Source organism: Notamacropus eugenii, chromosome 2 (genome assembly GCF_028372415.1).
Source record: "Notamacropus eugenii isolate mMacEug1 chromosome 2, mMacEug1.pri_v2, whole genome shotgun sequence".
NCBI lineage: Eukaryota > Metazoa > Chordata > Mammalia > Diprotodontia > Macropodidae > Notamacropus > Notamacropus eugenii.
In genome coordinates, this window is record NC_092873.1 from 325,566,864 (window position 1) to 325,634,982 (window position 68,119).

General features: G+C 40.2%; 3 protein-coding genes across 9 annotated transcripts; 2 read left to right on the top strand and 1 right to left on the bottom strand.

Annotated features, from left to right (window-relative positions):
- The first annotated feature begins 926 nt into the window (after window positions 1-926).
- On the top strand, window positions 927-9,645 carry TSPAN10 (tetraspanin 10). Its single transcript, XM_072638128.1, has 3 exons — window positions 927-1,055; window positions 4,486-5,120; window positions 9,017-9,645. Exons 1-3 carry the CDS (start codon window positions 927-929, stop codon window positions 9,321-9,323), a joined length of 1,071 nt encoding a protein of 356 aa, XP_072494229.1. The 3' UTR covers window positions 9,324-9,645.
- A 4,612-nt stretch (window positions 9,646-14,257) lies between these two features.
- On the bottom strand, window positions 14,258-32,368 carry PDE6G (phosphodiesterase 6G). 7 transcript variants are annotated; one of them, XM_072645315.1, is made up of 6 exons: window positions 32,263-32,349; window positions 24,555-24,685; window positions 24,055-24,113; window positions 17,338-17,508; window positions 16,269-16,309; window positions 14,258-15,489 (listed from the first exon to the last, which is right to left on the bottom strand). In XM_072645315.1, the coding sequence occupies exons 4-6, from the start codon at window positions 17,481-17,483 to the stop codon at window positions 15,413-15,415; spliced, it is 264 nt and encodes an 87-aa protein (XP_072501416.1). In that variant the 5' UTR covers window positions 17,484-17,508; window positions 24,055-24,113; window positions 24,555-24,685; window positions 32,263-32,349; the 3' UTR covers window positions 14,258-15,412. The 7 variants fall into 7 exon arrangements, with proteins under 7 accessions (XP_072501416.1, XP_072501412.1, XP_072501417.1 ...); XM_072645311.1 differs by having other exon boundaries at window positions 24,485-24,685; XM_072645316.1 differs by lacking the exon at window positions 24,055-24,113.
- A 61-nt stretch (window positions 32,369-32,429) lies between these two features.
- Window positions 32,430-41,873, top strand: CCDC137 (coiled-coil domain containing 137). The gene is made up of 6 exons (XM_072645308.1): window positions 32,430-32,666; window positions 34,032-34,165; window positions 36,814-37,042; window positions 40,100-40,182; window positions 40,751-40,830; window positions 41,172-41,873. Exons 1-6 carry the CDS (start codon window positions 32,536-32,538, stop codon window positions 41,349-41,351), a joined length of 837 nt encoding a protein of 278 aa, XP_072501409.1. The 5' UTR covers window positions 32,430-32,535; the 3' UTR covers window positions 41,352-41,873.
- The last annotated feature ends 26,246 nt before the right edge of the window (window positions 41,874-68,119 follow it).

The following is a 68,119-nucleotide window of genomic DNA, read 5'->3' on the forward strand; positions in this document are numbered from 1 at the left end:
ATTTCATATTCCTTCATGGCCAGTGTGAAGGAATTAGCTTCTCTTGAACAAGAAAATTTGTTATGAAAAGTTTCTTCTTGTTATGCACTTGAAGAAGAGGAGAAAAAAAACTTTTTTTTAAAAGTTTTTCTTTCTTCTCCAGCAGTTTGCATCACTGGTTTATTGAAACTAAACTGTAGCATATAATATATTAACTTATGAAATTTTTGCTTATCAAATTTACTTTTCCATTTTTCATCACATACTAATTGTGATGACTGCTTTATAACATAATTTGAGATCAGTAGCGTATAGCTCCCTTTCACTTGCACAATGATAGTCTTGGAATGACAGAAAATGGAGCAGAGAATTTTAATAATTGAAGTTTTTAGGACATCTATAGACATTAATTTAACTATCTGTATTCTAAACAAGAGAACTTTGTCTAGCAACCAAGAAATTGATTATTAGATGTGAAACACATCAATAAAGATGCTTGTTCTCACAATAAATGAAACGAAGATAAAAGGAAACTAAAACTAAATGGAATGATGGTTTATAGGTTTCTTTTGGAAAAGCAAAGGAATTGCTTGAATTAGTTCCATCATTCAACCAAAGGCAACAAAAATCCAGTATTTGGGGGGATGATTGTTCATTGAACTGCAGTGTTCATGATGAGCTAAACATGAAAAAACCCAGCCAAGTTTCACCTCACTCCATTTTCTTCGATATCTCTTCCCCAATCTTGCCAATTGCCTTGATACCTTTTCAAGGACTATGCCCTGGAGATTCCAAAGTCTCTTCTCCAGAACTCCGGTCTGTAGAACTTATCTCTTGAATATTGATTGCTTGCTTCTCTCAGACCACTATTTCACTACCTGAGGAAGCCCCAGCTACACCTTGCTTAACTCCTTTCTACCTAACCATCCTCTCCAAAGACAGGCCAAATGCCTTCCCAGTCTTTGTTCCTCCCCTCAGACTACTTCACTGTGGTCACATTCACCATCCATGCAACTCTCCTGGTGAAAGGGTCCTTCGCTGGCCACCAGTCATCAACGTGTGTTGTCCCTGGGCAGGTATTATGTTTGCTTTTGTATCTGCATTTCCAGCACCTAGAACAGCGCTTACCACAAAGTAAACATCAACTCACAAGCAAAAAGACCACTATGAAAATAACTGCCATTTATCTGCTGCTTGTTCTACAGAAGAGGAGGAGATAGAGAATTATATAAAGAATTTAACAAGAACTTCCAAACTAAATTATTGTTTGTTTATAAGCCCTCTGTTTTGGCTGTTATATTCCTGGATGTCTTGAATTTGGGGTCGCTACCATAAAGTCAGTAAAAGTCTTTCTATTTTTACTTTGTCCTCTGGTTCTAGTAGATCAGGACAATTTTCTATTTTTTTTTTTTAGACTCTTATTAAACTCTTTGGATTAGGTTTTTTCCCTTTTGAAAAATTGTATTATTTTATTTATTTTTTAATTTAGTATTTATTATTTAATAATTTAGTATTCATTATTTAATAGTTACTTAGTAATTTAGAATTTATAAATTAGTAATTTACTATTAATTTAGTCATTTAGAATTTTCCCCAGCTACATGTAAAAACAATTAACATTCATTTTTAAAACTTTGTGTTCTCAGGGCAATTTTCCTTTATGGTTTCTTGAAATATGGTATCCACACATTTTGCTTGATCATCATTTTCAGGGAGTTTGATGATTCTTAAATGTTTTCCCCCAAGCATGCTGCTTTCCAGTTCAATTGTTTTTTTAAAAAATAATATATATTATACAAATACTATATAATATCTCTAAATATAAATAAATATTATATTATAAATAACTATAAATGATGATATTTATAATATAATGCTGAATTTTTTTCAGTCCTTTGGCTTTGTTTGAATATTTCTTGTCTCCTGAAATTATTGAATTCTGATTGTTCCATTCTATCTTTCCAGGAGACCATTATTTGGGTAAGGTTTTCTACCTTCTGTTAAAAACAATTTATACTCCTTCCAATTTCTCCTCTATAGCTTTTATTAATTATAAGTTCATTTTTTAATTTCTTGCTTTATTTCTTCTAGCCACTCTTCTTATAGTCCTTATGACAGGATTTTTTTTTGTCTTCTATGGGCTTATTAGTAGTTGTTATGGAGTTGTTTTCTTTATCTGGCTTTGCCTCTTGGGCTTTGCTTAATCTATAAAACTTCATTGTGTTGGTTTGTTTTTCCTTTTCACTCATGTTTAACTTGGTAATCCCCTCTCCCATAGCTCAAAGACTTTGGGTCTGTATATGAATAATTTGGGCTGTCTTCTCTCATATAATCCTTATTCTAGCCACTGTTGACTCTTGGTTATCTTTTTATTTTCCGATTCTGGATTGGATGAAGATACTTCATGTTGGAAGGTATTTCATCTTCATCTGTTCTTTCCCCTACAGTCCCCTATTGTCTTTGTTGGGATATGTGTGTGTGGGAGAGCTGAGTTTCTCAGATTCTAGTCCTTGCCCAGGCCTAGATGGTGGTAAGTTGGGATGGTATATACCCAGGCCTGCTAGCTCATGGTCAGGATTGGTTGTGGTGAGTCTTGGGGAATCAAAAGGCAAGCTCCTACAGGGACACATTTACCTGGCCATACACCAGATTGTGGTGGACCATGGAGGGGCAGAGAGATAGGCAAGCACTTGGGGCTGCCTTGACTCCAGATCTAGGTTTGGGGTTCACATTGAGCTAGTGTTGGATCAAGAGGCTGGAAGTAGGTTCCTAGAGGCAATCAATATCATTCTGGAAAATTTACTTTCTGTGCTGAAATCAGGATTGTCCTAGGAAATACAGGACATGTAGGCCCATACTGATTGTCCAGTGTGTTGTTTGTAAATATAGTATATGTCTTCTCGATGTGGAGCTGTGAATTAGTTTAGCCATTCTGGGAATGATGCTTACCTAGAATAGTGCTACCTCTCTTAAACATGCTGAGAGATGGTATTTCACTGAGTTAATTATCCAACCAAAGGATTTTAATCAATTGGGTGCATTGTCCAAATTAGCCACCAGGTAGCACTCTACTCAAGCTACTGCCCTGTAGTAGTCCCTTTAGTCTCTCAGAATATAAACCAATAAATAGCCGCTTTCTAAGAAGCTGTAGTTTTCCCAAAGGCCACTACATAGCTCTTAAGCCTGCAGATGCCTTGGCTGCAAATGCCAACATGGAATGCCTCAGCTTCAATGCTTGCCTATCAAGTGGCTTTGCGTCTTGTTGTCTGGATTACAATTTAACTTAAACAATCATATAATATATTGCACAAATATTAAAATACAAAAATCAACTGGCAAAGAATTGAAAACTAAGGAGATGCCCATCAGCTGAAGAATGGCTGAATAAATTATGGCATATGAATGTAATGGAATTCTACTGCGTTGTAAAAAATGAGGAAAGGGGTGGTTTCGGAGAATATTTGGAAGACTTGTTGAACTGATGCAGAGTAAAGGGAGTACAATCAGAAGAATGACGTACAATAACAACATACTGTAGAGACAAACAATTTTGAAAGACATAAGAACTGTGATCAATGAAACAATGAATCATTATTCCAGAAGACCAATGATGAAACATGCCACCTGCCTGCAGACAGAGAAGTGACAGACTCAGAGTGTAGACTAAAACGTACTTTTTGGACATGGCCAATGCAGTAATTTGTTTTGTTTGAGTATGTATATTTGTTATGAGGGTTTGTTTGTTTCTGAAGTAGAGAGGGGAGAAAAAATAGTTTCTTATTAATTTAAAAAATTCAAGACAAAAATCATCTCTGGGCCTCAGTTCCCTTGCCTATAATATGAGGGGGTTTAATTAGATCCTTTCCATTGAGAGAGCTATCATTTTATTTGTATTTCCTTTTAAGTGCTTTACATAGAGCTCTGGATAGAGGGTTGATTTTAGTGTCTAATACATTCTTTTAATCTTCATGAAGCATCCTAAGCCTGGTCAGTTGAAAACAAATGAAAATACCCTCAGCTCTTGAGCTAGAAACTGATTCAGGAAAGAAACTTCCAACATTTCATTTACCTTTATCTGCTTGAACACTCTTCTCCGGACTCTTATTTGCACCATTGTCTTACTTAGCCAACTCTTCTTTCTTTGTTATTGTCGTCCAGTCGTATCCTTCTCTTCATTACTCCATTTGGGATTTTCTTGGCAAAAATGCAGGAGTGGTTCACCATTTCCTTCTCCAGTTCATTTTACAGATGATGAAACTGTGGCAAACAGGATTAAGTGACATGGAATTCCACCAGTAGCAAGTGTCTTAGGCTAGATTTGAACTCAGAAAGATAAGTTTTCTTGACTCTAGAGCTATATCTATTCACTGTGCCACCTAGCTGCCCTTCTTTCTTAGATAATTGCAAAAGCAAACTTCATTCCAGCCTTTGTCCTACTCATCGTAAATTCTAAATTAATGGAATCAAGTTCCTAATAAGGTTTTACTGTATTTCCTCCCTGTCTAGGAAGCTGGGTGTGATGGGCCACCATCACTGTCTTGCAACTATACTGTAAGAGTCCTGGAACCAATTCCAAAGGAACATAATGCAGGACCCTCTGGTTGGCATTGCCTCTCTCGAGGTAATAAGTGGCACTCCATCCTGGCTCTCCAAGAAGGCCTTCCTCTTCCTCTTAATTTTTGGAGCAGCTGCATCAAGTATTTGATCTTCCTCCTCAACTTCCTTTTCTCTCTTCTTGGTTTACTGACATTAGTGGTTGGACTGTGGGGGTTAATAGATAAGGAGTCACTGCAGAGTGAGCAGTTGCCACATCTGGGTACTGACCCAATGTTGCTGTTTGTGATGGTGGGGCTGATAGTCAGCATTGTATCCCTAGCCGGCTGCATAGGAGCGCTCTGTGAGAACATTTGCCTTCTTTGGTTCTTTGCTGGGGGGATCTTCACTTTCTTGATTCTAGAGACATTGGCAGGAATCCTGATATATGCTTTATGGGACCAACTCCAGGAGATACTGGACAGAACAATGCTAGTGGCCATTACTCGCTACCAAGATGATTCAGACCTGCGTTTTCTCTTGGATGAAATCCAATTGGGCCTACAGTGCTGTGGGGTAGTGTCCTACCAGGACTGGAAATTGAATTTGTAAGTAAACAAGTTTTCAGTGAATTCCTTTCATGAGGTGTGTCAGATACAACCTCCAATATGGGTCCCATGAAATCTATCCCAGGTTCAAAGTGTACTTAGAGTCAGTGTCTATTCAAAACTACAACTCACATTCCCTCACTGATGCTTCTCTTTCATCAGACCAAACCAAAATATACATTAATTTAAAGCAAAAGGCATTTGATTAAGTAGCATAGCTTGGAAAATTCCTTCCTACCCCTATAGACACAAGGGGATATTCTCCCATAGACTCCCACAACTTTGGTGAAAGAATGTGTGTAGGGAGCACATACGGCTGATAGAATAAACACGCTTAGAAAAACAGGGCAGGCAGCTTTGCTTCTTCTTCTACAGCTGTACCTTAGCTAGAACCTTCCTCTGCCTCCAAAGCTAGGCCTCTTTCTTGCTGCCTTCCTGAAAAACTGCTGGTGCAGCGATGGTATCCGATGGTCTGCTGCCCTCTCCACTGAGTCACAAAGCGCTGATATCACTTTCTGGGCTATTTTCTCCACTATGCTCCCATCTACTAGTTCTACAATGGTGGTTTTCTGCTGAACTGTTGATGTTTTCTGGTTTTCTCCTGAACTGAAGTTACGGTGCCTCTTCGCTGGAGAGAAGTCACCATCATTCTTTGTATGTGGCTAACCGGGTGCCTCGTTGTTCTTCTATCCCTTCTGTGAGTCATACCCATAGACACTCCCTGCAAAAGCTCTTAGGATGCCTGTCTTTTGAGCTGCTTTGTCTTACTCCCACTGGAGTTGTACCTGCTACTTGATTGAGGGTGAATGTGAAAATTCCTATCATTTGGATCCTGCACCTGGTTGCTAACACTGGCCTGATGTAAATTACCCAGGAACTTTGCTTTTCAAGACTAGAGGGTGGAGCTGGTGACTTTTGTCCTGAATACCCTGTCCATTCCAAAATTGTTTTCTCCTCTGCCTACAAAGATAAGACACAGGACCTGGCTTCAAAGAGGTGTATATTTAATAAGGAAGAGCAAACGTAGTTAACAGAAATTAATGATGATAAAGATGATAGCAATGTGAGGGACCTTTCAAGCATGCTCAGTTTCCCTAACATGAAGGCATGCTGAAGTGAGTTACCTGGGTATGGTTGGTAAGTCTTTAATAATAATGGCAGCAATTACAATAACAACAATGAAAATGAGAATTTATACTTATACAGTGATTTAAAATTTATAAAATACTTTCTTCACAACTACACTCAAGCAGGTAGTATAAGCAGGATTAATTTCAGCCCATAATCATAGGATTATTAAGTGTCATAACCAAGCCTCTAAGCAGAGGATATATTTTGAAGATAATTATCTGGGGCAATTTTTCAGATCAGGCTGGCACCACCCCCCCCACCTCTGCCTTGAGATACAGCATAACACTTTGCCCTTTAAACATTGAATGTATGCCCAGGGTACACAAACTAACTTTAATATTAGAGCAAGTATGGCATAATTTTTGTTTTGGGAGTCAATTAGGATTAAGTGACTTGTCCAGGGTCCCCCATCTAGTAAATGTCTGAGCTCACATTTGAACTCAAGTCTTCATGACCCCAGGACTGGTGCTCTATCTACTTCGCTACCTAGCTGCCCCTAAATATAGCCTAATTTAAAAATCCACTCCTAGAAAATTATACAAAACTTTCAAAGTTATTTACAGGTAACTTTTGGAGAGGCAGTATGGAATAATGGATAGAATGCCAGCCTCAGAATCAATGAGAACTAGGTTCAGGTTCTGCTTCTGTTATATTGGCTATATTACCCTGGGCAAATCACTTCACCCACTCAGTCTTAGGAAAATAAAGATACAGCATCTAGCCTTAGGGTTGTTATGATGAGCAAATGAGATAATATAGATAGATGAATAGTATGCTTTACACACTTTAAAGAACTATATGAATTTAACTATTAATAATAATAAATGAATTCACATTTATTAACCAAAAAATTTACATATATTTGAAACATAATAATACATATCCAACTTAGTCCCCTTCAGATCCAAGCCCTATGAAAACTACTTCCTATACAAAGTATACTTCACATCAAAGACACAACTCACAAATCCCACTGGTTACCATGCCAAACAAAGGCTATATGGGTTTAAAGCAAAACGCATATAATTAAACACATGGTAAAATGAATAATAAGGAGAATCTTCCCCTAAACACAAGGGTACACTCACCCACAGATTCTTATAGCATTAATTCAGAAGAGGGAGTATATATGACCAAAGAACACACTTGTAGCCAGGAAATAGATATTTCTATAAGAGAGGGCATAGAATATGTAATCAAGAAATTCATCCTCCAACAGCTACATTCCAGATGAAACCCCTTCCTACCTCTAATTCTACCATTTAACTGCCTTTTTTTTTTTAAAACTGTGCTACAAGCTGCAGGTATGCCCTGCTGTATTATCTTCTCAGATGCAAAGCTGTCTTCTGGTTTTTCTTTGAATGCTCTCTACTGCTTCTCTACTGAATTGTAATTATTACACAGGCTCTTTCTCACAGGGAATGGTCTTTGTTCTTTTAGCTTATAGCCTCAGAGTCTAGTTTAGCCCTTTTGTGAGTCAGACCCACATCTGGGCTAGAAGGTTTTCTAGGTTGAGGAGTGATATTTTTAAACTGTATTCTATTCCTCTTTACTGACACTTTCTAAACTCAATCTACTTTTTGAGTTGGCATGAGTACATTCAACTCTCATCATGCCCCTGATCACTAGCCTGGGTCCTTACAAATAACCTAAGGACTTTGCTTATCAAGATTGAAAAGTCTGAGCATAGTGATACCCTTCTCCCTGCGTTTCTGAAGGCATACAAATCACTGCCCTCCCTGTACATGCAGTATATATTTGAGACATTATTCAGTTAATGAAAAGTGTGCTTGCTTATTTACGATTTTGCATATGGCTACCCTCAAAATAATTCCACATGGAATTATTATCAAGAGTCGATGGTCTGCAAGTTAAGAACCACTTTTCTAAAGCTTGTTTTTGTCTCATTATTGACTGGGATAGTGTCATGAAATCCAATGCTATGCTCAAGGTGACTTCTTCTTCTTTCAAGCTCAGTTGTCCACCCCTATTTAGAAGCAGATATAATTCATACCCTAGTAAATGTTCCAGACATACTCAATCAGCTCTTCATTCATTTTCTAGAAACACTGGCTCACATTCTGCAATTTAAATATATTCACAATAATTAGCATGAGCAGTACCTACATACATATATTCTTAGATTATATCATATCACTGGCTATAATGTTTTTGAAGCTACAGGGAGAAAGTACATTTTATATAAATGTCTGCAGAGAAGCTTTGTGATAGAGTGGGAAAAATGCTGGATTTTGAGCCAGGAGAGCTGGATTCTTATTTTGGCTCTTCTATTTATTAGGTTTATGACTTTGACAGGGCAGCTGGGAGCAGAGGAGGTAGAGTGCCAGGTCTAGCTAGAGTCAGAAGATTCATCTTCCTGAGTTCAGTTCTGACCTCAGACACTAGCTGTGTGACTGTGGGCAAGTCACTTCACCCTGTTTGCCTCAATTTCCTCATCTGTAAAATGAACTAGAGAAGGAAATGGCAGACCACTCCAGTATCTTTGCCAAGAAAACCCCCAAACAGGGTCACAGAGATTCCAACACAACTGAAAATGACTAAACAACAAAAACAACGTTATCTTGACAAGGCACTTTTCTCTCACTATTAACTTCCTCATCTTTAGGATGAGTATTGGGCTAGATGACACCTTGTATCCCTGCTAGCTAAAATCCCTTGTCCTAGATGTTACTTTTGTGGGATTGATGAAAATTCCCTTGTTATCTTCTGGATCCATATTTGTCTTTTCTTCCCTTTCTTTTCAGATACTTTAATTGCAGCTCCCCAGGAGTCCAAGCCTGTGGTCTTCCTGCTTCTTGCTGTATCAACCCCTGGGAAAATGGAACCATCATCAACTCTCAGTGTGGCTTTGGCACCCTGCGCCTGGATGAGGCTGCAGCTCAAAACATAGTTCATTCTGAGGGATGCAGCCTCAGACTCAGACAGTGGCTGGGCCAGAACAGCTGGGTCATCAGGGACTACATATTAGCTAGCACAGTCATAGAAGGGTTGGAGTTCTTGTTAGTTACCAAGCTAGTGAGGGATATTAAAGACAGAAAAATCAATGACTGAAAATGGTGAGAAGGTTGTTGATCGTTCCCTGATCAGGTCTCAAAGTTGTCTTTGTCACCCCTTGTCTCCTTTGGAGTAAGTCCCACAGTAGCAGGTGTCTCTAGAGGGCACTGACAATCAGAATAGAGGAATAGCAGGATAACTGATGTCTACTTCTGCAGGACTATTATAATCCCTCTATCATCCCTGGACTTAAAAATAGAAGTCATTGAAGTCAATTTATGTGATTTTTTTAAAAAAATCCTTTTTTTATTAAGATTATACATTAATATTTCAATATACTAAGAAAAAGAGGATTTGTTTATGAAATTGTGAGCTTTTGTTATGGAGTTTGGGTTTTTTATGTATATTAAATTTAACACAATAATAACAAAACCTCTCTGCTTGTTTATGTTCCCTCTTGAACCTCCTTTTGTTCTCGTCTGTATTTTTTAATGATTCATTTATGTTATTCATTCTTTTCTGCACCATTATTTCACCCCACCATACTGGCTCCTTCCACCTTCCCTCATAGCAAAAAAAGTGATATATATAGATATAGATATCGATATGCATGTGTGTGTGTTTATGTATACATGTAAATATATATATATAGCTAGCATTTACATGGCACTTTAAGGATTATAATGAATTTTACTAATACTATCTTATTTTATCTCATAGCAACACTGTGAAATAAGTGCTACTATTATCCTCACTTTACAAATCAGGGAGACTGAAGCTGAGAGAGGTCTGGCAACTTGTAGTCACATGGCTAAATAAGTGTTTGAGACAGGTCTTCCTCACACCTAATCCAGGATTCTATCCACTGTGCCACCTACTTGTCTATATAGACAATAAACAAATTCACACATTGGCTGTATCTGAAAATGTATATTTCATTCTGCACCCTTGTTCCATTCCTCTCTGTTAAGAGGTGGAAAGCATCCTTCTTCATTAGTTTTCTTTTCTTTTCTTTCTTTTTCTTTTTTTACAAGGCAATCAGAGTTACATGACTTGCTCAGAGTCCCACAGCTAGTAAGTGGCTGAATTTGAACTCAGGTCCTTCTGACTCTGATGGGGTGATGGGACCTGGACCCTGAATTTTCTCATACATTTCAGCAGCCCAAATCACTGGCATCTTGCCCACAACAACTGGCCCACCTCAGCCCACCCATTTCATCTAATTAGCCTATTTGACATCCTTTCGCTGTGATCTTGGCCCACTCCAGACCACTCCTTAATCTCAGTTAGATCATCTAATTAGCCTACTTGTTGTCCTTTCTCTGATGCACCCGGCCCATCCCAGACTACTTACCGTTCCTTAATCTTATCCATATCCTTTCACTATCCTTTTTATATACAAGTGTCAGTCTCATCCTCATTACGTCATAAGTTCACTAGGAATATCATAGTTCCTATTGTCATTCCAATAAACTGCCCTGGTTGGGGCATGTTGGTATTATAGGGTCAAAGGATATGAACAGTTCAGAGTAACATTTTGGTTATAGTTCCAAATTGCTGATGTCATTAATGTTTCTGTCCTCCCATAACCCCTCCAACAATCATCATTTTTCTTTTTTGTCATCTTTACCAATCTGATGGGATTAGGCAGTGAAGACTTGGGGGTGTGCTGCAGTCAACTCTAACATGTTCAATCATTGCTAAATTTTCAATGTGAGAATTTCTACCTCAGAAATCACTACAAATTAGGACTTGATTTATTATTTTATTGATTATCTAAACTTAGGAAACTGTTAATAATGCAGATTAGACTTAATTGTATACATTTCCTCTTTCCTTCCCTCCCTCCTCCCCACCTGAGAACCTGATGGTTAAATATTTGCCAGAACACCTTTGCACTGCTCTATAAACATTGCTTGAGCTCAGCAGGAGTAAAATAGAAGACTCAGGGAATGAAGTCATTACAAGATTGAAGGTAATAATAAGCATAATGATGATGATGATGATAACTGGCATTTACATAGGGTTTTAAGATTTGCAAAATGCTTTAAATCCATCATATAATAATATAATTGGATATATATTATATCTATTACATAATAATACAATAATAATATCCATTATATATCATTTGAGCCTCACAACACTGCAGAGTGAGATGGAACCCCAAAGTTATTTTAATTTGTATTTCTCTTATCAGTGCTTTGGAGCAATTTTTCTATATTGCAGTTGCTTTGAAAATTGGCTGTTTATATCCTTTGACCATTTTATCCATTGAGAAATGGCTCCTGTTCTTATGTTTGCATCAATTCCCTGTATATCTCATATATCAGACCTTTATCAGGGAAATTTGCTACAAAGATTTTTCCTCCAGCTGTTTCTCGTCTAATTCTAGCAGTACTGATTTTATATATGTATAGTTTTATGTAGTTTTCCCTTCTATGTAATCAAATTTTCCTTTGTATCTTCTGTGATCCTCTCAATACCTTGTTTGGTCAAAAACTCTCCTCCATTCACAACTATGAAAGGTATTTCCTTCCTGCTCCTCTAATTTGTTTACTCTGTGACCTTTCATTTCTAGGTCATGTGTCCACTTGGAGCCTACTGTGGCATATCGTGTGATGCTGGTCTCATTTCTGCCAGACTGCTTTCCAGTTTTCCCAGGTTTTATTAACTAGAAAGTCCTTAGTTGGTTTCCTTGCGTTTATCAAACCCTATACAACTATATGCTTCTGTGTCTTGCTTAATCTAATTTGTTTTACTGACCAACATTTCTACTTTTTAATCAGTGCTGAATAGTTTTGATAATAACTGCTTTGTAGTATAGTTTGAGATCTGGTACCTTTGAGATGCTGCTGCTCTGCCACAATTCTTGATGGAGTGGCTGGGATCAGGTCCCTCCCTTTGCTTAATTTATGGTTTCTACCTGTTTTCCTTGTGGCCCAGTACAGGTAGTGCTTTGGTCCTCATCTCTGTTTCTTGCAAGCAGCTAAGTAGGAGCTGGCTCTATCTCCTGCTTTGGCAGGTTCAGTCCCCAGCTGAGCTGGTTTCAGATTTACTGGAGGGGTATCTCACACCTCCCTTCTGTCACCCACTATCCCGGCTGTACCTCTCCTTAAGGGTTCAGAGGTATATATGCTGTTGGGGCCTAAGTACCTGGGAAGTGACCTACTAGGGGAAATGGCTTTCTCTCACTCCCCATTTGCATCCCCTCCTCCATACACATACACCCATTTCTGACAAGCCCGCTGAGATCCCACAGGTTTCAGCACTACCCCACACACTTATTCCAGGTTTTCAGCTATCTGGGTGATTCTTTTTCATAGCACCATCTTACTTGAAAGCACCTTGGGTGATGTTTGCATAAACACCAGTCCTGAACATATAAGCCATCAATATGTCAGGACCAAGCTTCCCTGGCCCCTTTCCCAATACCTGGTTCCACTTGATCCAGATAAGATCCCTATAAAAACCTACTCCACTTCCCTCACATTGGGACCCTATGTCCATTTAGGACCCCAGCAGACTAGCCTGTGTGTCCATCCTCCCAGAAGGCCCTTTTACCATATGAATATCCTGCCTAGTCCCCACCCCGCAAAAAGCCTTCTTACTGCGTTTTCCTTCTCCATTGTATATCGTGTTTTAGTTTTGTCTAGTGACTTCTGAGACAGGCCACTTCTCCTCAGAAATATGAGCCATAGCCCAAGGTTGCCAGTAGCATTTGGTAACCACACCTATTTCCCAAGTTTTTGATTTAGGAAATATGGAGAGCAAGGGCTAAGTGGTGAATCATGTGCCTCATTGGTTAAGTCCCATTTCTCTCCAACACCAAGGCTGTGACTTGGTGCACTTCACACTTTTACCCCTGGTAACATAAAAGATAAGGGAAATTATTGCCTTTCACTATATAAGATTTTGATATACCAAACCTTCCTAAGTCTGTATTAAGACAAAGGCCTTCTCGTCCAATCCTTTTATTTTACATTAGAGGAAGCTGAGGCCCAGGTAGATTAAGTGACTTTCCCAGAATTACCAGGATCAGTAATTATTAGAAATAGTGGGAGAGAAGCCTCTTTCTCCAGTGTCAAGTTGCCAAGATAGCTTAAAGCTAACCTTTGTTGTTCAGTCACGTCCAACACTTTGTGACCACATTGGGGGTTTTCTTGGTAAAAATACTGAAGTAGTTTGCCATTTCCCTCTCCAGATCATTTTATAGATGAGAAAACTGAGGCAAAGTGACTTGCCCAGGTTCGTACAGCTGGTAAACATCAAAGACTGGATTTGAACTCATGAAAATGAGTCTTTCTGATTCCAAATCTAGTGCTCCATCCACTACACCACCTAGCTGCCCCCAAAACTAAGCTTCTTCCCACCAAATTAGGTTTCCTTCCTAACTTCCCCAATGTGACTGATAGTGCTATCATTCTTCTTATCAACTAGACTCAAAGCCTTAATGTCAAGGTTTGGAAAAAGTCTGATTCTTTCCTCTGCCTTATCACTCAATCCCATCACTGAATGTTACTGTGTCTTTCAGAATATCTTATACTTTCACTCATTCATTCCTTTTCATTGTTACTGATGCCACACTAGTCTAGGGGCTTAGTACTTGGGCTACTGCAATAGCATCACAACTGGTCTTCCTGCACACATTTCTCCATTTCTGCCTCTAAAAATTCAGTTAGATTACGAGTTGCTTGATGACAGGGAAGACAAGTCCCACACTCTGTCCAGAGCACATGGCACGCACTCTGTTGAATTTTTCTTTATTGGTTTGACTTAATATCTTTGTTTTAACAATCAAAGACCCCTATTTTTCTCTCCATGATCTCCCTGGAGATTGTCAGATTAGATTCCTTCAGCCAGGAAAAAAGCTATTAAGTGGACTTTGCATAGGTTGATCTTGCCTTGATGGTTATGTCAGGCTTTCTCCATTAATGTTGGGTTTTCTCATGAATCTTTGTCTCTTATTGTAAATGAACAATCCTTAGAAGTAACCAGAATAAATTAATTTATTTAAAAAATAAAGATAACAAGGGTTTAAAATTGTTGAAAAATAAGACATTTCCTACAGAGGGTCAAATGTTTTTTTTCCTTCCTCTCCTGCTTCTCAAGACCTCAGAGACCTGAGGTATCTCTGATCTGATCCAAGAGGCAAATAACTCACAATGACGCAGAAGAAGAGGTTGGGGAAGTGGTCAATACTTCAGTTTCCCTCTGGGCCAATTAGTCCCTCCTCTCCTTTGCCTAGCGGGATTATGACACTAAAAGCCAGTACCCCAAAGGATATCAAGATTATTTAGAGAAAATGAATGACAATATCATTTATTAAATGTTTGTCCTATGCCAAGCAGTGTGTTAATGCATGGTATATAAATATGAAAGCAAAGACAGTTCTTTCCCTCAAAAATCTTACATTTTAATGGGGGAGACAATACACATAAAAAGCAGAGTGGGTTACTGTGGGTATATCAGTTGATTCTATCCCTGCCAGTGGGGTAATGCCCTCCCTAATTAAATTATAGTACCATTCAGTCTTGAGTTCCCAGTTTCCATTGGCCAAGGAAGGGAGACAATAAACTCTGGATTTCCAGAATGTATTCTCCCAAGAATGCTAAGAGAAAGCTGAGTATGAAGCTCAATCAATTCCCCCTACATGCCAAGTCTGTTCTTTCCACAGGAAGGAGACATGTCTGTTTCTCCATGGAAAGTTTTCTGAAAGGTAAGCAGGTTCCTTCCAGGAGTAAAAATATACTCATTGGTCACTTGGGGTATAGGGCCAGTATTTACTACTGGCCCCTCCTAGATCAAGCAGAACCCTAGGACAGTCAACTGAACAAGTCAATAAATGGAAAGGAGGTGAGGTGGCTGAATAAAATGTGGCTTTAACCTAAAGATCTACCTGATGCCTGTGTCTCTGGCAGCCCTGAATTAGTCCTACAGTAAAGACTCAGTCCTGATAAAGACACAAAGAGATGAAGCAACCTTCAGAGGAAGAATTCTTCCCTGGATCTGATTTCTGAATGGAACTTCAGGAAAAGAACAGCAAAGTGGGGTTGTCACATGGAAAATTTTGGGATAAGGGAGCAAGAATAAATAAGACTGGAAAGGTGAGGCTGTCTTCATAGACTTGGAATTGGAAGGGTCATCTAAATGATGCCATACTGGGCCAATTCATGCAGCTCCAAGTGGTTGAAGGCTTCCCAGGGACAGATGACAGTGATGTCTGGAAGAAAGAAGAAAAAAAAGAGGCCAAGTCTTTTAAGGCCAGGGGTCTCCCCAGTCCCCCCAGCTACAAAACTAATTCTCTTCTCCCTGCTGTTCCCTTATCACACACCAGCTCCTAAAGAGATTTTCTAAGGAAAAAAAAAAGGCTACAGGGAATGAGCAAGATTCCCCAAAAGATCAATACCAAAGGAAGTAGGTCAAAGTGAGCAGGGGCGGGAGGTGGGAATCGGCGGGGCTTCCTGGATGTCCTATTAGTGAATTCAGGGTCTCCTAGAGACAGAGAGCCTGATGAAGGTAAAAGGGGATGGGGAGGAAGTGGGGTAAAAAGGCAGCCTTTCAAAACCTAATAAAGACTTTCTTTCTAGAACAAATTTTATTCAGATCTATCTATCCATATTTATATTATGAGTGTGCACATGTGCACATGTAACTTTATTCAGTTATGTGTGTGTGTGTGGATTGTGTGGGTGTATATGTGTGCACACACATTTTTTCAGCCTCTTTAAACTGCCTACGTTTATGCCCCAACAAAATGGGAACATTTTTAACTAGGAGTTGGGGAAAAGTCTAAAGGGAATCCTCTCTGTTCCAGATAAACACCCCAGATTGGGAAAGCAGCCAGTGATACAGTGCTAAGAAGGTCATGTTATAAATTTGGATTTAGGGCTGTGGATAAAGTTATACTAGGGCCAGGGCACAGAAAGGGAAGCAAAATTCAACTTCTGACTTCCTTCAGTTGAGTTATTCTCTCCTGAATTGAGTAGAGGAGGCACATACCTGTTCCCAAGCCCTCCATTCCAGGAATGTCATCACCGAAACTGCAAGAAACACAATGGTCAGAGATGGAGATGGTCCCTAAGCCCTGTAATTCCCTCTTACACACACACACACACACACACACACACACACACACACACACACACACACACACACACACACCCCACATGCTACATGTATACACCCCCCACCACCATTCCCACACAATCATCTGCATGCAGCTGGAGGTTCATGCCAGGCTATTCTATTTCTAGCACTAGACATAGTCACAGCTTTTTATCACAGCATGGGCTGGTTAAGAATCCAGGACACCTTTCCTGCCTCACTAGAGAGTGTGATGAAAAGCATGCTTTTGGGGTACCAAGACAATAAGAAAAGCCCTTTTTTCTCTTCTAAGTCTTCATGCCTTTGACTCTGTTCCCTGCCCCCTCAGAGTACTGTCTATAGTTACTCATTCCCTAGACATCTTTTTCCTGAGAAATCATGGAAAATGGGGCTCAAACAAAGGGGAAAAATCACGTCAGGCCATGAATCTCACAATTAGGGTTAGGCCCAACTAGTCCCAAATTGAAAATAATATCTGAGTCCCTGCATTCAAACAGGTGACTCCTATTTTCATCATTTTTTCAGCCCATCTGTGCACCTAAGGATTTCCAAATTTCCACTTCTGAATAAGTTTCTCCCCCAAAAAACTAGGGAAGAGGAAGTGCATGGACTGGGGGAGAAGGTCCAAGCTTTTTGTCCCAAGGAAATGCTTTAAACTAAAAAAGAAAACTGAAGAAGACAAAAGGGTCAGGAAAGTGAATCATTCCTGGAAGAAGAAGACATTTGGAAACCAGTGATCAGGTCAACAGATATACAGGAAATGCCCCCATTTCCTTCCCTGGAATTCAGTCATCCCAGAATTAAAAGAATGATCATGTCCTCTAAGAGATTCTAAAGTGAGACCAGCCCCAGATCTTTTTGCAGGGGGTTAGGAGAAAACTAATGGAGGAAAAAATCTTTCATCCTGGAAGTAGAGATAAGCATACCTCCTCTCTTTCTCCCCACCCTCTTTTGTAGTCCTTACCCTTGTACACCTTTCTTGGGGGGCTTGCTCTTGAACTGACGGGTTTGCCTCTGCTTGAATTTGGGTGGTCCTTTCCTAGGAGTAACTGGTCCTCCAACCACTCTGGTGGCTGATCTGATCTCAGGCTTAGGTGGCTCCAGGTTCATGATGGGGTTTTTAGTCTTTCAAACTCTAGAGGAAAGGAGAAAAGAATCAAACTCCCTGCTTCCAGTTAAGGAAGAGATCTTCCTACTTCCTCTGCTACCCTCCCTTCCAGTGTGGTACATGAGCAAAAGTTCCAGTTTGGGTGTCAAAGGACCTGAGTTCAAATCTTAGGTCTGTCTCTGCGTTTGCCTACACCACTTAACACTTTGGGGGTCCAGATCTCTTATTTGCAACCTCTCAGATCCCTTTTGGTTCTAAAACTATGATGTCCCCTCCGGAATTTTGGTGATGATAAGCCCAATCCAGACCTGAGGGATTCTTCTAAATTAGGTCCTACCATACATATTCATACCCCAAATATCTAAGAAGAGAGTTATTCTCTAAGTCCCCCAGGGCAGAGCAATCAACTGAATCAAATTAATTCAAACATTCTATTAACCATTTAGTATATGCTATACATTATGCTAAATTCTAAGCATACAAAGAAAGGCAAAAACAGGCCTTACTCTCAAGGAACCCACAATCTGATAGGAAGGAGACAACATGCAAACAACTATGTATAAACAAGCTATATGCAGGAAAAAATGAACATAATCTCATAGGGAAGGCCCTCGCATTAAGGGGACATCAGGAAAGGATTTTTGCAAAAGGTGGGAAACTAACTGAGATTTGAAAGAAGTCAAGGAAACCAAGACGCAGAGATGAGGAGGGAGAAAATTCCAGTCATATAGAGGGAATTCCAATCATGTGGAGCCAGGGAAAATACGAGGAGCAGAAGGATGGAGAGTCTTGTATAAGGAACAACAAGGAGACTGGTGTGAATGAATTGTGACACATTCTATCCAAGCACTACTTGGCAGATGGCATGGGGTGCCAAGGCACAGTCTTCTTTACTGACAAAGTTTGGGTTCTCCTATTTCATAGACTGACCTACTTTCTAGTCTTGTCCTCCAAGCCTTTCTCCACATCCCCAAAGCCCCGTTGACCTTGGAACAAAGGAGGCTTAGCATCCTCTAAGCTTATATTAGGAAGGAAAGACTAAGATTGCCTCCTAGGGTCACCAGGAGAATGAAATGAGATCATAGATGTGAAAGCCCTTATGCAAAGCATACTATACACACGTGGGAGATTAACAGAAAGGAGGTTAGGACTGTCAGCATTAGCAGTTCAGAGATCTGTGTTTTATCTAGTTCTGGCCCTGCTGATGATTTCACTTGGTGACCTTGGGCATTTAACAAACTTTCTGAACCTGTTTCCAAATCTAAAAAATAAGGTTATTGTATTAGGTGGTCTTAAGAAGCTCCCTTTCACTTTGATGAATTCTGAGATTTCTAGAATTACAGGCGGTGAAACAAAATGGTTAAGAGTGTTGTACCTAGTCAGGAAGATCTGGGTTTAAATTCTGCCTCTGATAACTTCATAGCTGTATGGTCAAGGACAAGTCATTTGCCCTCCCTGAGCATTGGTTTCCTCATCTATAAAATATTAGTACCTACAGTAAATACATTACAGAGATATTGTGAAGCTCAAATGAGGTCATTTATTTGAAATGCTTTGAAATTTTTAAAGTGCTATCCGTGTCCATCAGAATTATTATTATTGTAATTGAAAGGGGTGGTTATTTGAACAACATCCATTAAAGTCAGGGTCCTCTATCCCTATCCTCTTAGAATCCATGAGACAACTCAATTCAACCAACACTAATCCCTAATGTGTATAAAACACTATATTAAAAGAAATACTAAAGTGAGATGAGGCAATCTAGCAAGGATAATACACAAAGAATAACTTCAGAACAGGATACCTTAGGGGACTGGAGAGACTCCTGGAAGGAGCTCACAATTTTCTGAGTTGTACTAACAGATGGGCTCTCCATCTTCTTGTCCCCTAAGACATTTTTGCTGATATCTAAGCTATCCCCTTCCAAGTGAATGAATCCCAAGAAATAGAGGGGGCCAGAGGATCCCAAATGCCAGCAAAAGCCTTCAAAAACTCTTTGAGCCAGAGCTTATAGTGACAGGAAAAAGTCTGCATTTTCCCAGGTGGAAAAATAAGGGTGGGTTAAGCGTCTAGAGATAATGGCTAATTGGGGGGGTGTAGGGGGGTGGGAAATAGTAGAATGGTAGTGGAGCCTGATCCACACTTTCCCCCATTCCTTCAATTAAACACTGTTCTGAGTGCTCCCCACCTTTCCCTACCCACACTCCTCCATCTCTAGTGCTGAACCCAGCAGATAGAAAAGGCTACATCAGGGTGACTTACCTATACTGAGCCAGAATTCAGAGGGCCATGGAAGGGAAATGGTAAAAGGATTTCACAGCTTTGTCCAACACTTCTTTATATCCTCTCCTGACTTTGCCCACAGGGTAACTCAGAGCCCAGGCAATTTATTTTGTATCTGAGTAATTGGATTATGACGCTCCTGACAATTATTTCTAATGAGATTTTTAGTGACACTGTCAAGGATTAAAGAGAGGACAGCGAGAAAGGGCTACAGGTTCAATCTGGGAAGCAAGATGGTATGGGAATGGAATCACCACTACCCTACCTGCAAAGGACACGTCAATCAGTTACACTGTGACTTCACTCATCATCTTCTTACTGTTCCCTTATCTATGTTGTCTTCCTTGTTAGAATATAAACTCCTTGAGTGTAGGGACTATCTTTTTGTATTTTCATCACTAGCACCTGGTACAGTTCATGGCATATAATGTACTTATTAAATGCTTTTTCATTCATTCGTTCATGGTAGGTGAAGCACCTGCAGAGTAGACATGTTTGAGGAGAGTGTTGGAGATACTAGAGAAGGGTTATAGCAAAGACTGGATGGATGAATGTGCAGTTTTCTTCTGACCAGTAATGGTAATGGTTTCCTGCTTTGTCCTACTTCATGATAGCTGCTATTTATACAGACTTCACAGTTTGCAAAGCATGCTACATACATCATCTCACTTAAACCTCATAACAGCACTGTGAGGTATTACAGATATTATGCACTTTTTACAGATAAAAAAGCTGAGGTTATATGACTTTTCCACTGGCAATATCAGAGGCAGAATTGGATCTCAGGTCTCTCCAGTCTCTGAGTCTTGTATTTTACCTCCTACTTTATTATAGTTCTAGGTCTTCACCCCCCAATTCAATTCAACAAACTTCTACTGAATGTCTACGCTGTGCCAGGTACTGGAATACAAAAATAAAAGCAAAAGCAAAATCATTCCTGCCCTTATATTCTATTAATGGAATGCAATATGTACACAAATATAAATATATAAACAAAGAGAATTAAGGCAAAGAGGGAACACTAACACCTGATGGAATCTGAGGGAACAATTTTCCTAGGTGTTGATAGGTTGCAGTTCTTTTGAAAACTGCCTGTTCATATCTTTGACCATTTATCTATTGAGATGTGGCTCTTGTTCTCTTGTGTTTGTATCAGTTCTTTACATATCTTCTTCATCAGAGTCTTATCAGAGAAATTTGTAACAGAGATTGTTGTTCCCCAGCTGTTGTCCTCCAAATTCAAACAGCATTGGCTATGTTTGCACAAAAAAAAAAAAAAAACTTTTTCAGTTTTATGTAATCAAATTTTCATTTGTATTATCTGTGATGTTCTCGATCCCGTTTGGACAAAAACTCTCCCCATCCACAAGTTAAAGATATCTCCTTTCTGCTCCTCCAATTTGTTTACTCTGTGACCTTTCAAATCTAGGTCATGTATCCACTTGGAGCTTATTATGGTATATTGTGTTGTGTTGGCCTCATTTCTGCTTTCCAGTTTTTCCAGAAGTTTGCCAAATAGAAAGGCCTTACTCTCAGCCCGCTCACCCTGAGCCAGGTATTGTACTCCTTAAAAAAAAAGATAGAATGGTTTTGGGGGGGCTCAGTATACAACAAGTATCTTGAATAAGGTAGAACATTTTAATGAACTTCAAAGAAGGAAAAGCTATTGAGTGATGGCAGCAAAGGAGGTAGCAGTGGTGAGTTTCATTTTTTCTACCTCTGCAATATCTCTTACCTGGTTGTGAGAATCCTTTTCTTTCTCTTCCTAACTACAATTACCATAGCTAAGTCACTTTTTTCCCTAGACTTATATAATAGATCTGTAACTGGTCATCCTCCTTCTGGTTTATCCCTCCTCCACTTCCTCTTCCACATATTGCTCATGTAGTTGTCCTAATGTATTGCTTTGATCACATCATTCTTACACACAAAACTCACATCGGACATGTACATAATACATGTGTGTGATGCATGTGCATATTTGTACATATGCATGCACACAACCATGCATGTGGTACATGTACATATTTGCATATGTGCACACATGTACATGTGTGCATTGTGTACACACATGGGCAAGGCACATGCATGAACATGCACCAACGCACATGGTATTGCAGGCAAAGTGAGTGTGTATATGAGCATGTGCACATACACGCACACGTACTCATACATGTACGCAAGCATGTAAATGCAGTAAATGCATGTACACACATGCACATTGCACACATTTACAGTGTCAAGATATGCACACATGCACATGTGTGTACATATATACACGCAGGCAAGGTGTGTGCATGTGTGCGAGTACACATGCGTGCATGTATGTACATGCATGCAGTATGGGTGCAGCATGTGCATGCATACGTGCATGTATTTTGCATGCATGTACAATCTGGATCACATGCATGCACCTGTGTGTGCATGTGTGCACATGTATGTGCATGAGCATGTGTGTGCGTGTGTGTATGCTGTGTAGGCAAGTACATGCACATGCATATGTGTGCTCCTGTACTTATGTGCATGCAATGCACATGCACACATGTATATGCATGTATGCAGTTTGTGTGTGCATGCCTGTGCATGTGTGTGTACATGCCTGTGCATGTGTGTGTACATTGCATATGATTTGCACTGTATTTGCATTTCCTCTGGCCTCTAGCGAATAAAATCTTATATTCAGGGACCTCTGCATAATTTAGCTTCAACTTATTCCTTGAGGTTTATTTCACACTCTGCTCCTTTGTACACTCTAAGTACCAGTCAAACTAGACCACTCTGTCCCAGAGTTTTGTTCTGGCCTCTCTCATCTCCAAAAAGCTCATGCTTTTTTCCCCATGCCTGAAAATTACTCTTTCCCCACCCCACCCCCATCTCTACCTGTTTCATCCCTTTCTGCAAGTTTCAGCTTACACACCTCTTCCACTAACCTTTTTTCTGAGTTCTCTTCCTTCTCCAATTTTCCATTTGCATTTATCCCATTCTGCCTTGCATCAGTTAATTTTGTATGTCTATTCCATTGTAAATTCCTTGAGAGCAGGATCTGTGTCTTATCCATCTTTGCAAGTGAAGTCTCCTACTATAGTGGCTAATCATTGGCTCATAATAACTGTTTGTTAAATTGAATGGGAAATAGCCAACTTTTATTTGGTACCTATGAATACAGAGCATCTCTATTTGTTCCTTTTCTGTTTCAGTGTCTCTGGGTCTTATACACAATTTGCAATCTCATTTTTCAGTTTTGATGTAGGACAGGGCAAGTATCCATAATAATAGTGGAGCTACAAGCAGGCTCCCCTGTGCTCCATCCTATGTTTATTCCAATAGCCCAGGTGGCTGCCTCCCCACTCTGCTTGTCTCCCCCAATAGAGGCCTGTTGTTGCTATTCACCTCTAAGCCTCCTTGGCCCCTTTCTCCACAATCTTCCTACTGTTTTAACTGAGAACCACCTCCCCCACCTGCTCTTAAGCCTCTAATTGTCTTCCACGCTTTGTCAACAGATCTTCGCTAAATATCAGCTCTGTCTCAGTTGGAAGGACTCTAGGACAACTTAAGAAAAAGGTGAGAGCAAGGAATACAGCTCTTTTTTTCTAGAATACGATTCCTTTTCGGTACCAGGCAGCTGGGAGGTCTCCAGACTAGAGGTTAATTACATAATGTAATACCATGAATTTACATTTTGAAAATGCAAAGAAAATTTTTAAAAGAAGCTTCTTTAGCAAACTGCTTCTGAGAACCCTCTAGAAAAATGCACCCTGGGTACTGGCCCTCAGTTCTCCCATTTCCAAAATAGGTATAATAGGTGCTTCTGTGATACTCTACTGATTATTAATTAAATAACATCAGCTATTCCAATGAGCTGCAGAAATCACAGAATTATGAATTATCAAGAGGAGGAAGGAATTTCAGAGACCCTTAAGTGCAACCTCTTCATTTTACAGATGAGGTAACCAACCAAGTCCTAGAAAGATAAAGAGACTTGTTCAAAATCATGAGACTATTAAGTGATGGAAGCAAGAACAAAGTTCTCTTGATTCCTAGTATGCTGCTCCTTCCAGGATAAAGGACAGTATAGTTTTGAAATTTTAATGGTCATGGTTAGAGAGAGTCATTATACACACACACACACACACACACACACACACACACACACACATACACACTCTTTCCATCACACATTTTCTTAGTGAAATCTGAACATTCAGATCCCTAGCATTTCATTAATGACTCTCTATGAATGGGTTTAGGAATATTCGAAATGAAGGCTGAAACTAAATATGTACTACTTACTGGAATTAATTTTGTTCCCTGATCGTGGGACTGTCTCTCCTGTCTTTAAAGATGTTCTCCTGGTTCATAGATAAATATATTACTGGTGATTAAGAATGACATGTAAAAGTAATAGTAATAGTAAAAAGTAAAGTAAAAGTAAAAGTTTGTGTATGCTTTTGATCACAACAGATCCAGGAATGTGAAAGATGAGGGCAGCTCTTGCCTATAAAGTGGGCATGTCTGGGCTTAAAGGTAGAGGGGCAAGTGTGGTTTGGGGAATGAGCAAGTAAGGAAAGACATTGTGTTGGGTACCTAAGTGAGAAGGCATGAATGATACTAGGATATTTTTTTCACTGATGAACTAATTTACTTTTAGTGACAAACTCATAAACAGGCAAAACTAATCAAGCCAGTGCTGACTTATGGACATAAAGTATTCTAGAAATACCTTTCACTATATCACTATGCTCCTGGATTAAGTGCAAATGAAAGAAACTTTGTTTACACTCCTTAACTACCAGAACTGGGTTAGGTTTCTTGTCTCTCTACTGTTCCATGACTCCTTTTCTCCAGCTGGCATAGCAAACTCCTGGGAGATGTTAAAGGTGACATAGAAAAGTTTATTATCCAGAAATCCAGACTTGAATAACTGCAAAAAAAAAAAAAAAAAAGGAATGAGATGGGTTTAGGGTCTTTCAAAAGGCCCCAGAATTATACTTCACCTTCTCCATGATGGGGTCATCGATCTAAACTTGGAAGAAATCTCAGGAATGGCCATTAGTCCAGACCCCTCATTTTATAGCTAAGGAAACTGAAGACCAGAGGTTAGATGACCTGCTCAATGCCACATAAGGAATATCAGAGGCAATATTTGAACACATGTCCTCTGACTCCAGAGTCAGCGTTCCTTCTATTGTAATACACTGCCTCCCCTCCTTATTCTACTTCACTCCAAGCACTGATAATGATGTCTAAGAATCTCAAGATGATAAAGCAGAAGCTAGTGCACATGATGGCACAGCATGAAATGTACAAAGAGGTAATTATTTTGTTTATATATCTCATAGGAATCTGAGCCTTCACTGAAATCCTACTCTGATGCCATTTTCAATTGTGAAGGTGGTATCCCTGGCTCCTTGAAAGCTATGTAAGTGGAGCACAGGTCCTGGAAGATCCTTCCAACCTGGAAAGGTTTTGGGTTTGGGCTTATCAATGGATTATATAAGAGCCATCCAGTCTAGATATGTTTGGAAAGGCTGGATACCAAGTGATGAATTATTCTGGCCACAGAAATTTAAATCTACCAGGCACTGGAGAGTTGTAAACTGTATAGATAGAGTACTCACATTACCAAAATCACCAATTCTCAGCATAACCATTTGGTAAAAAAAAAAAAAAAAATCATTATAATACAGTGAGAACTCTTCTGCTCAAGTACAAGTATTTCTGTCTACTGCTCAGATGAAAATCTGATGCAAGCAGGGCGAACTATCAACTTCTTTTTTAAAAATTAATTTATTTTTACAAGCATTTATACTCATCTCTCCCACTGCCACTCCACCTCACCCCTCCCCCAACAATAAAAAAGAAAAACAAAATCCTTATAACAAATATACATCTTCCAGAAAAACAAGTTCCTACATTTTAACTTTTTCCCCTCTCTAGCTGGAGGTAATTGGAGTGACTCATCTTCATTTCACGGAAATCATGCTTTATCAGAGTTCTAAAATCTTTCAAAGTTATTTTTGTCTATGATATTTTTGTCATTTGTGTTAAAATTGTATCTTGTTCTGGTCCCCTTGACCACTTCCCTACACCCCTTCTAGTTTGTATAGTAAAGTAAGTTTATAAGTAGCCAGTATAAAGTAACAATACCAGAAAATTACATTGCAAAGGGAAACATAGAAGTCACTTGGGGTAAATAGGATGTTAATGTAGGGCTAGTATCTCTGGTGTGAGGGTTTTCCAAGTCCTTTTCAGGGCTTGTCTACCTTTGGTGTCCACCTTTCATCCATAACTCTCGTCTGGGGCTCTAAGAAGTGATAGTATGTGCAGTATTCCGGTAAAACCATCTCAATAGATGGGCTAAAACAGGTTGAGAGTAACTAAAAGGCCTCAAACCCGCTGGTGAGTTGGGGGGGAGGGGTCTACCCCATGCATGTGATGACTTATTCCAGTAGAACAGGCAGATAAGAACAATTTGCTCCAACATCCATGAAGGTGACAGAAGCAGGTGTACGGAGCCCTTTGTCAGACAACAGATGCCAAGGTCATCCACTGCATCCCAGGTCATTGACAGCTGTCCTATCGCTACTGGACTTCAGTGACTCTGGAAGTGAGAATGAGGCTGACCAACTTTGTGCAATTGTACCTCCTTCTAATCTAATTCACAAGTGAGTCAAGATATCATCCCATGTCACTGGTTCTCTTTGAAAACAGAGGACAAACAAGAAAAATCACAGATTTCGAAAGATTAAAGAAGCATAAGTTACTTGCAAACTGTCAGATCATGAGACCATGTGCTAAATCAGGGGAAACCAATTAAGCCTTTATTGCAAGAGTCCTTTGGTCCAGCTAACTGCCCATAGTCCATAAACCCAAAATAAGCTTTAGAAAACCGTAGTAAGACCAGCAGAACACCAGGTGCTGCCCTCTTCCTATCTTCTTCTCCACATTGCCTGCCCCCTCCACCATCCCATCTTCACACCATCTGCCTTTGTACAGCCTTTCCTGTGCCCTTTGTCCCTGTATTTTCTATGCTGTTTACCTATGTACTCCATGCAACCATTGTGATCTTTCCCAGCATCCCAAGAATCAGGCATGCTTGCCCCCCCATTCAACCCAGAGGACCCCCTTTGGTCCCATTCCTTTATTCTACAAATTACTGCAGAAATGTTCTTTAATTCCACTTCACTCTGCAACAGTTCAAAGAGATCTTCCTAGTTTCCTCTGAACTATCCATTTCATCGTTTCTTATGGCACAATAACATTCTATTAGATTTCTGTACCACTTTGTTTAGCCATTCCTCAAAAGGTGGGTACCCTCTTAGTTTCCAGTTTGGCCTGGAATATTATCTTTTTAATAGTTATCAAAAATATAGTAAGATTATCATTTCTGTAAGTGGTCTGAATGGAATGTGATAGAATACTATTATGCTGTAAGAAATGATGAAGGGGATGGTTTCAGAAAAACCTGGGGAGACTTTTATAAACTGATACAGAGTGAAGTGATGTGAACCAGGACAAAAATGTACATGGTAATGGCAATATTATAAAGATAATCAACTATGGAAGACTTAGCAACTCTGATCAATAAAATTATCACCACAATTCCAAAGGATTCAGGGTGAAAAATCCATCTCCAAATAGAGAATGATGGATGTGCATACAGACTGAAGCATTTTTTCCACTTTATTTTTCTTGCTTTTTTAAAAATATGACTAAAGTCGGAAAATGTTTTGCATGATTTTCTATGTATAAAGGTTATTGTATTTCTTACCTTCTCAATGTGGGTAGAAGGTGGAAGAGAATTTGTAACTGAAGACATAAATAATTTTTTAAAAAGTGTCCTGGAAACCATCAGAGTTGTCATGATAATAGCTAACTATATGGATGTTCCTTATTTCCTGCATTTGCTTTATTTCTCTTGCCAGAACTACATACTTATTTACTTTACTTATGTAGGTTCTGAATGGTCATACTTAGTAAATTCAGGAAGATCTGAGTTCAAATCTGGCCTGTGAGACCCTGGATGAATCACTGAAACCTCATCTGTCTCATCTGAAAAATGGGGCTGATACTAGTATCTGCCTCCCAAGGTTATCGTGAGGATTGAAAGATATTTGTAAAGCACCTGGCAAACCTTAAAGTGCTACATAAATGTTAGCTTATTATTTTATTGTTGCCATTGTTTTTGTCATTATTATCCTTAGGGGATCAATAGCTTTCCCTGAAATTACAAGTCTGGTCTCTTAGACAGTATTTTATTCTTTTAAAATTATATAGCTTACAGTGTTTTTCTGTTTCAAAAGATTATCACATCTTTCATACTCACAATTTTTCTTCAAGTTAAATGTTATACCTACATTTTATAGATAGATTAAAAGGAAAAATAGAAAAAATTATTTATCCAACATAGTGATGGAACTAAGACTAGAATTCAGGTATCTTAAACCCATCATCAAGAGACTACTAGAACTCTTCTCTTTTTGACAGTGTTGGGAGAAACAAGAAATGAAGTTCAAATAATTTATAAAAAGTCATCACCAAGATCATAGGATCTTAGGTTTAATGCTGGGATATTGGAGATCATGTAGTCTAATTCTCTAGAGATAGGAAACTAAGACTCAGAGAATTTAAGTGATTTGCAATCAAATAAATAGAGTAAGTGGCCTTCTTTATAGGAAGATTGACAAAATCACAGATACCAGTGAAACAATCACAAGCAGCTATGGACTAAATTGGTTGTTACTGTGGGTCTGTTTCAGGGCCTTAGAAGAGTTTTTCTGAAGAATTAAATGAGCTAGTCAAAACTGAAAGCAATAGGCCCTTTTATTGAGCATGTTTAAAAGAAAGTCATATACACAGTTTAACTGGAGATACCAAAGCAACTATGGAGGGGGACGCAGAAAGAATACTATAACATTATCTATATCCTCTCCCAAACTGGGGTTAATGGCTGATACTTCCAACTGGGATAGTCCACCATTGATAATCTACAAAGTGGGACTGGTAAGGGCAACAAAAGGATGTTGCCAAGAAGGCTTGGGTATGATGGTCTTTATGCCAATGTATGTTACTGACGTAACAAATTATACCAAGGTCTTGCTACAATTCCTGGGTACATCTCATCTGGTTAGTTCAGATGTTCTATTGGGAGGAGTGCATGTGACTCAGGTGAATCTGATTGGTTTTCTACTTTGATATCACAGGCAGGAAAACCCCAATCAGCTTGGAAAATTTAAGTTTCTAGTTTAAAAGATTATGAGCATGGATGATTCCAGATGTGGAAGGGTTCCAAAGAAGGGGCTGGGCCAGGGAAAAGGGGCACCAGGCAAGAGTAAGGGGTACGGCTAAGACAATTTATTGGAGAAAGACAAGACGAAAAATCATGTGTTTCCACAAGATCTCCATTAAAAAAAAATCTACCTGGGAGTGGGAAAAGAGGTCTGAATTCCTCAATGGAAATGGCCAAGGCTGACGGCTATTCTGCTACACTGCTACCAAAGTTACTCTTAGGCACCTCATTGATTGTAAGATCAAAATCAGTTCCTGTTTAACTTTTAGGGTTTCTTAAAACCTCCCCAAATCTGTCTTCAACCCTATTAAGTATTACTCCCATTCCCACCTACTACAAGACTTCATGGTTTTTACATGTCTCTGCCATCTTCCATAACTGAGACCTACTTCCGCCTCCTAGAAATTTGTTTCCTTCAAATGACACTTTCTATCTAAAGTCTTCTACATGTTCCCCCAGGGACTAGTACCTCTGCCCCAATTTAGCTTGATTTTATTCATTTTGCATATATCTTGCATGTACTTAAGTATAAGCTATGTTCTCTGATAGAATGTAAGAGTCTTTTTTGTCTTTGCTTTCCCAAAGCTTGGCACATGGTTCAGTAGTTTTTCAGACATTTTATTTAGTTTTGAGTTCCAAATTCTATTCCTCCCTCTCTCCCTGAGAGGGTAAGCAATCAGATATACATTATACATGTACAATTATATAAAGCATTCCTATATTAGTCATTTTGTTCAAGAATACTCGAATGAAAGGAGAAAAATGAAGGTGGAAAATGGCATGCTTCAGTCTGTATTCAATCAATATCAGTTCTTTCTCTGAAGGTGCATAATATACTTCGTCATTGGTCCTTTGGGATTGTCTTGGATCACTGCATTACTGAGAACAGCTAAGTCATCCACAGTTTTTATTGAACAATACTGCTGCTGCTGTGTATGTTTTAATTATGTTCACTTCACCGTGCATTAGCTCATGTCTTTCCACGTTTTTTCTGAAGTCATCTTGTCATTTGTTGTAGCACAATAATATTCTATTACAATCATAAGCCACAGCTTACTCAGGCATTCCCCAATTGATGGGCCTCCCTTTATTTCCAACTCTTAGCCAAGGTAATGCTTTTTAACAGCACTTTGTTGTACATGGTTTGTTTTATCTTATCTCAGTAACCTACAAAGGTCTGTGTATTAATTAGTGCATTAGTTTGTCTATAAGCTCCCTCGGAGAGATTGTAGTTACACATTTTTACACAATGCCATATACTTTATAATTTGCTTACGAATGAAGAGTGACAGTCAGACTAAAAAATTGCCAAGGCAGTTTTAGATGTTTGAAGAATGATCACTCGAGAAAAGCCAAACACAGCAGAGGGCACACATTTCCAGGTGAAATGTTAGGAGGTGGAAGGGTGGGGGCATTTATTTTCAGGCAAAGTCAATAAATACTCAACCTCTTATTATTATCCACTTTTTATCCAAAGGTCCCTGGAAAAAGGAGGCACAAAAATCACTAGAGGTGGTTGTAGCTCCCTGAGAGACAGTTGCCAGGTGGAGAGAAGTACCTCACTCAGTCTTTCTCTTTCATTCGGAACCTGATCTCCATCTTGATAAAGGTCTTGATGTTCTCATCTTGGATGTGTTCATCCACAGCAGCCAATGCTTTGGGCCCACCATCCGGATAGTGCCGTAGGATCTCCTCAGCATATGTGATCCACACACAATTGTGGCAGCCACTCATGCAGCAGTTTGTAGGGGGTGACAACACTGGGGGCTGAGGATATGAAGGCTCTGAAGAACCTCCCTCAGAGTGAGAGGAGCCTTTCTGGCTGGGAATTGCATCAGGCTTCGTGTTGCTTTTTGGACTGTCTGGTCCAGCTGCTCCAAAACCTTGACCTATCTCATTCTTCTCAAAAGTTCTGCTGCTGTTGCTGAGGGTTCGGGTACAGTACCTGTTGGGAATCCCAGGGAAGTCCAAGTGCCTAGCACAACTGCAGATTTGGAGTGGTTCCTGAAGGTTGCAGATAATATATACAGATGTAAAAATTACTTAAGCAGGAAAAGTATAAAAGTAGCTCTCCTTTTATTTGGGTTTGGGAGAAGCTCAAAGAGGACAGAAGGATACAGGGGGAGGCTCTTTCCTTCCAATCACCCTATTATTTGACAGTTAATTCTGACAGATACATTCCTCTCCCTGGAGCTTGGTGGAAAGTACCCAAAGCAGAGCACAGGGTAGGCTTTAGAGTTGAAAGGCACCTTTAAAATGATTTAGTCGTTGATAGATTTATATAACTTTTATTTTATACGTGAGGAAATTAAGACCTGAAGAAATGAAATGACTTGTCCATGCTCATACAGCTACTTAGAAAGGTTTTAGGCCCAGGTCTCTTGATTCCAAGTTCCAGGCTCTTTTCCACTGCTTCCCTGGACAAATACTCAGCACAGAGGAGGTGTTAGGGGTGCAGTGTATGGGGAGCTAGGAATCCAGTCCTGCTAAAGAGTAACTAAGCATGTCCCTGACATCAACGCCCCTCTGGCCCAGGAGACTTCCTGGATCCTGGGGGTCTTTTAAGGATATTCACTGCTCTATACCCCAACAATTGGTAGTGAGTGGTGCGCTGGCACCAGCTTTTATATGCTCTGCCCATTGTTAAAAATTTTCAGTGTGAACTCCTAGGAAACCAGCAAACCACAAATGCTACAAATTAGGGCTTGATTTATTGTTTTCTTGGTTGTCTAAACTTGAAAAAGTGATTTCAAAAATGTCAGTAAAGCATATTAAACTTCCCCCCACATCACCCCCAACCCCACTTACTAGCACACCCTAGCAACAAATCTCCCTTCCAAACCGAAGCTCGGTGGCTAGAGCAGCCTCGGACACGTACTAGCCGTGTGCCCCGTTTACAGGTCGTTCACCTCCTTGCCTCAGTTTCCCCATCTGTAACACGGGGATGATAACCTCCCAGCGTGGTAAAGCACTTACTAACACATAGTAAGCGTTCCATAGACCGTGGCTATTATCGATAACTGCTGACGTCATTATTAACATAACAGCCGTTATTATTGCTATCAGGAGGCCTGAGGGCCTGGGGCGGTGGCCTGCGGGCGCCCGAAGGTCACCAACGTGAGCGCCGTGACCTCTGCCCTCTGGCTCGCCGGGCTGTGACCCCTCGGCCCTCAGTCCGCTCTTCCCTCCGCGGGTCCCCGGGTACTTGCCTGGACGAAGGGAGCGGAGGATACGGCGGCGGGCCCCAAGCGTCTCCGGCCACTCGCGCTCCGCAGCAGCAGCATCGTACCTCCGCTGACGGGGAGGGGGCTCTTGAGTGGCTACCGCGCGGACCAATCGTGAGCCCCGATCCGGGCTCCACTGACCAATGGCCGCCCGGAGGAGGTGGGACAAAGAGGGCAGGGGGCGGGGAGGGGCTGGGAGGAGCCGGAGCGGAGACCGGAAGTACAGCCACGTGGGGGCGGGTGGGTCTGCGGCGGAGGATGGCCAAAGTCCGGCCAGGGCGCCCCGGAGCCCCGGGGCCTTTGGGGTCCGCCTCCCGGGGCTCGCGCGGGCAGAAGGGGCGGCAGAAGCAAGCGAAGCAAGCTCCGACGCCGCGGCCGGGACCGGAGAGGTACGGCACGTCCCGCGAGGTCCCCTCGCCCCTCCCCCCATAACTTCAGCCGAATTTCTCGAGGGCCACATTAATATATTTTCACTCTACAAGATAAGTCGTATAATTAGTAGTAAACACAACGGTGATGGCTATTTGTTAGTGTCATCACCGACTCGCGAAATAGATAACATGTGAGCAAGACCCTCCATCTCTAAGGGTAAGATGAGAATGGGGCACCAGGTGGCACCTGGGGGCACCGCGCCTGGCCCGAGGTCAGGAGCAGCGGCCTCGTTTCCCTACTAGCAGTGTGACCCTGAATAAGTCACTTCACCCTGTGTGCCTCAGCTTCCTCATCTGTCAAATGAGCTGGAGAAGGAAAGGCAAAAGCTTCCGGTGTCTTTGCCCAGAAAACCCCACGTGGGGTTAAAGAGTCAGACACGCCTGAGTGACGACCACATGGGAGTGATCCGTCTGCCCCAGCAGGTCTGCGGGCAGGCTTGAAGTGCCAGCCGTGATCCTTACTGCTGATCGTATGGCAGTGTAAGGGCCACCAAGTATTTTTGCTCACGGTCCCTCAGATTCAAGCTGGCTTAGAATACTTTGCCAAGAAGGCATTGTGAAAATTGGTTACACCTGATCTAGTGAGAGAGAGAGAGGAGAGAACGAGTTGCCTTGACATGCTGAGATGGCACTGTAGTGGATAGTGATTCGGCCCTTCCTACATGTCATTTTCCTTTAGCCAGCCTTTGCCAGTAAATGGTTTACAAGTCCCAAATTAGAGGCAGTAGGATGTGGTTGCAAGAGGTGAGCCGGGTGAGCTGGGAGACTTGGGTTTGAGGCTAGGCTTGCCAAAGACTAGGGATATCACTTTGGGCCACTTTTCTCAGCCTGTTTCCATACTACGAAGTGAAAACTTTATATTAGATTATTTTTTTCATAAATCTAGGGCTGGAAGGGACCTCAGAATTCATCTGATCCACCGCTCTTCCTTTTTACAGATATGGAAACTGAGGCCTAGGGAGGCTAGGTGACTTGCATAAGGTAGAAAGTGGCAGAGAGTTAAGATCCTGTGCTAATATACTGTATAAAACACATATACACACCTCTTTGGGGATACTGGCACATCATCTCTCTTATCTCTCATAACATACTTTGTGCCTAGGGCATTAAGATCTCTTCAAGTTCAAAAATTCTGTTAATTTAATGTGATTTGGGTCTTGACTGGCCCATAGGGAACAAATGAGGTGGTAATTAATCTGATTGTCATTTGATCCATGAGGATTCAGTTTAGGCTACAATACAAGACTCACCATTATAACCTCCAGCTTGGAGTGAAAGGTATTCAGAAGGTGCTAATACATCTCATTTGATTTTTCTTTGTAGAAAAGAGAAGAAGAAGAAAGTAAACTCTAAGCCCAAGAACTTGGATGATCAAGAGATTCCTTTCCGACTTCGGGAAATTATGAAGAGCCGCCAGGAGATGAAAAAATGTATCAGCAAAAAGAAAAGAAAAGCAGGTAGGACACACTGTGCTGCTTTCCAGTTGAGGGAGTAGCTAGAACATCTTTTGTTGGGTCTGGACTTGTGATTTCCTTGCTTCAGGGACTTCTTTGTGTGGAATTCCCTGCCCTTGTTCACATCAACACATCCTCTGGTCTTCAGCATTTCAGGAGTCCTTGTAGGGGCATGGAGAGGTTAAGTGACTTGTCTGTGGTTATAGATATGTAGGCCTCAGAGACAGAACTTGAACCCAGGCCTTCTGGATTCGTCTCTCCACTCTGTCACTCTCCACACATCTTTAATTCATCTCCAGTCAATTCTGCATTGATGCGTACTTACTCTGTGTGGAGGATACTGAGAGAAATGAAAACGCAGACTGTACTTTAAAGGAGTTCATGATCTAGTAGGAGAGTTAAAACAGTACACAAATAACTGCATCATGGCTTAGGAACTCCACCCTTTTTTCCCCCAACTCAAATTTATAGGTTGGACCCAGAAAATTAAAACCCTAAGTTTAAGGTACTAAGTGGCTCTTTGCTCCTGGATAACTCATAAACAACCATGGATGTATTTACCTTTTGGTAGACAGCTGAAGGACACAATCCCAAAGCAAAGACATTTTGTGAAATGGCACAATGAATATCAACAAAATATCTCCTCTCCCCCGCCTCCACCAAACCAAGAACTTAATGTCAGTGTGAATAATAGCTAGCATTTATATAGCATTTTAAGGTTTGCAAAGCGCTTTGCAAATATTATGTCATTGTGTCTTCTGGACAACCTTGAGAGGTAAGTGCTATTATCCCTATTTTTACAGATGAGAAAACTAAGACTGAGAGAGGTTAAGTGAATTGCCTGGGTTGCACAGTTATTAAGTGTATATATAAGTGTCTGAGGGTAGATTTGAAGTTAGGTCTGACTGACCCAAAGTCCAGTGTTCCCTCTCCACCTAACACCTAGCTGTCTTGATACTCATAAGTCTCTTAAGTGGAGAGGCCCTCGTACTAGAAACATATTCAAGATAATTTATACCTCTGGGGATGTTTCTCTCCTTCCTTACCCCACATTCTCCTGATGGCCCCATCTGTTCTTTGTAGGTTGAAGCATCTCTCCTCAGCGAGTTGTCTGATTACCTCCTAGGCAGGCCCTGTGGCTCTGGGGACTGACTGGCAGTTGTCTACATGGCCTTTAGCTTCAGCTGAAATCCTGGCCTTGGGTATTGTTTGCTTCATGATCTAGGAAAGAAGTAGAACCCATATCTTAGAATCAGAAGGACTCTTGCCTCTCTGGAGAGTTGAGATTCCCCTTACCAGCTCAGCTTCACTCAGCTACTGGACCCGCTGCCAAAACACCAGTGCCAAGTGGAGGGTGGGGATGGAGAGGAGAGAAATCTCTGCCCCCACCTTTTGCTGCACTTTCTAATAGAAACAAAGGAAAAGATGAAGTGTGTGAACACTTTCCTTAGAGTTGACAGTTTTCTCCACCCTGTCCAGATTACGGGAAAAAAAAATGGGTAGAGAAAAAAACGAAAGTAATCTATGCCCAGGGTTCTCTTCCAATCCTCTTCTGCATTTTCTGATATTTTCACATGCAGATGGGCTACTCTGGGTCAGCAAAAGGCTAAATCCTTACCTCTTGCAGTCTGTTACCTGCCCTTTGCATCCTTTAATGTCATCTAACTTGACTGGGGGAATCAATTGATCCGGAGTTTCCAAATAACCACCTTCACGCCCACTGTAGCACAATGTACCTGTAGTACAGACCTGTCAGGTTTCAGGCATTCTGAAAGAGATAACATTGGGTTGGAGGCAGGAAGGTAGTGTGGATTAGGTGGAATGTGAGATGAATCATGCTAGATGGGCAGTATCTTAGTCAGCAGAAAGTCAGGAAAGAGAACAACGTAAGCAAATATATAGATGAGGAAGCCCAGGTAAGTCAGTAGTTCAGACTAGCTAGAGCTTAGAATACACATGGAGTAGAGGAGGTAGGGGAAGGTGAGTTAAGATAAATGGGAGTGAACTTAATGATCTCTAGATCCCTTCCTGCTTCAAATCTATTATCTGAAAAAAAGACATATTTAAGATGATTTTGCTTTGAATTGGGCCTGTTTAAAAATGGAATAGCTTTCTTTCCCCTTCTCCCCACCTACTTCCCCCCACTACCAGGGTTCTTAACCTAGGCTTTCTGAACTTATTTTTTTTAGGGGCAGGGAGCATAACTGTATTTCAATGTAATTGATTTCTTTTATAATCCTGTAATCGTTTATAATCCTTTACTTTGTGCTTGTAGAAACTTTGTTCTGAGATAAGATTCATTAGACTGTCTAGGATTCGTAACGGTCCATGATAGAAAAAGATTATCAACCCTTGCTTTAGCGGAAGTCTAATTTTAGAATAGATTACATTGATTAAGGCTGAAAAGTCTTCTGCCTATGGAATACTTACTCTCTTAAAATTCTTCTCCCCCATTTCTGAGGTTCCTGAATGAAGCCTGGTATATTATAAAGAGTATGAGAGTCAGGCAGCTTGGGTTCTTGTCCCACTTCTGCCACTAATAAGCTCTGTGATCTTTACCACTCTGGAGCTCACTGTCCTCCATGAAAAGAATGAATGATTCCTCAGGCCACTTTCTGTTCTAAAACTTTATGTTCTGACTGTTTCCCTAGTACAAGTGGCATTCAGGCAGAAATTTGAGAAGGAAGCAATGGGATCTCTATCAGACATCCCAGTGCCCAAGTTCAAGCAGGGAAAAAAGGAGTCAGACGAAGCCTATGTCCACCGGATGGAACAGGAGGCCCAGCATGTGATCTTCCTCAGTGAGAACCAGGAGGAACGGAAACCTGAGAAGCAAGAAGCTTCTCAGCAAAAGAAAGAGAAATCTCAGCGGAAGAAAGAGTGAGTTGGACTTGGTTGGGAGGTGATAAGGATTTGCCTAGACCTCCAGCTTGAGGGTGTTACTATCCCCAAACATGTCAGGGCATGGGGATGTTAGATGCCTCTGGACATCAGGCCCCAAAGATTTCACTGGCTGACAGCAGTGATGGTGACAGAAACCCCCACGTACCCCCAAAGGCCAACCTGGAGAAGCAAGCTTCCAGTTTCAGTCAAACCAGTAACACAATTTTTTGAATATCTGTACTAGGCTAGGTACTGTGTAATTAAAGTTCCTGCCCTTAAGGAGTTTGTAGTCTAGCTGAGGAAACAAGAAGTAAAACATGTGAGACATCAGCAGTCAGTACAGGGTACTATGTGAGTGGTCAGTGGTTTGGCAAGGACAAGTCCACTACAGCAAGCATTTATTTTAAGCATCTGCTGTATGTGGAGCATTGTGCTCGGCACTGGGGAGATGCGGAGACAAAAATAGATAGCTCCTGCTTTCATGAAGCTTAAATTGCACTGGGGGATAGCATATATGAGCAAGTAAATGTATATGTGAGTAACTGGAGAAGGAGAGAACAACCAGCAGGAAATGGTACCTACTTTTGGTAAGAGGTAGTACATGAACCAAGCCTTGAAGAAAGTCTGGGATATCTACAAATATCTCATTTTATCCTCACAAGAACCTTCTGAAGTAGGTGCCATTATTTTCCCCATTTTACAGATGAACAAATTGAGGTCTATAGTAGTTAAGTGAATTATCCAAGGTCACGTAGCCATTAAGAATCTGAGGCTAGTTTTGAACTCAGCTGTTCCCAGCTGCAGGCCCAACTCACTATCCATTGAACTGCCTACCTGCCAAAGGGGATAGATAGTCTATGCAAAGACATGGAGTTGGAATGGTGGAATGCTGAGTTTGGGGAACCCCATAGAGTCCATTCATGGCCACAAAGTGTCCTATGGAGAAGGTAGCCAGAATAAAAGTGTCCATCACAGGCTATTTGTGAACTCCATGGTTCCTATAGTTTCATTCCTCTACCCTACTCTAGTTATAGCCCTGGACTTCATTAGAAGGACAATATAGTTGGATTTCTAAAACTATTGATGGTATAAATTCACCTTTACTGAACATTTACTAGGCGTTCTGAAAATTTGTATTTGACCAAAAAACTGGGAGATAGCAATTATGTTTCATGATAGAGTCAGGATCCACAAAGATGAGACCAGTGGGCTAAAAAAATATTAAATTTAATAAAAAATAAATATAGTCTATTTGTTCAAAAGCTCAAGTATGAGAGAGGAACATGTGACTAGAAATTTTTTTTTTAAATATATAATTTATTTTTCAGTTCTTAACATTCACTTTGACGAGAATTTGAATTCAAAATTTTCTCCCCATCTCTCCACACCCCCACCCCAGGACAGCATGCACCCCATCCATCCCTTCCCCCAGTCTGTCCTCCCTTATATTATCCCCCCTTTTTCCATCTACCTCCTCTCTATTTTCCTGTAGGACAAGATAGATTCTATACCCCATTACCTGTATATCTTATTTTCCAGTTGCATGCTAAAACAATTTTTAACATTCATTATTAAAGCTTTGTGTTCCATATTCTCTCCCTTCTTCCCTCCCCATCTCATCTACCCTTATTGAGAAAACAAGCAATTCAATATAGGTCATACATGTGTAACAATGCAGAACACTTCCATAATAGTTAATTTTTCATTTTTTTCATATGGAAAAGATCTCAGGATTTTAGTGGATTGTAAGCTCGGTTTGAATCAGCAATGTATTGTGACTGACAAAAAAAAAGTAAGGTTATCTTAGAAGGAAAAAACAGAAACAAGCCTTTGTTAAGCACATCCTATGGGCCAGGCACTGTGTTAAGCACCTTGCAAATTTGTAAATTGATTTGAGGCTGTCATTTGATCCTCAAAACAACCCTCAGGGTATTATTATCCCTATTTACAGTTGAGGAAACTGAGGCAAGCAAAGCTTATGTAAATTGCCCAGGGTCACTCAGCTAGTACTTGTCTGAGCCCAGATTTGAACTTGAGACTTCCTGACTCCAGATCTGGCACAGTCGCTAGCTGCCCCTTAAGGGACATTAACAGATGTATACTGTCCCTATTCCTGCCACATCTCGGCTATTGTGTCCAGTTATGGAAGCCATATTTGCCAGAGGAAAACCCCCAAGATAGTGAAGAATCTCAGAATTGAGCCCCAGAAGAATCATTTGAAGTTCAGGGAGATATTTAACACAGAAAAGAAAAGAACTAATTGGAGGTGACTAGAAGTGGGGAGGGCACATTCACTGACTTCAGATGTGACAAGGTTGTTACGTAGAAGTGGTAGGCTTGGATTTGATTGGTTCTTGAGGGTCCGAAACAAATCAGTGGGTAGAAATTACAGGAAAGCTGTTTTCAGGACAGTGTGTGGACAGGCTTTCTTATTAATGCTGTCGAGAAATGGAGTGAGCTTCTTTAGGGAATTGAGCTCCCTGTCATGAGAGCAATCTGGGTAGCCCTCGATGGGGCTTCTATAGATGGGATCAGTGCTTTTCGTGGATGTTGAATAAGATTACATCTGAGGTCCTTGTCACCAGAGTCCTATGATTTTTCTTAACTATTCTAGGACCCATTGGGAGTATCCAGAGAGGGTAGTCCTATTTCCTTTGACCCATTTTCTTCAGGTTCTCCAACTGTGTTTCAGGTTTTTAACTTTTAGATAGTTGGCACAGTGGATAGAATACTGGACTGGGAACCAGGAAGGCTTATCTTCTTGAGTTCAAATCTGGCCTCAGACACTTACTAGTTATAGGACCCTGGGCAAGTCACTTGACCCTGTTTGCCTCAGTTTCCTCATCTGTAAAATGAGCTGGAGAAGGAAATGAAAAACCAGTATCTTGGCTAAGAAAACCCTAAATGGGGTCACGAAGAGTCAGCCGTAACTGAAACAACTGAATAACGACAATAATTGCTGTGAGATGTGCATGTGTATGTGTGAATGATATGTATATCCGTTCAGCACCCTGGAAAATATTGGGAAAAAATGAATCATATTTGCCTTTTTAGGTTCCAGAGAAGGCGTTTGGTTAAAGTTCGACGTCAGAAAGAGGAAAAGGCAATAGCTGGCCTGGAAAAGGAACTATTTCAAGGTAGCCCTGCTTGGAATTTGGTCTCCTAATCATCTGCTTTTGCAAACTTGCACCAGGAGAGATAGCTGCATTTTAGGGATTTCTGAGGATGTATAGATCACAGGGCAAGTTAGCTAGTATTGGGTGGTTTTAGCCATGCAACTTGTGGAAACTTTTAATAATAAATGTAATCACAGCTGATATGTTTATCATGGCACAGTGTTTGCCAGAACCCTTTGTAGAAGTTATCTCGTTTGATCTGTTCAACACCCTTTACTTTTTTCTGTGGGTGGGGGCCCAGAGTGGGTCCCATAGTGAGGGTCAGGGGTAAAATTCAAACTCAGGTTTCATCTGACTGTGAGGGCAACGCTTTGTGTCTGTTTCTTTACCTGCAGCCCTAGCCACTTGTGGTATAATTTGAACCAGAAATCAGATTCTTTCCTTGGGTTGTTTTTGTCAGGGAAAGTAGAGCAGTGTTGTGGGTGATTCTTGATTAGAGAGGGGGCTGGGAGAGGTGAGATGTGAACAATTTGGCTGTGTACCCAGCATCTTAAAAGCATTCTTCTCAAACCTCCTCTTCCCATTGTAGATTCTGTGAAATTTGGTGAAGTTGTCCTTCAGCCCCCAGAATTAACAGCAAAACCAAGGAAGAGCACAGACAGTGACAAGGTAATAGGGAGTTTGGGTGAGAGGGTCTCGGCAGACACCTCACGTGCTCAGTGAGGGTGAGTGTATCATATTAATGCATCGTAAGAGTTTGATAGGACCTTTTCCATCACCCTTCCAGTGAAGACTGGTGTGGTGGGGCTTCTGGGTAGCACCTGGGATATGTGCCTGAGAGCAGAGGAGCCTTATTCTCCTGTCCTGGTCTAGGTAGTGGGTAGATCTCAGCAGTGCTGGGCTGGGAGCTGTTCACACAAATACTGGTACTGATCTTAGTGCTAGGGGATCCCCCTCTTACTTCTCTCCTGAGCCCCAACCTTCTGTCCTTGTCGCCCTCATTTCCTCAGCTTGGCAAGAAGTCACTGCTGCTGACAAGCCTCCTGACTCCTAGCAATGCCTCCCAACCCCCGGCCGTCTCACTGGCTCGACAGCGGATTGTGGCGGAGGAGAGAGAGCGTGTTGTGCAGGCCTATAGGGAGCTTAAGAAGCACAAGCAGCAACAGCTGGAGAGACAGTCCTTCAGCTGATCCAAGGGGAAGCCAAAGAAACCAGTGTAAAGAAGAGCTCCAGGCATTTCTGGGACTTGAACCTGGCATCCAGGAATAATGGGGATGATTCTCCCTGGTAGGGGCTCCCCTTTTCCCCTAGAAATTGCATCTCAGGAGCTAGAAAATTACTTCTGTGTGGAATAAAAGTGACTGAATAATAAGACAATGATAAAACTCAGAATCAGGCTGTTAGACCTGAACCTCTTCTGCAACCAAAAACTCTGGAGTGGCCCCTGGCTCCATTCCCACAGTTTATGCTATGTCTTTGCTTGCCTGGTGCCAAGAGATGTCATAGGTGCTGGGGCCCAAAGACGGAGCTTCATGTGCATTCACCTGCCAAGGTGTTTCCTAGGAATGGAGTCTAACCCTAAAACACTGATGAGACAGGGGTAATGATTGATCCTGTATTTTTGTATCACATTGATACCGGACCTGTGGACAGTAAAATTCTGCCAGGTGCGGGGTATGACTGGCACTTAATAAATGCTTGATTTGATTGACTATTTGTAATTTGTATCTAGAACCCTAACAGTAAAACTTGGCAACATCGCCTTCTAACTTGGCTTTTATTTTTTTCCTGGTGCTGGAAACAGATGGAATGTATCTGGATGACAAAGGCCTAAGAGAACAAGGGCTGGAGGAGGACCACATCCTGTCCATTACCTTACCACATGTGTACTAGCTGTGTGACCCTGGACAAGTCACTTAACCCTGTTTGCCCCAGTTTCCTCACCTGTAAAGTGAGCTGGAGAAGGAAATGGCAAACCACACTTACCTTTACCAAGAAAACCCGAAAGAGGGTCACTGAGAATTAAAAACAACTGAACAACAGTAACATGTGAGGCACTAGTTATTACAGCTGAAATCCTGTCACAAGCCCAGAATTCTGGCCTGACGCTAGTTATTATCTAGGTTATTTATTCCTCCTGAATTCCTGCAGCATGCTGAATATGCTGGAAGTTAGGGCATAACAGGATTTTAGAACTTGAAGGGATCTTAGTAGCAGTCAGCTACTGTAAGGTCAGCTTCCTCATTTTACTGATGAGGATGATGCTGATGGTCAGAGACTCCATCAAGATTATACACGAAGCAGAACCAAGATTCAATACAAGGGGCCGCTGCCCCTGGTGCTTTGTTCCTGTCTGTCGCCTGGGACGGGGCCAAAAAGAAGCAGAAGTTAATGGCTGTTCATTCTGATCAACACATTGACCAGCACAGTTCCAAAGGAATGAAACAGGCTGCCTATCTCCTGATAGAGATGGGATGGACTCAGAGTCCAAACTGAGAGATACCTTTCTCGACATGGCCAAAAGATGCAATTTGTTTCAGACTATACGTGTTTGTAACCAGGGTTTGGTTTTTCTTGCTTCTCAGTTGTGTGTGTGCTTGGGGGGAGGGGAAGGTGAAGGGAAAAAAGACAGATCTTTGAGAATAAAATAAAATTGAATGTTAAAAAATACATAAAAATAATTAGTGGCTATTCTTTGTGAGGGTATGGTCACCAAAACAGAAAGCAGGTGGGAGGGACCCCTATTTTTAGATGAATCTCTCCTATTTTGAGGTTTTTGGCCCAGACTTTTGTTAGAATTTTGCTAGTTTCTCTCCAAATTTCCTCTAATGACTTCTCTGACATTAGTCAAGAGCTAACACACAGGGGAGATGAAGTTCTCAGAAGATATATGGCAGGTTACAGCATTTACTTGCTCCCTTATCCATTGTCTAGATGGTCCCCATCTCTCCCAACTAAATGTCTTGCCACCTACTTCAAAAATTATGGTAAAAGTAACTCGTTCTCAACCCAAAACTTATGCATTGCCAACTTCCTTGTCTCAACTTGTAAGTCCTCTCTGACCTCCTGATGCCAAGTTTTACATATGGGTTTATCATTGATGCTTCCTTTTCTCCTTTCTCAGCCAGCACAGCACTAAGTCTTTTTACTTTCTCTGTAACTCAGATCTCTTTACCAACCTCACACCTCCATCTGAGGCCATGTTAGTTAATGCCTAGGAGTCATAGCATACCCTGCCTCTAGCCTCTTTTTTCTAACTTTACAGCATTTCAAATCATTCCCTTCCTCCTATTCACTCAGCCTCAACCACAGTTCATCACCTAGACTGGCAATAGTCTCCTATTTCATTTCCCTGCCTCAAGTCTTTTCCCACTCCATCTGCCACTCAGTGCCAAAGTGATTTTTCCTGACGAATAGTCCTGCCCACATTTACCCTGCTACTCAATTCCATTGACCCCATATTACTTCCAGGATTGCATATAAAATCTTTTGGCATTTAAAGCTCTGGCCTTTCCCACCTTTCTAATCTATCTACATTTTGCTCTCCTCCTTGTACTTTATGAACTAGCCATATAGGTCTCACTGTTTCTTGCCCATAATAATTCATCTCCCCTCCCCGTGCATTTGTACAACTGGTGGTCCCCATATCTGAAATGTTCTCTCACCTCATCTCTACCTCTTAGTTTCTTTGGGTTATATTGAGTTTCAGCTCAAATCCCTCCTTTTGCAGATCTTTCCAACCCTCCTTTCCACCCACTAATGACAGCGTCTTCCCTTTGAGATTACCTTCAATCCAGGTTAGGTCTGAAGAGGGATGGCTGTTACTGTTCTCAGGGTTCTAGAGTTAACTCAGTGGCTGGCTACTCCTACTAACAATGTAACTTGAAACCCATCATGGCTTCCCAATAGCAGTTACTTTCCTTGATAGGAATAGGGACTGAACTTGTAATTTCATAGGTATAGGCAACTCTCAGGTGTAGATATAGATGTAGAGGCAGCATCTTAATTTAGAGTTGAGCAGAGATGTCAATTCCTGCATGGCCTGAAGCAGATTAAAGTGTAATTGGGAAATATTTAACACAGTAAAGATACAGTAGAACATAGATAATGTTATTTTGTGGTTTTCTAATTCCATATGCAGCAGAAATCTGTTTCTATTTGAGTTTGATATAATTGGCCTAGAATATTGAGAAATTAAGTGACTTGTCTAGGACCACAGAGTCTTTGTCAGAGGTGGACTCAAACCTGTTTTCTAGGCCAACTTTCTATCCATCCTGCTACATGGCTTCTTTATACTGACCTGCATTTTAATTTTAAAATTGGTAACTATTAAATGAGAGTAATAGCAAACATATAACTTTATAATACTTCAGTTATGACCCATAATACCACCAAAGTTAAGTGAAATGCTCAAAGTATCCGTGATTAACTCCACTTATCTGGAAACTAAGTATTACTCCATTCATTCTCCCACAATACCAAGTAAAGATTTCTCTTAAATCTTCATATGATAAACTTGAAAACCGCTTGTTCAGAAAAGATCTCTTCATTCCTTTCCATATCTTCTTCAATGATAAGAAAAGTCTTTAGCTTTTCTCAAGCTAATATTATTAATAGTATCTCTCCACAGTCGAGTAGTAACTAACAACTTAAAAAAAAAAAACAAAAAATACCACTCTCTCCCTGACCCTGTAGGAAAAGGCATAGTTCAGATTCTTCATAGATTCTTAAGGCTCACTGATAAGCACACCCTACCCCCATCCCCATCAGGTCTGCCTGATTCTATGGGGGTAGGTCTTTCACAATAATCGGTTCCTTAACTACCCCTCCCAGCTGCCCACACCAACTTTTCTTCAGTATTCAATTTGTTCTTAAAGCTATAGTAACAATATCTAATCCAGTTCCAGAGGATTGATAAAACTTGCTTCCCTCCTCACAGAGAAGCAACAGACCCAAGATGTAGAATAAGACATACATTTGTGGGCACCGCCAACGTGCAATTAGTTTTGCTTGACTATGCATATTTGTTACAAGGGTTTTCTTTTTCTTTTTTTCCTAGTGGTGAGTTGGGAGAACAAAGGGGAATAGGGATGAGGGGAGGAGAGGGAGGGAGAGGAAATCACTGAGGCATCTTTTTTTTAATGCAGAGGAAAAAAAGGAAATCAGAAATAAGCAAAAACAAGCTTTTATATTTAAAAAGAAAAGCAAGCTATATGTAATAGAGATCAGCAGTTTCATATACAAGCTTCTTTTTTCATTCTACTATGAATGTGCAAGTGATCATTTTATTCTTAAGTTTAGAATAAAAAAATTTTTTAAAAAAATCTGTAGTCTCAGTAACATAGGCATTCAAAGCAAGGATTGCATAGGGTTTGGAGGAGCTGCTGTTTTAAGTGTGATGAGTAGGATTGAGGTGCAACAATGAGAGCCCCAAAGAATTTAGACAGCAAGATTTGTAGTGGACAGGGTCAGCATAGTTGTGTCCTTTTCTCTAGCTGCAGAGTTTGAGAATTTGCAGGTCTGGAGATTAGTAGAGCCAGAAAGACCAAAGGATAGTGTCAAGGGATTTGTTTTTCAAATTATATATATTCATTTGGTTTGGACATAATGGACATTACCCAATAAACACCTAAATACACCCCACTGTTTATTGAGTTTATAACTCAGTAAACCCCAGTGGCTCCCTCTCACTTCCAGGATCAAATACAGAATTCTCTGTTTGGCATTCAGAGTCCTTTATAACCTAGCCCTCTTCCCCCAGCTTTCCAGTTTTCTTATGCTTTATATTCCTCCCCACCAGGTACTCTTACATCCAGTGACATTGGCTTCTTTGCTCTTCCCCAAAGAAGATACCCCCTTTCTTGGCTCTGGATATTTTCTCTGGCTGTCCCCCATGCCCGGAATGCTCTCCCTCCTCATCTGTACCTCCTGGCTTTGCTAGCTTTTTTCAAGTCCCAGCTAAAATCCTACCTTCTACAAAAAGCCTTTCCCAATCCTTCTTAACTCTAAGGATTATTTGTTGATTGATTATTTCCTAATTGTCCTGTATATATAGCTTGTTTGTGTATATTTGTGTGCATTTTGATTCCTGCATTAGATTGTGACCTCAAGATCAGGGACTAACTATCTTATGCCTTTCTTAGTGTCTCCAGAATTTAATACGGTACCTGGCACATAGTAAGTTGGTAATCAATAAATCAATGACTGACCGCAACGTACATTTCCCAACAGTTCAGCAATTATTGCAATTACCTCCGTTAGCACAGGAATTCAGAATGAATTAGGTGATGGAAGGACAAGAAATTGGCTCAGAGAGGAGAATCTCAGAGTTCCTCTTTGTCAAGGTGGAATTGTCTGAGGTAATAAGAATAGCTCAAATGAGATCACTCCATGTGGCTGAAGTGGAATGAATCATTTCACCAGTGCCCAGGGTGGAAGACAGCAGTATCACCCCATGCTTCTCCCTCAACTTTTTCGTTTCAAGGCTGGTCATGTATAGCAAATGAGAAAGGGGCTTATTACCCTCCAAAGGCAACCATTTCTTCCTGATTTGGCGTAAAGGTTCCTGCAAACCCTGAAGAATGGATGTTATGATGTTTGTTCTGGGAAGCATGTCAGAAGGCTCTCAATCCATGGGAAATCTATAGAAAGAGAAGGTAAGGCAACGGAAAGGATGACAACTCACTATCTAATGGGAGAGTGAACATACAAACGAATATATACAAACAAGCTGTATGCAGGATAAATAGGAAATAATCAACAGCGAGAAGACACTAGAGTTTATTCAATCAATCAATCTAAACGCAATTATTAAACACCTGCTGTAAGCCAGGTACTTTGCTAAGCACTGAAGGATATACAAAGATAAAGCTGAAATTCTGTCTTCAACAGCTTACATTCTAATGGGGGATTTATTTGTGTAAGTATCAACATAATATATGTTACCTGATTGTCTCTGTACCAGATCTGTGGAAATGGGGCATCAAGATGAGGTGGCTAGAATGTGATTTTAGTTTCAAGAGGAACAGAGCAGTAGTGTAGTGGACAAGACTGTGTCTTCCTTTGCACCTGAGGAGGGAGGATAGAACAACAATGAAGACTGAAGAGAGAGAGGACACTAACAGTGGCAGGCTGGCTTTAGAGCCAAATATCCACTTTATGCAACACAAAATTCAGACTGTGATTGCTCCTTTTAAGAACTGAGAAGGGTGTGGAAAGATTTTACTCCCTTTTTTTTTCCCGTTTATCAAAAAAACACATTTGAATCCAGAGTTTACTGTTCTTTTAAACTTATTTACCTGGTGTTTTTAGTAGTACTTTAAAGCTATATTTCTCTAGATAAAGCTGAATTGATATGAATTGTTTTGGAGTCATATATTTGATTTTGTACAGAGAGTGCAAGTGGAGGGATACCTGTAGCTTGCTTGAATACAAAAAAATTTAAGTAGGTCAGAGGACTAACTTTGCTTTAGTGATCAGGCTTTGATATGACATAGAAACTCTGATGATTCTTAATAATAAACTATATTAATAAAGCTCCCTAAAATAATAGAAAAAGAGATTCTCATGGACCTGAGAAGCCATTGCTTTATAGGCTAAAGCAAGTTCATTGTAATAAGGTGAAGCTGATCAGACTGAGGGAAGAGGGAGCAGAAGCAGAGGTGGTGACTAAAGAGAAAGTAGCAAGGTAGCACTTCTCTCTCTCTCTCTCTCTCTCTCAATATATATATATGCACACATTTATGTATATATACATATGTATATGTAAATATATATAAAGATGTAAACACTTTACAATTATCTCATTTAATGCTTACAACAATTCAGGGAGGTTATCTCCGTTTTTACAGATGAGAAAACTGAGGTTAAGTGCCTTTCATAGGATCATACATCTAATAAGTATCTGAGACTGGATTTGAACACAGGTCTTCCCTTCCTTACTCCAGGCCCAACACTCTATCCTCAGAGCCTCCTAGCTGTTCCAAGCAGGGAGAGCACCTTTGAGACAGTTCCGTGAGAGAAGACAAGAGAAAAACCAACCTATACCCTTTCCAGAAGGGGAGTGGGGGTGGGGAGGAATTTAAAAAAAAAAGAAAAAGAGTGCCCAGTCAGTCAACTGGAGATGGGTATCCCAGGGATACAGAAAATGATACATGAGCTGAATCATGAAGAAAATTAGAGATTCTAAGAGAAAATAAGGAGGAATTGCATTCTAGGAATGGGGAATTTGCCAATGCAGATACACAGAGATGAGAATCAGATCATTGTGTGTATGGATGGAAAAATGAGTGAGCCAGTATGACTGGATTGGAGAGTGCAAGGAGGGTAGTAATGGGTGAGACTAGAAAGGCCAGAAGAGGTCAGGTTGTAAAGAGCTTAAAATGCCAAATAGATGAGTCCTGTGGTTGATCTTCAGAGGCAATAAGGATTCACTGTAGTTTGTTGAGCAGGAATGTGATATGATCTGAACTGTGCTTTAGGAAAATTTCTTTGGCAAATGTGTGGAGGATGGATTGGAGTGGGAAGAAGGTAGGGAGACTAAATATGAAGCTATTGCATCCTGGGCTATCTCCAGTCATCCTGATGAATATCTGGCCACAGGACTCAGATGGCTCAGGAGGAGAAAGTGAGGCTGGTGACCTTGCACAGCCCTCCCTCACTCAAATCAAAGTCAACTGCAAATCATGTCATCATCTCCCTGATGTCATGGTCCTCTTTGAAAATGAAGGACAAACACAATTATGGGCCTGAACTAGGTTGATGTCTGCGTGAGGTGAAGAGAAGGGAATCTGCACGCATGTGCACACTCACACACAAGTGTGTGTGTGTGTGTGTGTGTGTGTGTGTGTGTGTGTGTGTGTGTAAGCTTTGGCAACTGATTAGATATATAGAGGGAGAGCAGAGATGATGGCACCAAGATTGGAAACCTGAATAACTCAGAAGAATCTTGACATCCTCTGATGCTTATAGAACTTTTGAAAGTGGGGTAAATTTTGTGTGGAAAGACAATGAGTTCAGGTTTGGACATACTGAGTTGGAAATGCCTCTGGGAGCCTTAGTTTGAAACTTCTTTTGCAAGGCCTGGACCCAAAGACTATCCACATCATAGCACAGCCCTTCAAGGTGAGAGCCTCCAACACTTGCTCCTCTCCTTTGATCTTAATTATTTCTATATGACACACATCTCTCCCTGCCACTAGATTTTTCTGTATCATTTTTCATATTTGTATCTTCAGTGCCTTACTCTGTACCAAATGTTCTCCAGAGAAGAATCTCAGAAAATGAAGGAGAGTGCCTTAAGGTATGCTGCAAGACAAGGGAAATCTCAGCCTACGAAGGCATCTCAATGAGTTTCCAGATAGATGGGATAGTGGATAGAGCCTTAGAATTGGAGTCAGTAAGTTGTAAATTCAAATGTGAGTTCAAAGCCTCAGATGCTAGCTATATGACCCTGAGCAAATCACTTAATCTCTATAGATCTCAGTTTCCTCATTGGTAAATTGGGAATAATAATGGCACCTTTCCCATATGAGCAGCCTTGAAACTAAAAGGTTGAGGGAGAAGCATGGGGGCAGAGTGGGTGATGCTGCTGTCTTCCACCCTGGCATTCCACTTCAGTCACATGGAGTGATCTCATTTGAGCTATCCTCATTACTCCAGACAATTCCACCTTGACAGAGAGGATCTCTGAGAAGCAAAGTATGACTACATATATAGACATGTGTATAGGGACATTTTTGTTTGCTTACACATATACGTAAATATATGTAAATATATAACTACACACATAGTCAGAAGGGGAAACACTGTTTGGTATCCAAAGCCTTACGAACCTCATTCACCTTTCCAGTCTTCTTTCACTTTATTCAACCCCATATACTCTTGGATTCATTGACACTGTTCCTTGAAAAGATAATCCATCTCCCACGCCTTTCTTTTTCTCTGGCTGTGCCTGATGCCTGGAATGCTTCCCTTCTTTATCTCACACCTCTTGCTTTCCTGGCTTCCTTCAAGTCCCTGTCTGAAATGTTGTCTTCTTCAAGAAGTCTTTCTGGATCCCCCTTAATGCCAATGTCCTCTCTGTTGATTATCTCTGATTTATTATGTATAAACTGGTTTAAAAATTGTTGGGTTTAGCTGTGATATATGATTATAATGGAATATTATTGTGCTATAAGAAATGACAAGCAGGGTGATTTCAGAAAAACCTGGAAAGATTTACATGAACTGATGATTAGTGAAGTGAACAGAACCAGGAAAACATTGTACACAGTAACAGCCACATGGTACTATGAAGAATTGTGAATGACTTAGCTATTCTCAGCAATATAATGATCCAAGACAATCCCAAAGGACTAATGTTGAAACATGCTATTTGCCTCCAGGGAAAGATCTGATATTGATTGAATAGGGACTGAAGCATGCTACTGATGTGGATGTGCCTTAAAGGGTTAAGCATAATATTAAGGATTGCTTTTCCAGTACCTTGTGAGGCCCCTCCTGAGCTTGAGGGAGTCCCAAAGTCTCTTCCCCTTATCATGAAATACCATAAAACTTCCCCTTATCCTGGACCATAAAATTCCTTGTCTCCCTCATCCTGAGTCATAAAATTACCCATCTTCCTTATCTAGTCTTTAGGAAAATAAGTCCCTGTCCCCTTCTTCCAGGGCTAGCCTACTGCATTTGCATCAATAAAGCTCCCCTTGGTTAAGAGAAAGGCATGTAAGTGAATTCTTTCGTACCTGAACCCACTCTCCCAACTCTGACCATAACACTATTTTTTCACTTTCTTCATTTTTTTCTTTATTCAAGTCTTCTTATACAAAATGACTAATTTGGAAATGTTTTACATAATTACACATGTATAACCTATATATCTGATTGTTTACTGTCTCAGGGAGGGAATAGGGGAGGAAGAGATGGAGGAACAGATAGAATTTGGAACTCAAACTTTTAAATACAAATGTTTAGAGAAATTTTTAATTGTTTTTTAATTTATCTCCCCCATTAGACTAAGCTGCCTAAGAGCAAGAACTGTCTTTTGCCTTTCTTTGTATTCCCAGTGGTTAGCACAGTGTCTGATACATAGTAGAAGCTTAATAATTGTTTGTTAACTGACTTACTGATATTAGGTCCTCTCTGTAAGCAAAAAGAGCTAGTTTCTAGTGGGCCTCTAGATGGCACATTAGATAAAGTGCTGGGCCTAGAGTCAGAAAGACCTGAGTTCAATTTGACCTCAAATACGTAATAGCTGTATGACCCTGGACAAGTCTCTTAACCCTGTTTGCCTCAGTTTCTTCATCTGCGAAATGAGCTGAAGAAGGAAATGGCAAATTACCCCAGTATCTTTGCCAAGAAAATACCAAATAGGGTCACAAAGAGTCAGACATGCCTGAAAACAACCAAACAACAAGTAATCAGAAACATTTGCATTTGTATAAACTGTCTGACAGATTGGGCTATGACACAGTGTGCAGAGCTTTTCTTCCTGACTGTACAAGGGTCCCATCTTAAAGCTATATGAATTTATGAGATACATGCTGTTGACCTGAAAACTTGGTTAAAGAAAAGGCAACAGGCTAAATGCATACATTTTATGATTTAATTAATTAATCAATTCCCTATTAAAGAAAACGGTAACATAATGCATTATGGAGCCAGAAATGTTCTGGCTACCCAGTGCAGAAATCTTCTGGCTTATATACATTTTGCTGTGAGAAAGGAACTCTCCTAGTTGAACAAATCATAAATTTAGTAAGACAAGACAATTAACAAAGTAATGTCAGTCAAGCCTTGGGATTCCAGGCTGGGTAAACATATGTCTCGGTGATAAGGAAGGAAATCCCACCACTAGTGAGTGGCAGGCTTCCTGCCCTAAACAGATAACTGACATAGGAAAGGGTAAACAATGTTCAATAGAAATTACGACCTAAGATGTCTATATTTTCTTTACCATTAATATGCCATGACATAGTATGTGTCTATAGATAATAAGACACAAAGGAAAGTCCCATCACTCAAGACAGCGTCCCAGGTCAAAGGTCTCCCAAGGAATGTAGAGTCAGCCTTGGTTGGCTTTTGTTGACATAGGAAGAGGCATTCTCTGAGTTTGCTTCAGAGAGAACAAAGAGATTATTCCAAAATTTTATATTAAACATTATCAATGCATACTTCACATGTCTATTATATATGATAAGCAACAAGGAAAACCACAAGCCCAGCCATCCTCTTTCTACCCTCTTAACTCATTTTGGTGCACAGAAGTATTGATACTGAAATGGAAAATGAATACAGAATCTTGTCTCTTTGCCAGGTGAAAATCAAGATTGGAGATTTAGAAGCAAGGTCCCAAGGGAAAAGCATAAAATAATAGAGATGACCAGTTTTTGTTCTTTTTCCTTTTATTAATTAATTAATTTATTTTTAGTTTTCAATATTTGCTTCCACAAGATTTTAAGTTCCAGATTTGCTCCCCATCTCTCCCCTCCACACACACCGACAGCCTGCATTCTGACTATTCCTTTGTCCAATCTGCCCTCCCTTCTATCACACCCTTCCCTTCTCTTATCCCCTTCTCCTCTGTTTTCTTGTAGGGCAAGATAGATTTCTGTACCCCATTGCCTGTATGTCTTATTTCTCAGTTGCATGTAATAGCAGTTTTTAACATTTGTTTTTAAAACTTTGAGTTCCAACTTCTCTCTCTTCCTCCCTCCCCACCCTCCCCCATTGAGAAGGCAAGCAATTTGATATAGGTTATACATGTGCAGTCATGCAAAACACTTCCATAACTGTCATGTTGTGAAAGACTAACTATATTTCCATCCATCCTGTATTGCCCCCCATTTATCCTATTCTCTCTGTCCTCCTCCCATTTGCCCTCCCTTCTATCATTCCCCCACCCCTCTTTATCCTTTTCCCTCCTACTTTTCTGTAGGATGAGATAGATTTTCATACCAAATTGAATGTGCATGTTATTCCCTCCTTAAGCCAAATCCGAAGAGAATATGGTTCACTCTTTCCCTCTCAGCTTCCCCCTCTTCCCCTCCATTGAAAAAGCTTTTTCTTGCCTCTTTTATGTGAGATAATTTACCCCATTCTATTTCTCCCTTTCTTCTCCCAATATATTCCTCTCTTACCCCTTAATTTTATTTTTTTAGATATCATCCCTTAATGTTCAACTCACCCTGTGCCCTTTGTGTGTATATATATATACTCACTCCAACTACTCTAATACTGAGAAAAGTCTCAAGAGTTACAAATATTACCTTTCCATGTAGGAATGTAAACAGTTCAACTTTAATGATTCCCTTTTGGCTTCTCTTTCCTGTATACCTTTTCATGCATCTCTTGTTTCTTCTATTTGAAAGTTATGTTTTCTATTCAGCTCTGGTCTTTTCATCAAGAATGCCTGAAAGTTCTCTATTTTATTGAATGACCATTTTTCACCCTGAAGTATTATACTTAGTTTTGCTGGGTAGGTGATTCTTGGTTTTAATCCTAGCTCCTTTCACCTCTGGAATATCATATTCCAGGTCCTCTGTTCCCTTAATGTAGAAGCTGCTGGAAATTGTGTTATCCTGACTGTTTCCACAATACACGAATTGTTTCTTTCTGGCTGCTTGCAATATTTTCTACTTAACCTGGGAGCTCTGGAATTTGGCTAAAATATTCCTAGGAGTTTTCCTTTTAGGATCTCTTTCAATAGGTGATCAGTGGATTCTTTCCATTTTTATTTTACCTTCTGGTTCTAGAATATCAGTATCAGAGTAGTTTTCCTTGATAATTTCTTGAAAGATGATGTCTAGGCTCTTTTGTTGATTTTTAAATTGTCTCTCCTGGATCTATTTTCTTGGTCAGTTTGTTTTTCCAATGAAATATTTCACATTATCTTCGAATTTTTTCATTCTTTTGGTTTTGTTTTATAATTTCTTGATTTTTTTCATAAAGTCATTAGCTTCCATCTACTCCATTCCAATTCTGAAGGAATTATTTTCTTCACTGAGCTTTTGGGCCTCCTTTTCCATTTGGCCAGTTCTGCTTTTCAAGGCATTCTTCTTGAATGGCTTTTTAGCTCTTTGGCTTTTTGAATCTCTTTTGCCATTTGGGTTAGTGTATTTTTTAAGGTGTTATTTTCTTTAGCATTTTTTTGGATCCCCTTTAGCAAGCAGTTAACTCATTTTTCATGATTTTCTTGCATTACTCTCATTTGTCTTTCCAACTTTTCCTCTACTTCTCTTACTTGATTTTCAAAACCCTCTTTGAGCTCTTCCATAACCTGAGACCAATTCATATTTTTCTTGGAGGCTTTGGATATAGAAGCTTTGACTTTGTTGTCTTCTTCTGAGTGTATGTTTTGATCTTCCTTGTCACCAGAATAAGATTGTGTAGTCTGATTTCTTTTCATGTTTTTGCTCATTTCTACAACCAATTACTCCTTTGAGCTCTTTGTCAGGGTAGTTCTCTGGCTTCCAGTGAGGTTGGGGTGTGTACTGTCAGCAACTTGATCCCCCCACAATCTATGGGCCTAGAGCTCCAGAAACAGCCACTGGCCCTGCAGCTGCTGCAGTGGCTGCCTTGGGCTCCTCCGTGGTCCTGGGGGATCACTTTTACACAGGTGCAACAGGTTTTTTTCCACTGACCTTCCAATTTGTCCTCAGTGTTTTGGGGTTGAGAAGTCTAGAAACCACCACAGGTGCCAGTGATTCAGTCCCCTGAGGACTACTCAGGTCTGATCTGTGCCAGTGTACTGCGTTCTGCTCCCAGCTCCCAGCCCAGAGCAATAGATGCTTCCCATTTACCTTTCAGGCTGTCTTGGGCTGGAGACTTGCTTCACTGTCATTCTATGGGTTCTGCAGCTCTAGAATTTGTTTAGAGTCATTTTTTTTACAAGTATTTGGCTGGGTTTGGGGGGAAAGCTCTAGCAAGTCCCTACTTTTACTCTGCCATCTTGACTTATCCCCTAAAATGACCACTTTTTTCCTACACTACTCTGCTTATTATCAAGCAGCTAGGTACAATGGGTAGAGTGCCAGTCCTGGCAGGAAGATCTGAGTTCAAATTTGGCCTCAAATACTTGCTAGCTATGTGACCCTGGACAAGCCACTTAACCTTGTTTGCCTCGGTTTCCTCATCTGTAAAAGGGAGCTGAAGAAGGAAATAGCAAATCACTCTAGTATCTTTGCCAAGAAAATCCCAAATGAGGTCACAAAGAGTCGGATGAGATTGAAAATGACTAAACAATAATACTCTGCCTATTTCAACTCTATATGGACTTTAGCAGTCATCTGTTTCTGTTTGGCAAGTCATAAGTTTGCTGACTAAGACATTTTCTGGGCTCCTTTTGTTTCCTTATTGCAGCAGCTAATTTACATTGGTTAAATTTGTTCGTAAGTAAGTTGTCATGTATTAATGAAATTCCTGTTTCCAATGTTACATTTTTCATTCTTAAAATTCTCATTTAAGTAGTTTAGGGTTAAATGAGTTCAGTTGTACATTATATCATCGTCATCTTCTTCTTCTTTTAAGTAGCTTTATGGCATAGTACTAGCCTTGGAGTCAAGCAGACATGAATTTGAATTCTGCCTCAGACACTTGTAGCTCTTGGTTGTGGGCAAATCATCTAACCTTTCTCAGATCCAGTTTTCTCATCTCTAAAACAGGGATAATCATAATAGCAGCAACCTCACAATGTTGTTGTAAGAATCAAATGAAATAACACATGTAAGATCCTTTGCAAACTTTTAAGCACTATATAAATGTTACCTATTATTAATTGCCGCAGACTCAACAGACATTATTATTTTTAAAAAATTAACCTAGAATCTGTCTGACTCACAACTTATTTTTTGTATAGCTCTGGGATTTGCCTTATTGTGGGTTATTTTGTCTTATTTATATGACATATAAATAGATCGTATAGTAACAAACAAGAAAAATATGTGGGAGTTATGTCTGAATCAGGGTTCCCTGTGTAGTCAGATCATTATCTCATCAGAGCTGAAATCAGGATCACTGCATGGAATCGGAGTTTAAAAGAAACAATATCAAAATTTCAAATAGCAGCTGCCTCCAATAAGAGGTGAGTTTGTGATATCACCTTTGCCCAGGGAACAGCTATACTCCATCTATAGCTGAACACCTCCATTTCCCTGCTTCCCCTATCTCCAGCAAGCCCCCTAAATCAGGAGTGCCTGAATTATTTATTTGGACAGGGCTCCCAGTGCTCCTGAAGCCATAGCATGGCACGATAAACTCATGACAGCGCTCCATCTCTGCATCATCTTAGACAGTTTCCCTTCCAGGTTATTTCCAGGAGCTTCCAAGAAAATACGTGTGTGGAAAATGAGCAGGGAATTATTTTACCAGAGGTATTTGCTGCCCAAGTAGTCCCTCTCTGCAATGGCTCTCTAACCCAGCTGTTTCACATAATGGCCAAACATACCTCTCTCTGGTGTGATGCTACCAAGCAGGTTTTTGGTTTCTCTGCATGGCATGACAATTTTATGACTGATCTGATACACTCAAAAGTTGCTGTCAGAGTGGAAATAAGGGACAGATCTGTATCAGTTTGCATATGCAGGTTCTACCAAAGGAAAATCAAAAGACAAGTAAATATTAGTGGTGATTATTTCTTGTGCTATGTTTTTTGTTTGTTTTTAAGTATAGGGTATGTGTTGCTCTTGAGGGTTATATAGATCAAATGATTCAAATTCAATTTAAAAAGCCTTTTTGCAAACCTTAAGCCAGTATATAAATGTTAGTTATTACTATATCTATGTCCACATTGGTTTGTCAAAATTTGATTCATAGAGAAATTTGGTAAATATTATGGGAATCTTGCCCACCCCTTTACAAGGGAGATTTATAATTCCTGTCTGGGGAGGCATAGGAGAAGGAGCCACATGGCTAGCCACTCTGCTGTCCTAAAAAAGAGGATACTAGAGTAGAATTATACCTATACCTATCTGCTTCCCTCCTAAATATGGTTAGTCTAGAGCAAGTGATTTTTTCCCCCTTAGGTTCAAGCTGCATGCCTAATCAGTATCCCTTAAAAAAGAAGGGATACCCTGAAACTTATATCTGAAGGCTTGATTCCTTGCCAACAAATGCACAAAAACCATCACAAGAAAGTGAATGGCAAATAAACCCATATATCTGACAGGTACAGGCCCAAGCAGAGACCTTCACCCCTTACCCCAAAAGAATTTGGGTCCCATTTGTTTATGGCCCTGAAAACTCTCCTCTGAACTTTCCCCTGAACTCTCTTTGAATTTTCCCACCCCAGTGGGAAGTTTCACCCACCCCAGTAATACTTTCATTGTGACCTACCTCCAATCTCCCAATTCTCTGTTACCCTTAACCTAGCCCAGCCCTTCATTGTCTATTACCTCTGGAACACCCCCAGCTACTTCCCACCTTTGATCCTATGTAGACCCCATTCTCCCTTGGCCCTGTGGTCCAGGTCCCTGGCTTTGCCCATCTTCTCTATTACCTCCCAGTAATCCCAGACTACTTGGCCATTCCTAGATTCCTCCTACTGTCTTTCTGTGTATAAGATCCATCTTGCCTCCAGTAAGGGGCTCAGATTCCTTAAGAGTCTGGTCAATGCTTAGATTCCTTAAGAGTCTAGCCAATTTTGCAGATTTTTAGAATTACTCCCACCCTGACCAGTGGTCTAATGTACCTTGTCTTTGGCTGAAAGAAGGCTTGGGTCAAATTCATTCGGGGATGACCTGTGTCACTATTTTGGGGCCCCAGTATCCCTAAACTTTAACATATCCACAAAGATAACAAATAGAAATCAGGGACTATTTATCCATTAAAAGATACTAGATGATGGAATGAATAAACTCTATTAATGGGAGGGAGATATCTCAGCCCAGCTTAATGAGAGATATTGCTATCTTATCCAAAGAGAAATTCCCCCAAAATCTTTAGGGAGACAAGCTGAAAATTAGAGACATTTTGGGAAACCATCTTTACCCTGCACGTCTGTCTTCTAAAGTCTGTTCCAAAGTCTATTTTTCTCAAGTTTTCTCTCCAAAGAAGGTCTGGAACTATATGTGCTCTCTTGAAATAGGAAGAAGAAAGCCTCTGTTCTCCCAAACTCTTATAACAGCTCCCCTCATTCAAACAAGAAACTATGAGTCATAATTCTCTCTGTCAATGCAGAGAATATTATAAATGCCAGAGATCCGAACCTAGCGTTACATAAATTTTATAGATGAGACAAAGGCTTTTTGATGACCAATATATAGCACACCAAAACAATTTAGGTGTTGTAGTTGACAAATATTTCTAATAAAGATAAAGATGAGAATTAAATAAGGACAGAACACTGACCTTGCCTCCTTAGGCTTATCTTTTCTCCCGGTTCAAATTCATATGAAGCTAAGCCAAATAGGATCCTGAAATCATGTAAGAGTAACAAACCATAAGTAATGTATTGTTGTTATTCATTCATTTCAGTTATGTTTGATTCTTCATGACCCCATTTGGGGTTCTCTTGGGCAAGATACTTGAGTGGTTTTCCATTTCCTTCTCCAGCTCATCTTACAGATGAGGAAACTGAGGCACACAGGGTGAAGTGACTTGCCCAGGGTCACACAGCTAGTGTCTGAAGCCAGATTTGAACTCAGGAACATGAGTCTTCTTATCTCCAGGCCCAGCACTCTGTACTACCACCACCGCCGCTGCCCATATAAGTAATAAATAGAAATGTAATAAAAGACTGAGATCTCCAGTCTAGATAAAAGCATGGACAAGGAAACATCTCTCACTGCCAGAGCCTCTAAGGTTTCCTTTGATTTATTCTGTATATAGTAGCTTCTGCATACCTATTTATTTACATGTTGTTCCCTGAGGGCTGGAACTTTGTGCCTATCTTTAGAATCTTCAGAATTTCACACGGTATCTGACAAGCATGGATTGCTTGAAACCTAATCTCAGCCTGGGGTACTCTGTCAGAATTTTGTTAGTCAGATAAGGAATCAAGAAGTGAAAGCTGAATGTAGAGCTATGGTGGTTCCCTCCCAAAGGGCAAAATAGTTTCTTGCTACCTATTGCCCAAGTCTTTGTGTTAATCCCACACAGCATGTTGGTTTTATCTCTGAGTGGTCAGGGTTACCTGTTCACTTGGGCAATCTTTCATCTTGGCTTGATTAAAGGTAAAATATTCTTTCCCAAAATATCACACCCTAGCTCTCCAAGAACTGATTTCAACACAAGGTACTCATTTTCATGCTAGCTTCAAGAATTTTCAGCAAGAGTCTAATGAAAAAGCAAAAAGAGAAAGAAAAGGACATAGACTGAAGAAAGCTACAGCATAAGTCTAAAGAAGGAATTTGGAAAAATAGCAGATATTATAAAGAAACTTTTAGAACCAAGCAATTTAAAATTGTTTTAAATTGGGTTCAAAAAATTAGTTGGGGTCAATTATTCATAGCATAGCATATTTGCATTGTGAATAGTAACTGATGGTGTCATACTTTTGTAGCTATGAGATTAAAAATGATAATTACTCTGTACTGGGTTTCTGAATGTAGCCCTTGTAGGATGTCAAAACTGGGAGATATGTGCATAGAATGTTTTTCATGCAGATGATTTATATATTAATTTAACTGGATTAATGGTATTAGATTGGTAATAAACTTTGTTTTACATTTACGTTTCATTTGTAAGATTGTTTTATATTGGTACTCTAATCTTCCTGCATTATGCTCCTGGATAATATTCTATAGAAGTACTATTAATGTTTGGGAATGATTGTTGAGGGCCAGGATGGAGTGGTGTTGGCAAAGTTCAGTATAGACCTACCGGGAAACTGTTCTTTGAGACTGTGCTCATTATCATCCAGAATGGCTCTCCAGGCCCCCCTGGAGGTTGTTGTCTCTCGGAGATAAACAAGAGAACTACAGAATACAAAGGATATGTAAAATAGACACCCTCAGGCTTACATTCTTTAGGACTATAAGACTGGCCAAATTACTAGGACAGGAGATGAGTAGATGGTCAAGTAGACTTGCAGTTTCTGTCTATAAATACCCAAACCCTCAGATCAATAAGTGAAGTTGCCCTATTTTCGCCTGCCCGTGTCTTTCTTCTTTGCCATATCACCAAGCCTTGTGGGGATGCAGGCCATACACCACAAATGATACCAAGAGCTTGATCATATATAAAATTAGGAGATTAGATCCTCTTTAATCTGAATATAATGATTGGTTTGTGAATAAGAGCTACCATATAGTAGATATGTGTCTGGAAAGCATAGTAGGAGGTTCCATTTCATACTCATCAAATTGGCAAAAAACACCAAAAAAAAAAGAGAAAGAAGGGATAAATGTTGGAGGGATTGTGGAAACTCAGGTACATTCATACATAGTTGGTAGAACTATGAATTGTTCTAACAATTCTCAAAAGCAATTTGTAACTGTACCCCCAAAGTCTATGTATACCTTTGATCTGGTAATACCATTACCAGGACCATACCCTGAAGAGATCAAAGAAAGAAGAGAAGGACCCATAAGTACAAAAATATTTATGAAAGCTCTTTTTGTGGTGGCAAAGCATTGGAGACTTAGAGGATACCATCTGTTGACCTGAAAACTTGGTTAAAGAAAAGGCAACAGGCTAAATGCATACATTTTATGATTTAATTAATTAATTAATCAATTCCCTATTAAAGAAAACGGTAACATAATGCATTATGGAGCCAGAAATGTTCTGGCTACCGATACAAAGAATTGGGCAGCCTTAAATATGTTTTAGGACAAAGAAGTGTTCTGTGTCCTTCAGATTTATGATCTCCATAAGTGACTAACTAGACCATTAGTAAAGGAATTTCTTAATTGCATAGGTTGTAAATACAATAAGATAACAGAGTTTGACAAAGTTTCACATAGAAATTACGACCCAAGATGTCTGTGTTTTCTTTACCATTAACATGCCATAACATAGTATATGTCTACAAATATTAAGATATGGAAAATGTCCCATTATTCAAGATAGTGTCTTAGGTTAAAGGTCTCTTAAGGAATGTTAAGTCATCCTTGGCTGGCTTTGTTGACATAGGAAGAGGCATTCTCTGAGTTTGCTTCAGAGAGAACAAAGAGATTATTCCAAAATTTTATATTAAACATTATCACATCTAATGGTGAATGACTATACAAACTGTAATATACAGATAATAATGGACTACTATTGTACATCAAGAAATGATGAAGAGAGGGGAAAGAAAGAAGCATATAATGCCTACTATGGGTCAGGCACTGTGCTAAGCACTCTGCAGTAGTATCACATTTGGCTTCATTTTGGATGAAAGTCTTCAGATAAACCTGGGAATAAGTATATAAATTAACAGAGAGTGAAGTGAGCAGAGCCAAGCACCTCTGAAAGACTTAAGAACTCTAATCAATGTAATGACCAACCATGATTCCAGAGGACTAATGGTGAAGAACTACCACCTGTCTCCTAGTAGAGAAGATGGATTCGAGGTGCAGAATGAGATATACATTTTTGGACATAACCAATGTGGAAATCTGTTTTATTTGACTATTCATATTTGTTACAAAGGTTTTTATTTTCTTTTTGGGGGGGGGGGGGGAGGGAGGAAAGAGGTAATTAGGAATAGGCTTCTCCAAAAAAGAAATAAAACATTATTACTTAGCTTACTATTTCCTTAGTTTTGATTCGTTAGTCTCACAGACCTTGTGCTTCTACAAGAGGAGCTCACTTTTGACCTGCTGTGGTTATTCTTTTACTATTAGACTTGAAACTGTACTTTAGGCAACCTAGTGATTACTTCCAGGCATTTGTAATTGATTTCAGGCCAATGCTAGATAAGGGAATGTTTTTCTTTGTAGAGATCAAATGGATACAGGGTTGAGGGGGTGTGTGCAGAGTGCGTACTCTACCTACTGCCATGCATCAGTTCCACAAGAACATGACACTAGGTTAGAGGGGGCAATTAATTCCAGAGCAATTAGGTTAAAAATATGGGATCCGCTGAATTAGGTTATGGCAGGTTTCACAGCTTTGGGGTAGGGTTAATAATATTATTATCAATTTTAATGCAAAATGTTGTCAGGTAGGACACCATTATTCAGGCCATACTCTGAATATGGACAATCCTTAGATTGTTTCCCCTATTTTTGTTATTTTTTTTCCCAGGGCCTTCTGGTTTCCTACCAATGATAATAATAGCTAGCATTTATATATTACATATATTATATAGTAAAGTGTCTTAAGATTTGCAAATGTCTCTATAAATACTGCATCATTTGATGCTCACAACACCTCTGGGGGTGGGGGTGGAGGAAACAGTTTAAGTGACTGCCCAGTGTTCCACAGCTAGTAAGTGTTTGAGGATGGATTTGAACCCAGGCCTTGACTCCAGGACCAGCACTCCATCCATTGTGAGACCTAGTGGCAATGAGTCAAGTTCATATTCAGCTTCATTATTAGCATTTTTATCTTTCTTTCCTCTGTCTCAGTGACCCCATTCCTTGAATTAATGCCCCAGTTCCATACCTAGTAAACTCCTTGAGACTGGGTCTGTGTCTTTCCTGTCTTTGTATTCCTAGCACCTAGCACTGGGTTGTGAACAATGTAGGTGTTTCATAAATGTTTGTTGAATTAAATTTGCTTGGTCTCTTGGGTCTACCTCTTTTTATTTCAGTAGTTAACCCCCTAATCTAGGCTCTCATCTAAAGATTGGTTGACTGCAACAGCGTTCTGTCTAGGTCCCCTGTCTATTCCCTTTGCACGTAGCTGCCAAAATCTTCTTTCACAAATATTGTTTTCATTATGTAATACCTCTCCTCAAGAATTTAATGGGTATAAGTAATTTAGTAAGCCCCTACTAGACAGTGTACATGTTTAGGTATAATGTAAACTCAACTGAAATAACATTCAATATCCTCCAACACTTACAGCCTCTATACTTTTTCAACCTTCTCTTTACTCCTGAATTAATCTACTCCTTTCCAGTCAAGCCCAACGCTCATAGATAGGCAGGTGGATTGAATACATTAGACCTGGAGTCAGGAAAACCTCAGATTACATCCTGCCTCTCTTAGCTTTGTGACCCTGCACAACTCATTTAACCTCTCTGTGCCTCAATTTCTTCCTCTTTAAAAGTAGGAGTTTGGACTGGAGGGTCATTAAAGTCTCTTCTAGCTCTAAATATAAGATGCTCCTCCAACTCTCAATTTTTTTTGATAATTTGTCTCCCTTTTGACAATACTATTATTGTATAAGACCAATAAGCACAATTCACCCCTCTGCTTCCTAGAACTCAATGAAATACTGTTGATAAAGTGACATTCAGGATACTGGAATTAAGCAGGAAGTGGAGTATTTTGGAGCCCTGATGTGACCTCCCAATTTGGGAATTGGCAAATAAAGTGAAGGTAGTTCTGTTCAATTGTGAGTTAAAACTGAGAGGTCACATAAATTAATTTTGGCACAGAATTGGAGTCCAATTCAAGATTTTTACTTTTTAAAAAGTACTCTAATTCAGGAGCTAATTAGATTTGTTTTAACAGATGATTATTGAATACTTGAGGTCTTAGCACATTAGACTGTCAGTATTTGAGCATTTCTTAGAGGATATTTGATCAAATGTACAAACTGGAAGAAAAAAGAAAATTATCTTTAAAAGGAAGTGAAAGTACCTCTACTATAGAATCATGGATTCTTTAAAGTATTAAAATTTTTATAAGCTATCTAATGGGAAATCTAGAGCTACTGGAGAAGATTTCTATATATGTGAGGAAAACTACAGTAAGGTGGCAATGAATTGGAAACTGAGGGGATGCCCATCAATTAGAAAATAGTTGAACAAGCTGTGATATATGATTGTGATAGCATACTATTGTGTTATAAGAAATAATATGGAAATGGTTTCAGAAAAACTTGCAAAGATTTATATGAACTGATGCAAAGTGAAGGGAGCAGAACCAGGAAAATATTGTACATAATAATAGCAATTTGTAAGGAAGTTCAACTCTGAAAGACTTAGCTACTCTGAGCAAGACAAGGATTCAAGATAATTCCAGAGAACCCATGATAAAAAATGCTCTCCACCTCCAGAGAGACAACTGATAAACTGAATGCTGATTGAAGTATACTTTTTAAACTTTATTTTTCTTGGGGTACTTTTTATGTTTTCTTTTGCAACATGGCTAACATGGAAATATCTTTCATATGACTTCACGTATATAATTGATACATTGCTTGCCTTTGCAAGGGGTGAGGAAGGGATGAGAAGGGAGAGAATTTGGAACTCAAAATTTTAAAAAATGAATTAAAATTTTATACATGTAATTGGGAAATATTCTAATAGTATTTTATTTTTCCCCAATTACATGTAAAAACCATTTTTAACATTAAAAAAAAAATTTTGAGATCAGCAGTTCAGTTCTCAACCATAAGTGGTCTGCTTTCTGCTGGAAACCAACAGCACAGCCAAGGAAAATATACCTAACCAATACCCAGCATTGACACCAGAGCAAAAGAAAGAACTGTCTGATATAGCTCATTGGATTATTGTACTGAGCAAGGGAATCTTAGCAACAGATGAGTCTACTGGTACAACACAGAGGAAAATTGGCACCTCTATAAGCTGTTGCTTCTGACAGCAGATGATTGAGTGAACTCCTATGTTGGAGGTGTTATCCTTTTCCATTAGACACTCTCCCAGAAAACCAATGATGGTTGTCCCTTCCCCAAAATCATAAAGGTTAAGGGTGGCATTATGGGCATCAAGGTGGATGAAGGTGTAGTGTCCCTGACAGGGATCTACCACCCAAGATCTGGATGGGCTGAGTGAGCGCTGTGCCCAGTATAAGAAGGATGGAGCTGACTTTGTCAAGTGGTGTTGTGTACTGAAGACTGAGGATTATACACCTTCCCCGCTTGCCATCATGGAGAATGCCAATGTGCTGGTCAGATATGCTAGCATTTGCCAGCAGAATGGCATTGTCCCCATCATGGAGCAAGAGATCCTCCCTGATGGAGAACATGATCTGAAATGTTGTCCCTTGTACCCAGAAGTATTCACATGAGGATGTCACAATGGCAACTGTAACTGCCCTTGGACAGATTGTGCTTTCTACTGTCACTGGTATCACCTTCCTCTCTGGGGGTCAGAGTGAAGAGGATGCCTCCATTAACCTCAATGTCATCAATACCTGCACAAGCCATGGGCTATGACCTTTTCTTATGGTCCAGCCCTGCAGGCATCTGCCCTCAAGACCTGGAGCGGAAAGAAGGAAAATGTCCAGGCTGCCCAAGAGGAATATATTAAGTGGGCCATGACTACCAGTCAAGCTGCTGAAAGCAAGTATACTCCAAGTGGAAAGTCAGGAGCTGCAGCCAGAGAGTCTCTCTTTGTCTCTAACCATGACTACTAACTTTTAAAAAAATGCTTATTTATTTATTTTTAGTTTTCAACATCAATTTCCACAAAATTTTGGGTTCCAAATTTTCTCCCCATCTCTCCCCTCCCCCACCCCAAAATGCTGTGCATTCTGATTATCCCTTCCCCCAATCTGCCCTCTCTTCTCACACCCCTCCCTTCCCTTATCCCCATCTTCTCTCTTGTCTTGTAGGGCAAGATAAATTTCTATACCCCATTACATGTATTTCTTATTTCCCAGTTGCATGCAAAAACAATTCTCAAGATTTGTTCCTAAAACTTTGAGTTCCAATATCTCCCCCTTCCTCCATCCCCACTGAGAAGGCAAGCAATTTAATATAGGCTATATAGGTATAGTTTTGCAAATGATTTCCATAATAGTCATGTTGTGTAACACTAACTATACTGCCCTCCATGCTATCCTGCCCCCCCATTTATTCTTTTCTCTCTTTTGACCTTGTCCCTCCCTGAAAGTGTTTACTTCTAATTGCTCCCTCCTCCCATTCTCCCTCCTTTCCATCATTCCCCCCCCCACTTATCCTCTTTTCCCCTATGTTCCTATAGTGTAAGACAGATTTTCATACCAAATTAAGTGTGCATGTTATTCCTTCCTTAAACCAAATGTGATGAGAGTAAGCTTCACTTTTTCCCTCTCACCTCCCCTCTTTTCCCCTCCATTGAAAAAGCTTTTTCTTGCCTCTTTTATGAGAAATAATTTGCCCCATTCCATTTCTCTCTTTCTCCTCCCAATATATTCCTCTTTCACCCCTTAATTTTATTTTTTAGATATAATGCCTTCCTATTCAACTCACTCTGTGCTGTGTGTGTGTGTGTGTGTGTGTGTGTGTGTGTGTGTGTGTGTGTGTGTGTGTAATCCCTCCAACTACCCAAATACTGAGAAGAGTTTCAAGAGTTACAAATGTTGTCTTTCCATGTAGGAATGTAAACAGTTCAACTTTAGTAAGTCCCTTATGATTTCTCTTTACTGTTTACCTTTTCATGCTTCTCTTGATTCTTGTATTTGAAAGTTATATTTTCTATTCAGCTCTGGCCTTTTCATCAAGAATGCTTGAAAATCCTCTATTTCATTGAATGACCATTTTTCCCCCTGAAGTATTATACTCACTTTTGCTGGGTAAGTAATTCTTGGTTATAATCCTAGGTCCTTTGACTTCTGGAATATCATATTCCAGGCCCTCTGATCCCTTAATGTAGAAGCTGCTAGATCTTGTGTTATCCTGGTTGTATTTCCACAATACTAAAATTGTTTCTTTCTAGCTGCTTGCAATATTTTCTCCTTGACCTGGGAACTCTGGAATTTGACTATAATATTCCTAGGAGTTTCTCTTTCTGAATCTCTTTCAGGAGGTGATTGGTAGATTCTTTCAATATTTATTTTACCCCCTGGTTCTAGAATATCAGGGCAATTTTCCTTGATAATTTCATGAAAGATGATGTCTAGGCTCTTTTTTGATAATGGCTTGCAGGTAGTCCCACAATTTTTAAATTCTCTCTCCTGGACCTCTTTTCCAAGTTAGTTGTTTTCTCAATGAGATATTTCACATTATCTTCCATTTTTTCATTTTTTTGGTTTTGTTTTGTAATTTCTTGGTTTCTCATAAAGTCATTAGTTTCCATGTGCTCCATTATAATTTTTAAGGAACTATTTTCTTCAGTGAGATTTTGAACTTCCTTTTCCATTTGGATGATTCTGCTTTTTTAAAGCATTCTTCTCCTCATTGACTTTTTGGACTTCTTTTGCCAATTGAGTTAGCCTATTTTTAAAGGTGTTATTTTCTTCACCATTTTTTTGGATCTCCTTTAGCAAGCTGTTGACTCATTTTTCATGATTTTCTTACATCACTGTCATTTCTCTTCCCAATTTTTCCTCCACCTCTCTTACTCGATTTTCAAAATCCTTTTTGAGTTCTTCCATGGCCTGAGACCATTGCTTATTTATTTTGAAGACCTCTGATGGTAAGCATTGTTCTTCCTCATTGGAAAGGATAGAAGAAGATATCTATTCACCAAGAAAGTAACCTTCAATAGTCTTATTTTTTTTCCCCTTTTTGGGGCATTTTCCCAGCCAGTTACTTGACTTTTGGGTCCTTTGTCAAGAGGGGGCTATACTCTGGGGACCTGTAAGTTCTCAGTTCCTCCAAGGTGGCACAATCAAGGGAGAGGAGTTTACTCCTTTCCTGGCCTGCGCTCTGGTCTGGGAGCTACCAAAGCTTTTCTGCCCAGGATCTGCAAGTAGAATTCCCTTTCCAGAGCCTCTACCAGCTCCACCATGTGAGCCAACACTCTTCCTCACCCCAGGACCACCACTCAGGGCTGAGACCCAGATAAGCGGCTCAGTTCCTCTAGGGACTTTAGGCAGATGTCTCCAAAAATGGATCCTGCTGCTGCTGCTGCTGCCGCAGCCACCACAACCACCACAACCACCTCCGCCACCACTGCCTGGGGCCTGGGCTAGGGGCAGACCCTGCTCCCTTCTCACCTAGATGAGGTGATCTTTGAAGCTGTCTTTGGTGTTTCTAG

Excerpts from the sequence above, each read along its gene's own strand:
- CCDC137 (XM_072645308.1), top strand. The coding sequence starts at position 32,536 with ATGGCCAAAGTCCGGCCAGGGCGCCCCGGAGCCCCGGGGCCTTTGGGG. Across the intron at positions 32,667-34,031 it reads CCGCGGCCGGGACCGGAGAG|AAAAGAGAAGAAGAAGAAAG; the intron begins GTACGGCACGTC and ends TTTTCTTTGTAG. Across the intron at positions 34,166-36,813 it reads CAAAAAGAAAAGAAAAGCAG|TACAAGTGGCATTCAGGCAG; the intron begins GTAGGACACACT and ends CTGTTTCCCTAG.
- PDE6G (XM_072645309.1), bottom strand. The coding sequence starts at position 32,337 with ATGCTGCTGCTGCGGAGCGCGAGTGGCCGGAGACGCTTGGGGCCCGCC. Across the intron at positions 24,686-32,262 it reads CCTCCGCTCCCTTCGTCCAG|TTATTCAAGTCTGGATTTCT; the intron begins GCAAGTACCCGG and ends TTTTTTTTGCAG. Across the intron at positions 21,331-24,054 it reads AGGGAACAAAATTAATTCCA|GAGTACAATACCTGGCTCAG; the intron begins GTAAGTAGTACA and ends TTTTTTTTTAAG.
- TSPAN10 (XM_072638128.1), top strand. The coding sequence starts at position 927 with ATGCCTTCCCAGTCTTTGTTCCTCCCCTCAGACTACTTCACTGTGGTC. Across the intron at positions 1,056-4,485 it reads CGTGTGTTGTCCCTGGGCAG|GAAGCTGGGTGTGATGGGCC; the intron begins GTATTATGTTTG and ends CTCCCTGTCTAG. Across the intron at positions 5,121-9,016 it reads CAGGACTGGAAATTGAATTT|ATACTTTAATTGCAGCTCCC; the intron begins GTAAGTAAACAA and ends CTTTCTTTTCAG.